A 72,089-nucleotide genomic window follows, 5' to 3' on the forward strand; every position below is an offset into this window, starting at 1 on the left:
ACAGTTTCCATGTACCCTTCATGCAGTTCTACCAATGAAAACATTGTATAGTTATAGTTCAATTATCAAAACCAAGAATTGACCTTGGTATTACCTAAACTACACAACTTATATGGATTTCACTTATTATTTTGTTTATTTCATACATGTTTTTAAGATTTTATTTTTAAGTAATCTCCACACCAAACATGGGGCTCGAACTTACAACCGTGAGATCAAGAGTCACATGCTCTACTATCTGAGACAGCCAGGCGTCCTAGATTACACCCATTTTTATATGCACTCTTTTGTATATAAGTCTATGAAATTTTATCACCTGAATAGGTTTGTGTAACAGTCATCACATTCAGACTGTATACCTTTTCCATCACCCTAAATTACTTTCATATACTATTCTGTGATAGTTGCACGCTTTCTCAACACTAATCTCTTTCCTCCTCTGATCTCTTCCCCATATCTACAATTTTATAATTTCAATAATGTTATATAAATTAAATCCTATGGAAAGTAACCTTTTGAGATTGACATTTTTTTTCACTCAGCCAATTGATTTGAAATTCAGCCAAGTTTTACATGTATAAATAGTTTATTCCTTTATATTTCTGAGTAGTATTCCATTGTATGGGTATACTTTTGTTGTTTTTTCCCTTCATCTTTGGAAGAATATTTGGTTTATTTCCTGCTTTTGGATATTATGAGGAAGCTGCTATGAACATTCATATACATGGTTTTGTACGAACATAAGTTTTCATTTCTACAAGGTATATTCCTATTAGTAACACTGCTGGAGAACATAAGTACATTTTTGTACTGTTTACCAGAGTGAAACTGTTTACCAGAGTAGCTGTAAAATTATATATTCCTAATACCACCTGATACCATAATTTTTTTAATTTTTAATTTTTTTATCTGAGTATACTTCACACGCAATGTTAATTAATTTCAGGTGTACAACATAGTGATTCAACTTCTCTATATATTATGCTATGCTCACCACAAGTGTAGCTACCATGTGTCACCACACAATGCTATTACAATATTATTGACTGTATTTCTTATGCTGTGTCTTTTAGTCCCATGACTTACTGATTCTATAACTGGAAGCTTGTATCTCCCACTAGCTTCACCCATTTTGCTCATTCTCCACCCCCTCCCTCTGGCAAACACCAGTTTATTTTCTGTATTTAGGGTCAGAATCTGTTTTTTGTTTGTTTATTTATTTATTTTGCTTTGTAGATTCCACAGGAGTGAAATGACATGGTATTTGTCTTTGTCTGACTTATTTCACTTAGCATAATACCCTTAAGGTCCATCCATGTGTCACAATGGCAAGATCTCATTCTTTTTTTTGGCTGATTAATACTCCGTTATTTCTATATTTATATCTATATCATCTATATCTATATCATCTATATTTATATCTATATCTATTATATGTATCTAATCTATCATTATCCATTTGTCTATTGATGGATACTTAGGTTGTTTCCACACCTTGGCTATTGTAAATAGTGCTGCAGTAAACTTGGAGGTACATATGTTTTTTGAACTCATTTTTTAAAAAGTTCTTTGAGGGGCGCCTGGGTGGCTCGGTCGGTTAAGCGTCCGACTTCGGCTTAGGTCATGGTCTCACGGTCTGTGAGTTCGAGCCCCGCATCGGGCTCTGTGCTGACAGCTCAGAGCCTGAAGCCTGTTTCAGGTTCTGTGTCTCCCTCTCTCTCTGCCCCTCCCCTGTTCACGGTCTGTCTCTCTCTGTCTCAAAAATAAATAAACGTTAAAAAAATTTTTTTAAAAAGTTATTTGGATAAATCCCTCTGGTGGAATTAATACATCATATAGTATTTATGTTTTTAATTTTTTGAGGAACCTCCATAGTGTTTTCCACAGTGGCTGCACCAATTTGTATTCCCATCAATAGTGCACAAGTGTTCCTTTTACTATACATCCTTGCCAACATTTTTTGTTGTTGTTTCTTTTATTTTTTATCCTAGCCATTCTGATAGTTGTAAGATAATATCTCATTGTGTTTTTTATTTAAATTTCTCTGATGATTTAAATTTATCTGATAATTCTCTGATGATTAGTGATATTGAGCATCTTCTGATGTGTCTGTTGGCCATCTTTCTGTCTTCTTTGGAAAAATGTCTACTCAGGTCTTCTGCCCATAGATTTGGTGTTTAAGTATAATTAAAAATAAGTTTTATTTTAGTTTCAGGTGTACAATACAGTGATTCAACAATTCTGTATCACTCTGCCCATTTTTAATTAGATTGTTTGGGGTATTTTGGTGTTGAATTTTTTAAGTTATTTATATAATTTTGGAAATTAACCTCTTATCACATGTATTATCTGCAAATATACAATCCCATTCAGTAGTTTACATTTTGCTTTGTTGATAGAGTCCTTTGCTGTGCAAAAGCTTTTTATTTTTATGTAGTCCCAATAAGTTATATTTGTTTTTTTTTTCTCTTGCCTGAGGAGACATATTTTGAAAAATATTGCTACAGCTAATGTCAAAGAAATTACTGTCTCTTTTCTTCCAGGATTTTTATGTTTTCAGGTCACACATTTAGATCTATTTTGGGTTAATTTTTATGTATTGTGTTGGTACTGTCATGTTTTAAAAATATATTTTATCAATTTTAGTAGTATCTTATCGTGGTTTTAATTTGAATTTCCCTAATAGCCAAGAATGTTGAATATTTTTCATGTGCTTATCTTATATTTGGTATACTGTCAGTTCATGACTTTCTCATGATTTAGTTATAGACAGATAGATAGATGATAGATTTCTTAATTTTCTTACTATTTGGTGTAGACAGTTCTTTGGGTTTTTTTCTGGATGTGAGTCCTTTACCACACGTATGATTGTAAATGTTTTCACCCATTCTGCACCTTGACTTTTCAGTCTCTTATCGATGTCTTTCACAGAGCAAAAGTTACTAATTTTGAAGAAGTCCAATTCATGTATTTTTTCTTTTATAAATTGTCCTTTTGGTGTCATATCTAATTTCTCTTCTTCTAAAGAAAAGTCAACAAATGTGCTCCTTTTTGGAGAATTTTACAGTTTTACATTTTAAACTTAGATATTGAATCCATTTTGCATAAAGCATGAGGTGTGACTTGAAGATATGTGTGTGTGTGTGTGTGTGTGTGTGCATGTGTGTGTTGAATATACAACTAATACCATATATTTTAAAATTAGATCTCCAGGGGCGCCTGGGTGGCGCAGTTGGTTAAGCGTCCGACTTCAGCCAGGTCACGATCTTGCGGTCCGTGAGTTCGAGCCCCGCGTCAGGCTCTGGGCTGATGGCTCAGAGCCTGGAGCCTGTTTCCAATTCTGTGTCTCCCTCTCTCTCTGCCCCTCCCCCGTTCATGCTCTGTCTCTGTCCCAAAAATAAATAAACGTTGAAAAAAAATTTTTTAAATTAGATCTCCACTGAATTCCTTTTGTTTAATATTTATTTATTTTTGAAAGAGGAAGGGGCATAGTTAATGGGAGACACATAATCTAAAGCAGGCTCCAGGCCCTGAGTAGTCAGCACAGAGCCTGATGCGGGTCTTGAACTCATGAACCCCAAGAACATGACCTGAGCCAAAGTTGGACACTTAACCTACTTAACCACCCTGGCGCTCCCACTGATTTTCTTTTGTAACCTTATCAGAAAACGTTTTGTTTAAAAAAATGTTTTGGTTATTATTGCCTGAGTCTATTTATAAATTCTATTCTGTTCCATTGATATATGTCTTTATTCTTTCACCTGTATCACAGACTCTTGATTACAGTACCTATACACTAAGTGAAAATCAAATTGTGTGAAAAAGAATTTCAAAAATGCATTAAATACCTAAATGTGAGACATGAAACCATTAAAATCCTAGAGAAGAAAACAGGCAATAACCTCTTTGACGTCGGCCATAGCAACTTCTTTCTAGATATGTCTCCTGAAGCAAGGGAAACAAAACCAAAAACAAACTATTGGGATTTCTATAAAGGTAAAAAAGCTTCTGCACAGCAAAGGAAACAGAAAAACTAAAAGGCAACCTACAGAATGGAGAAGACACTTGGAAATGATATATCTGATAAAGGGTTAGTATCCAAAATACATAAAGAATTATCAAACTCAACACCCAAAAATGAATAATCTGGTTAAAAAATGGGCAGAGGACATGGACAGACATTTTACAAAGAAGACATCCAGATTGCCGACAGACTCATGAAAAGATGTTCAACATCACTCATTATCAGGGAAATATAAAGCAAAACTACGATGAGATACCACCTCACACCAGTCAGAATGACTAAAATCAACAACTCAGGAAACAGCAAATGTTTGCAAGGGTGTAGGGAAAGGGGAACCCTCTTGAACTATTGGTGGGGATGCAAAGCGGTGCAGCCACCCTGGAAAACAGTATTGAGGTTCATCAAAAAGTTGAAAATGGAACTACCCTATTATCCAGCAATTGCACTACTAAGTGTTTACTCAAAGAAACAAAAATACTAATTCAAAGGGATATATACACCCCGATGTTTATAGCAGCATTATCTACAATAGTTAAATTATGGAAACAGAAAAAGTGTCCATGGACTAAGGAATGGATTAAGAAGAAATGGTATACATATATGATAGAATATTCCTCAGCCATAAAAAGATTGAAATCTTGCCATTTGCAGCAACATGGATGGAGCTAGAGAGTAAGCAAAATAAGTTAATCAGAGAAAGACAAATGCCATATGATTTCACTCATATGTGGAATTTAAGAAATAAAATAAATGAGCACAGGGAAAATAGAGGCAAACCAAGAAACAGACTCTTAACCATAGAGAACAAATTGATGGTTACTATAGGGGAGGGGGGATGAGTTAAATAGGTGGTGGGGATTAAAGAGTGTACTTGTAAGCACCAGCTGTTGTATGGAACTGTTGATCACTATATTATACACCTGAAACTAATATTACACTGTATGTTAACTAACTGTAATTTACTTTTTAAGTTTATTTTTATTTTGAGACAGAGAGAGAGAGAGAGAGAACGGGTGGCGAAGGGACAGAGAGAGAGGGAGACAGAATCCCAAGCAGGCTCCATGCTGTCAGCGCAAAGCCTGATATGGGGCTTAAACTCATGAACCATTAGATCATGACCTAAGCTGAAGTCAATAGTTGGACACTTAACTGACTGAGCCACCCAAGCACTCTTTAACTGGAATTTAAACAAAAACTAAAAAATCAGTTTGTCTGATTCCTCCTTTGTTATTGTTCTATTTCAAAATTATTTTATCTATTTTAGTTACTTTGCCTTTTCACACAAAATTTAGATTATGCTTGCTGATGTCCACAAAAACTCTTGGAATTTATTTACACCTATAGATCAATTTGGGAAGAACTGGCATCTTTGCTATGTTGAGTCTTTCATTATATGAACAAGGTATATCTTAGTGTTCTGTAATTTTCATAATAAATATCCCACATATGTTGTATTAGATTTATACCTAAGGTGGATTTTTTTTGGTTATTATTTATGTTATTGCATTTTCAGTTTGAATTCCCAATGTTCTGTTCACTGTGTTGACATCCTATTTGCAAACTAGCTAAATTCACTTATTAGTTCTAGGAGTTACTTGGTGGATGTTTTAAGACTGTCTACGTAGATACCATATCATCTGCAAAATACTTTTACATCTTTATTTCCTACCTCTATGACTTTTATATCTTTTTGCCTGATTTCATTAGCTAAAATATGTATTACTTTGCTGAAAAAGCAGTTAGAGTGGGATATCTTTACCTCATCTCAATCTTAAAGATAATGCATCTCTCTTCACCATTATATTTGATACTGTTTTTTGTTTTGTTTTGTTTTTTCCAGGTTGGGTTTTGTAAATTTTTTTTATCAAGTTGAGCAAACTCCTTTATTTTGGTTTTGAGCTATATCAACTTTTATGATAGATTTCATCCAGAATAAATGTTACAGTTTGTATGCCTTGATCTCTGTAAATTTATTTAGACTTTTTGACACAGAATATGTGCTATCATGGTAAATGTCCCATGTTCACGTCAAAGGAGTGTGCTTTGCTGCTGTTTTAGTAAAGCAGATAAATATATATGTCAATAAGATCAAGTTAGTTGATAATGTTTAAATATTCTATATCCTTCCTGGTACCTTTTTCTATATGTTCTACTAAATATTGGGAGGCAGATTGGAATTTCCAAATATAGTTTTGGATTTGTCTATATTTCTTCTTGAGGCACTATCAAATTTTTTTTTAGTTGGCATACATTTTGAAAATCTGTTATTTTGTGCATGAAGGATTAGGATTGTTATGTCTTATAAACTGATCAGTTGTTATGATAAAATAACTCTTGGGAATGCCTGGCTAGCTCAGTCAGTAGATCATGCGACTTGACCTCAGGATCATGAATTCAAGTCCCACATTGTGTATGGAGCCTATTTAAAAAGAAAAAAAATAATTTGTGAAATAATCTTCTTTAATACTGGTAGTATTCTTTTAGTATAACATTTACTTTAAGGGGTGCCTGGGTGGCTCAGTCGGTTGAGCGTCTGACTTTGGCTCAGGTCATGATCTCGCGGTCTGTGAGTTTGAGCCCCGCGTCAGGCTCTGGGCTGACAGCTCAGAGCCTGGAGCCTGCTTCATATTCTGGGTCTCTCTCTCTCTGCCCTCTCCTGCTCATGCTGTCTCTCTCTGTCTCTCAAAAATAAACACTAAACAAAACATTTACTTTAAGTGATACTAATATTGCCACTAAAGGTATCTTGTTTTTTGTTGGAATGATATATATTTGTCTCTCCTTTTACCTTCTCCCTATTTATACCTTTATATTTAAAGTATATTCTGCAGGCAACTTATGGTTGGCTCTTGTGTTTATGTCCAATCTTTGACACAATGTCAAAGACAATGTGTCTTTGAGTTTGTGGATTTAGACCCTTTACATTTAAAATTATCATTAATATAGTTACGTTAAAATGTATCATTTTTCTATTTGTCACATATATTACTTTATCCCTTTTTCTTATTTCTCTGCCTTATTTGCAATAATATTGTATGTCTAATGACTCCACTTTGTCTTCTTTATTGGCTATTTTATATCTATAACTCTTTTTTACTAGTATTGTTGATTTAGGATTTATTGTATCTAGGTTTAGCTTATAAGATTTTATCTTGCAGTGATATTATACCACTTCATGTAATGCATAAAGCCTAAAAATACTATAGTTCCACTTCTCATTTTCCAACTTTTATGAATAAAGGTTGTAATAAATTCTACCTTTACACAAGTAACCCCATACTACATTATAATTATTTTTTCTAAACTGTAAATTATATGCTGTTATTAACTAATAAGAAAGTATATATGTTTACTCATACAGTTACAAATTCCTGTGTTCTTCATTACTTGGTGTAGATTCACATTTCCATCTGGTGTTTTGTTCTGTCTGCCTGAAATTTAACAATTCCTGTAATGAGGGTCTATTAGTGATTAATTCTTTCAGCTTATACACATTAAAAAGTCTTTATTTTGTTTTGGAAAGATTTTTTTTGCTTTGTACAGAATACAAGATTGACATTTTTTTCTTTTTACTATTTTAACAATATCACTGCACTCTCATATTTTTTTGTGTTGCTTCCAACAAGAAATATGCTGGCATTCTTACCTCTATTTAAAGGACCTCTTCAGAAAGAACATGCGAGGATTGGTCCTGTCCACTTAGCAGATCCCTGTACATTGCCAAGAGGGTACTAGGTTTGGGAAACAACAAGGGTGGAAGGGATTTCACAGACTTGCATACTGACCTTGAGTGATCCTGTTCATCTTTCTATTTCCATTCCTTTTACCCCACACCCCACCTGAGGGCAAGCTCCTTTCCCCTCACTCATTTTGCCAGTGTATATGGAATTCATGGATTTAAATATTCTGGGCTGCCAGCTCACCGCGCCATCTGGCGTCCACATCCTGGAAGCCAAGACCAATCTTAAAATGCTGAAAATAAACCTGGTCTGCAGCTGCACAGGCTGTTTCAAAACAACTTGATTTTATAGAAACTTGGAAGATATTTAAGAGCATTAGATTGTTATTGCAATTTGTGGCATTCTAGTACTCTTATAATTTCAGTTCTAGTACCTTTATCATTTTTGTATATAATTTGGCACATCGTTCTTGAATTTAAAATGTTTAAATGTATAATAAAAATTGATACTTTTAGAAAAGCAAAAGAAATAGTAAAATTAACACCTATCCACCTCAATCCAAAATCGTTAACATATTTCTGTAATAAGCTCATTGTATACCTAAGTCTGAAGTAGACAATTTTAAGGCATGGCATTTCTGCCTGCATTTTGACAAAATTAAGGATATTCTTCTGTAACCACAATACCTAGATCACTTCTATCAAAAAGGAAGGGGATAGCTCCCTAAGGCCATGATTTTGTTCCATATGAAAATTTCTCCAACTATCCCCCAAGAACTTCACTGATGATTTTTTTGCCCGAGACAGGAAACGATGGAAGATTCTGTATTTCCACGGACTTCAATGTCTCTAAAACCACTGTGAATCCTAGGCAACCTCCCCAACACCATTCCCGCTTTTTTAGTACATTCTCAGTGAATTTTGTTCAACGGCACGCCTCTTTTATCCCCGCCTTCGCCCCCCCCCCCCCCCGCTTTCTGCAGCCTGAGTGACTTTCCGCTCTTTGCTCCAGCAACAGCCAGCTGCGGCGGGAGCCCCAGGGGAGGAGTCCCAGAGAGGCTACTGAGCAAGCGCAGATGACCTAGTAGGTGTGGACCTTCTCCGAACCCCGCCCAACAAGGGCAGGGCCCTAGCTGGCGAGGCTGATATGAGTACTTCGCCGCGGGGTCGACTATGCAGGCGAAGCTAGCTGCTCCTTGCTTTTCCCTGAGGATTCGGTCGGAGAATTTGTATAAAGAACGTTTGTTCAGAAATCATACCGCTTGCTGTGCGTTATTGCTTCAGGCCTTGCCTTGTAATATTTGTTCTTGCATTTTGTTTGGCACATGCGTATAAATTCTTACCGTAAAAAAATTACATAGACATCATCTACAAACAGACTCATATTTTTTGTACTGTGTATGCCTTTCTTGCTTTTTAAATGCATGAATAATCATTTTTCAAAGAATTTTGAAATCATTTTTATTTAATGTTTTGAAGCATTACTCTTTACTAAATTGATTTTTTAAGGAAGACATGTAACATTTTCACTGTTTTAGTGTTTTCCAGATTTTTTCTCAGAGTCTTATGCTTTGAAACGTGCTGTGAATATTTTATTATATGACTTAATTTGTTCTAATTGTGAAAGATTCAGAAAGGCATTCATTTGTGTAAACAGAATACTAAGATTCCCTCTCTGAATATGGAGACCAGATACTTACTTGCTGTGCAGGTATGAATTTAGTAACATTGTTTGCTTTTTTCCTTATCTAAAAGCTGTAAACCTTAGTTGGAGCCTGTAGTTATTTCCACATCATTTTTTTAACGTTTGCATGATTTTTTTAAATATACATGGCCCATAATATAGATATATATTCTTTTCTTACTCTTTAGTAAGAGGATACTAAATACCACTCAAAATATGTGTATACACATCTGTTACAGGTAGCACATACTTTTGTAATATGGTCTTTTAGAGAAGAAATTGTAATATTTTACCAATTACCATAATATTAAAGTATGTGTGACTGTGACTTTTTAAATTATCATTGTATTGACTTAGTCAATTATTTATCCACCTTTCTATGACTTAGCTGATTCATTGATGTTCATTGTTTCAACTTGAATCTTTGACACCTCTGCGACATAGTTTGTTTGTGAATAGGCTGATGAGTATCCTGGAGAGTGCAGATGGGATTCCTTGACTGGGTTAAATAGATATTTCCTCACCCCAAACCACCAAGAGACACAAAAGCATGAAGAGGTAGAAACAATTCAGGCCTCCAACAAGCAGACTTAAGATTTATTTGAGGCCTGAAATGTGGAGAGCACAAATGTGTTTAAAGGAACACATTCTCCTGTGAAGGAAGCATCCTCACAGGTTGCATCTCTGAGACTCAATAGCTATATTTGCTATGCAAGCAAATGAAATTCTTGATCTAATGGCCTAAAAACTGTTCTGGGGTGGGGAGCATCATTTGTTCTAGGTTTGTAAGATATGAGGAAAACAGAGCAAAATCATGATGTTTTTATGGATATCTTTACTCCAAATTGTATGGCTGCAGTCAAGGTGTCAATACTGGAAATTGGTACTCTATGCAGAGAATTTAAAGGCCAAATCTCGTTAAAAAATTTGTGCCTCATCTTCACCTCATTTGATTATTTCACCATTAACTTTAATTTTCCTGCATGTGAAGAACAATCCACTGTTTCAGTGCAAACTACATAGAATACAGCATTTATATAGCAAAGGAAAGAGACAATTCCCAAGTTTAAAGGAAACTCGAGGATTTGGGAAGAAATAAATAGAAATGATAAACCTTACTGGTTGCTCTGTATTTTGATGATAGTTATGTTTTGCTCTTGTAAATAAAAAACTTTAATTGAATTATTTAATAAAATTATTGTAAGTTTATTGACCTCAAATATGAAATCACAAGAAAAGCAGATTAGGGTCCCTATGAGTGGTTCAACCTACTAATAGACATCATTTCCTTTGTCTCTAATATGTAACTCTTCACCATTGGGCTTGCTGAAAGATAACAATGACATGTAAAGACCTCTATCTTTTTGTAGTCAGGAGGATTAAAAGGTTGAGAGCCACGTTCAAATGACATTTCCTAGTGTCTTTGCTTCTTTTTTTTTTTTTCCTGCGCAGTTCCCATAGTTCTGTGACCCATATCTCAGTGGATAATGATTCACATAGCAACCCTATCTGCAAGGTAACTGGCATGATTATCATCTCTTCTTATTGCTAGATGTGGATAATGGTTTGATAAAATGTACTAAGCTAGATGTTGAGTGAACCAATATGTAGTGTCTTGTCATATTTTCCTCTTCTGCATCTGAGGAATGTTCTAGGCCACTATAGGCAGAAGGTAGTGCCACATACCAAGTATTATTTTCAGTTTTATATAATTCTAAAATTTGCCTAGTTGTAAAAAGCTGGTAACAGAAATATGGGGAATTGACTGAGGCATTTCTGTTTCTACTACTTATTAGATCAAAGACTGCCAGTCAGTTGTTCAATATCTGATTTTATTATATGTTCTATGGCAATAACAACAATTACCTCCTAGAGATATGTGAGAGTTAAGTACGTTAATAACTGTAACTAGTAAGTAACTGTGCTCAATAACTGCACCTGAGTCAGTTAAGGAGTGGCTCAGTCACTCCTAGTTTTGACTCAGGTCATGATCTCATGATACATGAGTTTCAAGTGCCGCATACCCTATGCTCTGGTGGCTTGGAGCCTGCTTGAGTTTCTCTCTCTCTTTCTACCCCTCCCCTGTTCTCTCTCTCTCTCTTCCTCTCTGTTTCAAAATAAATAAGCTTTTAAAAAAGAACAAAGGATGTACCTTCTTGGGGCTCCTGCGTGGCTCAGTCAGTTAAGAGTCTGACTCTTAGTTTTGACTCAGGTCTTGATCTCATGATTCATGAGTTTATGCCTCGTCAGGCTCTGCACTGATGGCTCGGAGCCTGCTTGAGTTTCTCTCTCTCTTTCTGCCCCTCCCATCGTCTCTGTCTTTCTCTCTCTCTCTCTTTCAAAATAAATAAGCTTTAAAAAAAAAGAACAAAGGACGTACCTCCTTTACCAATCTCCAAATTGGCTAGAACTTACTGCTTGATTCTGGATGTAGAGTCAATGGGAATGTCGACAGATGGGGAATTTGGTTTGTGACTTCTCACATAGAAAATTGACTGCCAAAGTGTGATTTGCAGTTACTTCCAGGAGATAGAACCTGTTTTAATACCTAGTATTCGTACCCAACATCCCCACAGTGATAACATTCTTGGAGAGTTCTGAGAATTGTGTTTGACAATACAGATACCAGTATATATTAACCACAGTGTTAATATCCAAATGTATTATCACCTTTCAATTTTAAAATGTCTTATCAGGACTCTCATTGCTATTTTACAGATGAGAAATATGAGGCACATCCAGGTTAAGAAACTTAACTAAGTCACACAGAAAATGGCAGAATTGGGAAATCAGCACAGGCAGCCAGATTCCACAAATATTACCTCTCAATATGAAAACCCACTTCCAACAGCACGTAAGTAGCAAAAATCTGGAATTTTAAATGTATTGTCTGCCTCCCTCTGAGGTTATTACTCTAAAGCTATTAACTTGATTCTCCTGTCCTCTAGCAGCACTTTATTTGAACACTATGCTGAAAAACTGCCTTGGTAACTCCTCTTTGAACTGATGGCAATACTACTCTCAAAATAACCTCTATATGGGGAATGGCCTCAAGCTATGGCCCATAAGAGCAAATGTCAGCTTCCAAAATCAAAGAACCTATCATATGGTGTTTACTGAAATGCCAACATTTTTAAAGTAAAATATGAGATCCAAGCGTTCCTTTGCACCAACCCCCCCTCCCCAAATACAATGTAGTAGTATTTAAATTGTCAAATTTAAACAAAGCTGGACACCACTTCATGGTAAGGAGAGATTTCAATCAATAGTATACTACTGCAATAGAAATTATGGTCTAACATCTGTTTGTACAGAGAAGACTGGGCGCTTTAAAGAAAGAATAAGGGAAAAAGAGAGAAGTGAACAGGGGCTTGGTAGAGTCTGGGAAGTGAAAAATGATGTAGTTGGTCAGTATAAATGTGATTAGGACAGCTGTGTCTGTTAGCTGACAATTATTAAAGTTAAGATTCTATACCCCAACAGAGGCCCTATCCTTCTTAATTTCATTTCAAACTAATGATTTTCAGGTACTTGAGAAAGAAACCTCTGAGTTGAAAGAGATACATATATATGTCAGTTATTTATAACTCAAAATAACTCAAAATTTTAAGTATTTTTTGTAAGTGTCTAATAAGATCAGGTCTCTATCATCAGGTGTTGATTAGAACAAATGGTAAATTATTTTGGCAGCAAAAGTCATCCTAGGGATTGAGCTGTTAGAAACTTTTGTAATCTTTAAAAATTTTAATGTATGTGTAGGAAGATGAACAAAATCATTTATACTGAGAGTCTATAGTTTTTATAGGCCAAGATGTGGGCTTAGAGAAACCTGACTAGAGATTAGAAAAAAGGATGATTTTTACCAGTATCAAAAAGAATCATGCATCCCAAAATACATATAGAGTCTCAAAAGATGCCATTAAATGGTAAATACAAAATAATAATAATAATAATAATAATATAATAGTAAAATAATAATAGTAAATAAAATAATAAGTAATAATAAGTAAATGAAATAGTAAAAATAAATAAATATTAAAAAAATAAAATAGGAAAAAATAGTAAAAAAAAAATCTGAAAAAGGACAAAGTTGAAGGTTTCATAGCTCCTGATTTCAAAAGTGATTGCAAAGCTAGTGTATGCTAGTGTGGTACTAGCATACAGACAGACATATAGAACAATGGAACAGAATAGGGAGGTCTAAATTAAACCCTTTTATGCATGGTCAAATTATTTTGACAAAGGTTCCGTGATCATTCAAGGAGTGAAGGACAGTCTTTTCAACAAATGGTATTGGAAAAACTGGATGCAAAAAATATATGAAAAAGTATAAAGTATAAAAAACTCAAAATGGGTCAAAAACCTAAATATAAGGTCTAGAAACTGTAAATGTCTTTGGAAAAAAAACACATGTAGGGACAGCTTGATGACATTAAATTTGGCAGTGATTTCTTAGATATAAATTAAAAGCACAGGCAACAAAAGTAAATATAGATACATTGGAGTACACTAAAATTAACAAATTTTGTGCAACCAAAGATACAATCCATTGACTGATAAGGCAATCTATGGAATGGGGGTAAATACTTTCAATAGATATTACTCCAAAAATGATATGCAAATGACCAGCGAATACATGGGAAGTTACTCAGTATCAACAATCATTAGGGAAATGCAAATCAAAACTATGATGAAAAACCCCCTTACACCCATTAGGATGGCTTCTAAAAAAACACAGACATCAAAACAGAAAAACAAACAAACAAACAAGTGTTTGTGAGGATGTGGAAAATTAGAATCATTGTTCACTGTTGATGGAAATGTAAAATGGTACAGCTACTACGAAAAAGAGTATGGTGGTTCCTTAAAAAATTAAAAGTAGAATTATCATATCATCCCACAATTACATTTTAGGTATGTTTCTAAAAAATTTGAAAGCAGGTCTTGAAGAAATATTTGTACACCCATTTTCATTGCAGAATTATTCACAATAGCCTAAAGTTGGGAGCAACCAAAGTGTCTATCAACAGATGAACAGATTGTGGTGCCTGGGTCACCCATTAGGCTCGAGGTCCAACTTTTGATCTCAGCTCAGGTCTTGATCTCAGGGTCGTGATTTCAAGCCTTCCATTGGGCTCTGCACTGGGCTCTGCAACATATTTACAAAACACATACACTCACAAATGAATGGATAAACAAATAAATAAAATATATAAAGCAAACAAAGAGCTAAACAAAATGTGTATATATGGCAGTTATGTGAAAAACAACAACCATAACAGCAACAGAACGTGGGGATTTTTGTTATAGATGAGTAATGAGACAAATTCAAAAGTTAATGAAAGTAAAAACAGATAAAATGGGGATGATTTCTGATTATTGACTACACTGTGAGGTCACAGGGAAGCTTCTTGAAAGCTTATTTCCATTTATCCTATTAGTAATAGATGTGACCATCATGTTTATGACTTTTATAGTTAGCCCCTGGAAAACAAGAATTAGACTGTAAGCCCTTTGGAGACGAATTATTCTATTTTACCATTCAATTACATATCCCCTGGAACTAGGATATTTTCTCTGACCTCACTGGTGAAAACATCTAGATATTTAATTAATATATAGATGAAATACATAGATTTATGTATGAAGACTTGGGTTTATAGCTCAGACAGAAAATGCATCTTTAATAACTCAGTTTTCAAAATCATCTAATCAGGGAGTCAGTTTCTAAAATGATATAATGACTGAGTTAGTTACTAGAGCATTGCATTAGTTTGCTAGAACTTCCACAATACATTACCACATACTGGGTGTCTTAAACAAAACTAGTTTATTTTCTCACAGCTGTAGAGACTATAAATACAATATCAAGGTATTGGAAGTTTTGGGTTTTTTTTTGTTTTTGTTTTTGTTTTTGTTTTTTGTTTTGTTTTTTTGGGTTTTTTTGTTTGTTTTTCTGTGGACTCTCCTTTGGCTTGCAGATGACTGCCTTCTCAGTGTATCCTCATGTGTTCTTTCAGTGTTAGCATCCCTGATATTTCTTTGTGTGTTCAGTTATTTTCTTCTTGTAAGGATACCAGCTGGAGTGGGTTAGGATCCACCCTAATGGCCTCATTTTAACTTAATCATCTATTTAAGGGCCTTATCTCCAAATACATTCACATTCTGAGGTATGGCGGATGGGATTTCCAGAATATGAATTTGGGGAAGATGTAATTCAGCCAGTAGCAAGCACAGAGATTTCAAGGCTACAGAAATAAGGGAATGATACCCAGATATAAAGATGTCCAAATTTAATAAGGCAAAAATAATTACCTAGTCATAAAATTGTGAATGGCATTGGGACAAGACATGAGTCTGAACATGTAGGTAGGACTGTTACTATTTTATGTCTACACAGAAATGTAAGTTGAACATTTCTACTATGAAAAATGTGTAATATATGTTTTTTTTTAATGTATAAGGCTACTAATTTAAATAAGCAAGGACTAAAAGTAAGGAGATTGATAAATAATCCACTTATTCTTAAGTTGAGTTTATTAAGATGAAATTCATCTTTTTTCAGTATATAGTTCAATGTATTTTAACAAATACATACAGTCATGCAACCACCACCATAATTAAGATAGAGAACATTTTTCTTCACCCTTAAAACTTCTGTTGTGTCTCTTTATTGCAATTCTCTCCCTTCACAGCCTTAGCAATTATTTTTCATATTTCTCTTGATTGTTTTGTCTTTTTCAGAATGTTATATAAATGAAATTATTCTGTATGCAAGCTTCCTGTCCAGTTTTTCTCACTTAGAATAATGTTTTTGAGATTCATTCATACTGCTGCATGTATATGTAGTTTGTTCCTTTTCAACATTGATTTGTAATCTACTGAAAAAGTGTACTAGAATGTATTCATCTCTTTTACAACTTGTTGGATATTTGGGTTGTTTCCAGGTTTGGATTATTATAAATACATTTTCTATAATAATTTAGATACAGCAGGGGTGCCTGGGTGGCTCAGTCAGTTAAGACTCCAACTTCAGTTCAGGTCATGATCTCATGGTCGGTGAGATTGAACCCCATGTCGGGATCTGTGCTGACAGCTCAGAGCCTAGAGCCTGCTTTGGATTCTGTGTCTCTTTCTCTCTCTGCCCCTCCACCACTCTCACTCTGTCTCTCTCGTTCTCTCAAAAAAATAAATAAACATTAAAAATATTTAAAAAAGAATTTAAATACAGCATTTTATGAACATATAGTTTTACTTATCTTAGGAAAATTCCTAATATTAAGGTTGCTGGATCATATAATTGATTTTTATTCACTTTACATAAACTGCCAAATTGATTCAGAAAGCTGCTATACCATTTTACATTCCCAACAGCAAAATAGGAGAGTTGAAGTTGCTTCACATATTTCCTAGCATTTGGTATTGGCAGTATGTTTTGAATTTTTTAAAGTTCATCTAGTGGATGGGTAGTGGTATCTCATTGTGGTTTTAATTCTCATCTTTCTGATGACAGTGGTGTTAAGCATATTTTCATACACTTGTTTGCCAACTCCTTTTTGCTTAAGTATCAATTTTCCTGCTTTAAAATTTTGTTTCTTGTTTTATTGTTATTAAAATTATATATATAATATATATATATTATATTTATATAAATTCTTGATATAAGATTTGTATCAGTTAGATATTGAAAATATTTTCTCTAAGTCTATCGTATCTCTTGTTATTTTGTTAACAGAGTCTTTCATAGAATATAACTTATTTTTAACATTAAGTACAATTTATCCATTTTTTCTTTTGTGACTTATGTTTATTTCCTACCCATGAAATTTTTGCTCATCCCAAGACCACAAAGGTTACCTGCTATGTTTTCTTTTAGACATATATTAAGGTTTTATATTTATATCTATGAAACATTTTGAGTTAATTTTTAATATAGTGAAAAATGCAATTGGATGGTTTTATTTTGTTGCTGTTGTTGTCAGCATACAGATGCTCAAATGTGCTAGCACCATTTGTTACAAATACTATTATTTCTCTCCGTTGACTTCCTTTAGCTCACTTATCAAGACCTACTGACCATATGCCTGTAGGTTTTTTTTCTGGATGCTATGATATTTCATTTATTTAAATGTCTATCATCACCTCAACTTTCCTTTATATTAAGTCTTGAAATAAATCAATCCTCTAACATTGCTTTTCATTTTCTGAATTGATTTGGCTTTCTAAGTCTTTTACTTTCCTATGTAAATTTTAATGTTTTTTAAACTTATTTTTAAGACAGAGAGAGACAGAGCATGAGTGGGGATGGGGCAGAGAGAGAGGGAGACACAGAATCCGAAGCAGGCTCCAGGTTCTGAGCTGTCAGCACAGAGCCCCAAGTGAAGGCTCGAACTCAGGAACCATGATATCATAACCCCAGCCAAGTCGGAAGCTCAACCCACTGAGCCCCCCAGGCGCCGCTATATAAATTTTAGAATGCACTTGTCAGTTTTTACAAAAATTCATAATGAGATGTTGATTGTTGATTGTGTGGAAATATTTAGATATATATGAAATAATTGATGTCTTAAAATATTGACCCTTCCAATACATGAGATTGGGGTATTTCTCCATTTACTTCAATATTTTTTATTAATCTTATCTAATATTCATAGTACAAATTTTGCACACATTTTGTCAGATTTATCCCTAAGTTCTAATTTATTATATTTTTATACTACTGTAAAATATAATTTTAACTTCAATATCCATTTAGGGAGCCCCCAAATATCCATTTATTCATTGTTGGAAAATATGAAGACAACTGATTTTGAGCCATTCAATTTTGAAAACCAAGGAAATTAAGTGATAACCATGTAACATGTATTTTGCTATATATTAAGAATGGAGAAATAAAACATTAATGTAATGTTTCCCTTTTTACTTGAGACATAAGGCAAGTGGAGATTCAAATAGGCAATGGAAATAAGATTAAATATGCTGGAGGAGGGAATGTGCATTACTCTGCTGCAATCCACAATATGTACAGGAATGAAACCTGAATTTAAATGGTCATTGAAGCTTTGTTGGAGAAAACATTCTATGATTGAATACATAAAGCATTAGAAGCCCATGTAAATTAGAGCTAGAGAAGCCAATAAAGAAATTGTATTCAGGTATCAAGGACAAAAGATGTGAGAAATAACATGGAAAGTAGCATTTTCAGGAAATTTGAAGAAAGCTGGAAACATATGCCTGTGGTAGATTTTTGAAGGAATGTATTCTCTGTTACTGAACTTGGATTTATAGTTTTTAACATTTTATCAGACTACTATGGGGTCTACTTACTAGAAACACAGCTGGTGTAACTGTAAAATGAGAATTTGGGAGACTTGTAAATTTGAATAACAAAATTTATGGGGTTTAGAGACAGACTAGGCAACGGAAAAGCATGGGGTGAAAAAAAAAAATGAGAGCCTAAGGTCCTGGAAAAATAGCCACAGAAAAATGTAGTGTTTGCAGGGTACAGCCTTCTCTTGATTGAGTTAGACCTCCATGTGAAAGATGCCAAGTCAGACCATGAACGCCCCTCCTGTAAGGAGGCAATTCAGCTCCAAACACAGGTTACTTTCAAGCCTTAAACTAAACTTCTCATGTTTCAGAAGTACGTGCTACACTGATTTTGGAATCGGGACCCCTGGGCTCATAGCGCCATCTAGCATCAACAGAAATGGGAGGCCAACAGCAAACTAAATACAAGTTTAAAAAAATAGGTGGCTGCGGAGGGGAGTTGGGGGGGGGGGGGTGACCCAGGAACCAGAAATGCCTGTGTTCATTTGAGCAGGATTTTTAAATATTTATTTGAAAAGTGAAACATAATGAATAATTGTTGCAGGGGGAAAATAATGTGATTTTATGATTATTCTCGATAAAGATACAGAAAAGACTGGCCCATATCCACTTTACATTTTACAAGTAACATAAGGGCTAAAAAACTGATGTGAATTCTATTAGATTGATTTCATTTACACACATGGATTAAAGGAGTGGATTACCATGGAGATATATATATATATGTATTTCATGTTTGATATAAAACTAATTCAGTTGACTTCTCACGGTGTCACACTAATCCTTGGAAATATGTATGTGTGTTTACAAACACCATTTTCCTCTTTAGTTACATTATAGTTCATGAGCATAATTTTAAGCTGAGGCCTTTATACGTTAGTATTCTTTAAACCATTTTTCCAATCTGATAGGCCTGGTGTGTTTGTTTGAGGCTCCCCGGGCAGAGCCTTGTACTCTTAACACTCCAGGGTTCCGACTCCTACAGCACAGGCAGCCTTCGCTGCCTCCTAGCAGGACTTCAGCCGGCAGGAAATGCGCCATTGTACAGTGCGGTCGGCTGGCTCTCGCAGTGCGCTGTGGGAAGGTCACGTGCTTTTCCGGCGACTGCAAAGGCGGATCCTGTAAGTTCCGCGGGGCATAGGCGGGGCGTTATCAGGTGCGTCACTCCTTATCGTCCGGTTTTCATTTCCGTGCTCTGCGCTATGTGCGTTCCTCTTTCTGTCGCCCTCCGCGAATTTCCTGTCATCTGCACTGTAAAGACTTTAACAAATTATTTAAGTATTCCCCCGCCCCCCCCCCAAAAAAAAAAATTCTCCCAGACTTCTTATCATGGTTTCGGGTCTTGATCTTTAACTTGATATGTTAACTTCGGGTTATTTGTTCCCGCCCCTGAGAAAAGTACAAACTGATGTGTCCACAGCATTCTCTTCCTTTTTTTTTTTTTTTGTGCAGTTAGATAAGCATTACCAAATTCATAATTTTGTACCCTTTCTTTACATTTCATTTATTGCATCCATCTGCAAAGTCTAAATATGTTTTAATACTGATCTTGAGTATTTTTTATGGTATACTATTTTAATCATTTCTATGTTTTCCTTTAGATTCTGTATTGCTTCTCTGATTGTTTTTTTCTTTCTACACCAATAAAATATCTTTAATATACGAAGACTTTAGGGGCTTCAAAGTTAAACTTTGCAAAAGTCTCAATATTCACATTTTATTTTTTTAAGATTCTTAAACAATTATGGCACAAAGTTGAAAAAAGTTTTACTACTTTTAAAATACCTACTGAATCTTGGTTTTCTATATGTCCTGACTTATCTTACTCCATTGTCCTAGCTGACATCTTAGAACTGATCATTCAATCCCAAAATTGTTCTGATACTGCCTCTGCTTCCCCTATACTATCCTCCCAGTTCTGGTTCAGTTTTCTTCCCTCCCTCCCTCCCTTCTTTCCTTCCTCCCTTCTTTCCTTCCTTCCTTTCTTCCTTCCTTCCTTCCTTCCTTCCTTCCTTCCTTCCTTCCTTCCTCTTTCTCTCTCTCCCTTTCTTTCATTCTTTCTTTTTCATAGAAAATATTCCCCAAATTCTAATTCAGAGGTCAGCATTGTTTTTGTTTTCTGTAAAGGGTCAGATATTAAGCATTTTAAGCTTGGAAGGTACACTATGGTCTCTGTGACAGTTATTTATCTCTGCGATGTAACATGAAAGCAACAATAGACCATATATAAATGAATGGACATGACTCCATTCCAACAAAGATTTATTTACAAATGTATGAACTGACCAATGAAGGTGGTTTCTGACTGTAGCTTAATCAGCACCTTGCTTATAGTAAACGACATTGTAGTTTATACAACTCAAAAGTCATGTTTTATTTTTGTTGTAAATTATTTTGATTTTACCTGTATTTTTTGCATTAAGTTGAAATATTTAAGCAATATTAGAGAAGGTAAGGGAAATGGAGGGAATCCCAACATAAAGGCGCTATGGTCTGCTATAATTCATTAGTTGATTCTATTATTGTTCTATAATCTTGTATACTTATTTTGTCATACTGACTACCCTATTTTTTTTGAAATGGGAATACATGCTGATTATAATATTAAAGAAAAATATTCAACGAAACTAGTTAAAAGTGATGTTAGGTTTTATTTGGGGCCATTATGACAGGTACGGGGATCACTGCAATGGGATTTTATAGTAGGAGAAAGAAGTTAGGCTCAACTATTGAATATAGGATAGGCAAGTGGGAATATACAGACAAAAACTAGGGTAGGAGTCAGGTAAAATTAAAGAGTTCTGAGTCAATCAGCCTAACAGGATCCTTGCTGAAGAAAGGCCAGGTTCAAAAGATATGAACTGGGGATAGTGGAGGATAAGGAAACTGATTAAGGATATTCAAGATGTTCAAATATTTAGGGTGGGAGTTTCTGGTTAAAGTATCTTAGTGGAGTACTTGCTAAAACTAGCTTTTACAAGGAAGAGCATAGATAGGACCAGGAGAAGGTTCAGGACACTTACTGAAGTTTGGCCAAGCAAAGAATCCTTGTCAGTATCTAGTCTTTACCCCACCCAGAGTTCAGTTTAGAGCCTAGGCTGTTCAGTCTTTGGTATGTTAATTAGGAAGAAATCCACACTAAGACAGAGGAGGCTGGTGAGCCTGTGAATTCTTATACTACTTCAAAGAATCCCCTTCTCAAGCTTCTTTCTCTCCACAAACTCCCAATACTTTCTGCTTCCATTGGTCCTTTTCAGTTCTCAGGCCATGATTTTGACCATGTTTGGATGAAGTAGTCAGAAGACATAGAAATAAAACATAAAAATAATATGTGTTGGCTTTTAGAACTACAACTTCTAGCAGCAAAGAAAGTTCCCTTACTCTTACTTTTTTCTTCTTGTGAGCTCCCTTAGCTGCCACTGTCACCATGACAACAGAGTGACCTCAGGGCTTGGGAAGGAGAGATTGGAGAAAAGAAAGGGGGGAAGGGAAGACAAATTCTGCACTTTCTTAGCATTAGCAGTTCCCTTTGCAATTCTCAAATTAGAATAAGAGGGCTCTGAAGCATTCTGTCTGCACCACAGTGCTCATTTCTGGGTTTCTGTATGTGTTAAATACAAGCTGGGAGATATATGTGTATCTCAGGCCAGGAAATACACAGTGGGAAAAAAAGAAAGAAAAAGAGAAAGAAAGAAAGAAAGAAAGAAAGAAAGAAAGAAAGAAAGAAAGAAAGAAAGAAAGAAAGAAGAGAAAAGAGAAAAAGGAAAGGAAAGAGTAAAAAAACACCAGTTTAGTAGTACTTCACAATCCATTGTCCTTCCTTGATTCCTGCTGATGTTTATTTTCAGTATTTAAATGGCTGTTCCATATATTTTATTCAACATTTATAGTTATATTCAGTGGAAGAAACAGAGTGGAGTGTGCTTGCTCCCTCTTACTTGGAAAAGGAACCTTGAATGCAGTCTATTCCACCTTTGTTTTTCAATTTTGACCAAAAAAAAGTTTAATTTATGTTCACAAATTCATATTTATACTTATAAAATATCATGTTAAAACCAAGTTCTTCATTTTAGTATCTATGTCTTTCAATTCTGTTTTGATATATTTGTATTCTTAGGAAATTTTCAATTATCAGTTATAATGATATAGGCTATCACTTTTTTATACGAATGAGAATGCTACTTCTAATATGAAATACAGATTTTAGTAATGTTTCTTGTGTTAATATTTTAAAAATTTTCCACAGCAATATATCTAGAGGATATCAAGATGAGTGGGAAACTTTGCTCTGAGTCTCATATTATATTTTAAATTTCCATGAATTTTACATGTTATGATGTTATTTATTCTAATTTTAAAATGTGTTGTTTGATCTACCAACAGCTACAAAATGGGCCCTTTACACTTTAAAGTCAACTTTCATGGAGCTAAATATAAAATTCAGAACTTGGGTCACCTGGCTGGCTCAGTCAGTAGAACATGTGACACTTGATCTCATGGCAGTGAGTTTGAGCCCACATTGGAGGTAGAGTTTACTTTAAAAAAATAAAAAGAATAAAATAAAATTCAGAACTTCCTGAACATATATTTGTGCCAGAATAGGCTATGTCTACACTATTCAGCCAATTGCCAAACATATTCTCGTTGTACCCCTTTATATATGCCTCTGGCCCTTTATTTCTCTCCCCTCACCCCAAATTGACAGTAACAATTGTGTTCTAACCTTCCATTTGCCTTTAGAGTTGTCTCTACTCCAGGATCCCCATACTGTTAAGCTAATAGTCTCCTCACTAAGGTGTTCCTGAAGCCTTTTCATTGACACCCTATGAATTTGACTATTATTGTGATTATAATTACTATTTTGTCTTCAAAAACTTAATTTTTCTTCTCTCTAATCAGTTCTCCAAAGTTTATAAAAAACAGAATAAGCAAGCAGAATATAATCAGAAAAAACATAGAATAACAATTATAATTTTTAGATATCTTTTCTAATACAACTTATGCATATATATATATATATATCTTTCACTTCATTGATTTTTTTATTTTATCTTAAGTGTAGAAGTCTCAAGTGTAGACATTAGCAATCTGCATATATCCTAGATATCTTCTGATATCACCTTTCACTGGTGACCACTATCAAAATCTTCATGTATTTCTTTCCTAAGGATGTACTCTGCTTATAATATTTTTTTAATTTTATTATTTTTTAAATTTACATCCAAATGAGCGTATACTGCAACAATGATTTCAGGGGTAGATTCCTTAATGCCCCTTACCCATTTAGCCCATACCCCCTCCCACACCCCCTCCAGCAACCCTGTTTGTTCTCCATATTTATGAGTCTCTTATGTTTTGTCCCCCAACCTATTTTTATATTGTTTTTGTTTCCCTTCCCTTATGTTCATCTGTTTTGTCTCTTAAATTCCTCATATGAGTGAAGTCATATGATATTTGTCTTTCTCTGACTAATTTCACTTAGCATAATACCCTCCAGTTCCATCCATGTACTTGCAAATGACAAGATTTCATTCTTTTTGATTGCTGAGTAATACCCCATTATATATATACATCATATCTTTTTTTTAATTTGTTTAATGTTTATTTATTTTTGAGACAGAGAGAGACAGAGCATGAATGGGGGAGGGTCAGAGAGAGAGGGAAACACAGAATCCAAAGCAGGCTCCAGGCTCTGATCTGTCAGCACAGAGCCTGACGCAGGGCTCAAACTCACAGACCATGAGATCATGACCTGAGCCAAAGTCGGAGGCTCAACCGACTGAGCCACCCAGCCACCCCACACCATATCTTCTTTATCCATTCATCCATCGATGGACATTTGGGCTCTTTCCATACTTTGGCTATTGTTGATAGTGCTGCTATAAACATGGGGGTGCGTGTGTCCCTTCGAAACAGCACACCTGTATCCCTTGGATAAATACCTAGTAGTGCAATTGCTGGGTCATAGGGTAGTTCTATATTTATTTTTTTTTGAGGAACCTTCATACTATTTTCCAGAGTGGCTGCACCAGCTTGCATTGCCACCAACAATGCAAAAGAGATCCTCTTTCTCCGCATCCTCACCAACATCTGTTGTTAATGGTAAGCCATTCTGACAGGTGTGAGGTGGTATCTCATTGTGATTTTGATTTGTATTTCCCTGATGATGAGTGATGTGGAGCATTTTTTCATGTGTCAGTTGGCCATCTGGATGTCTTCTTTGGAGAAATGTCTATTCATGTCTTTTGCCCATTTCTTCACTGGATTATTTGTTTTTTGGGTGTTGAGTTTGATAAGTTCTTTATAGATTTTGGATACTAACCCTTTATCTGATACGCCGTTTGCAAATATGTTCTCCTGTTCTGTCAGTTGGGAGAATGCAAATATCTTCACCCATTCTGTCAGTCTTTTAGTTTTGCTGATTGCTTCCTTCACTGTGCAGAAGCTTTTTATTTTGATGAGGTCCCAGTAGTTCAGTTTTGCTTTTGTTTCCCTTGCCTCTGGAGACGTGTTGAGTAAGAAGTTGCTGTGGCCAAGATCGAAGAGGTTTTTGCCTGCTTTCTCCTCAAGGATTTTGATGGCTTCCTGTCTTACATTGATGTCTTTCATCTGTTTTGAGTGTATTTTTGTGTATGGTGTAAGAAAGTGGTCCTGACTCATTCTTCTGCATGTCGCTATCCAGTTTTCCCAGCACCACTTACTTAAGAGACTGTCTTTATTCCATTGGGTATTCTTTCCTGCTTTGTCAAAGATTAGTTGGCCATGTGTTTGTGGGTCCATTTCTGGGTTCTCTATTCTGTTTCATTGTTCCGAGTGTCTGTTCTTCTGCCAGTACCATACTGTCTTGATTATTACAGCTTTGTAGTGTAGCTTGAAGTCTGGGATTGTGATGCCTCCTGCTTTGGTTTTCTTTTTCAAGATTGCTTTGGCTATTCGGGGTCTTTTCTGGTTCCATACAAATTTTAGGATTGTTTGTTCTAGCTCTGTGAAGAAAGCTGGTATTATTTTGGTAGGGATTGCATTGAATATGGAGATTGCTTTGGGTAGTATTGACATTTTAACACTATTTGTTCTTCCTATCCAGGAACATGGAATATTTTTCCATTTCTTTGTGTCTTCTTCAATTTCCTTCATAAGCTTTCCATAGTTTTCAGCATACAGATATTTTACATCTTTGGTTGGGTTTATTCCTAGGTATTTTATGGATTTTGGTGCCACTGTAAATGGGATCAATTCCTTGATTTCTCTTTCTGTTTCTTCATTGTCGGTGTATAGGAATGCAACCGATTTCTGTGCATTGATTTTAGTTCTTCTACTTATAATACTTATGTGGATTATTTGAGGGTGGATTTATCAGTGTGTGTGTGTGTGCATGTGTACTTGTGTGTGTTTGCCTGTATGTGAGTGCACATATGATCATAATAATTGTTAGACACAATCATTATAGATAAAAGTCCAATGGTATAGTATGTGTCAGAACTCTATTTTAGGTCTTTCCTTTGACCACACACGCACACACACACACACACAATTTCATCATGAACTATTATTTTACCCATTAAAGTATTATTTTACCCTTTACCCATTAATGTGAAGACATTAAGGATATAATTCAAAACCTATCTTTCTAAATGCAAAGACAACCCTCTTTATCATGGTGATGGATAAACTCTTCATATCTGTTCAGTTTCTTCAGACCCATTAGTATGATGGGTCTATTGTATTTCTTGGAGTCACAAAGCTGTCCTTACCTCTTCCTCGTGGAAGATTTTATCACTGAATCAATCAATTGAAGAAAAATCAGTGGATAAATATGTAAATGTATATTAAAAAAATTATGTAGTAATGTATGGTTATACACACACATGTCTGTGTGTGTGTGTGTGAGTGTGTGTGTGTGTGTGTGTGTGTGTTACTAAGTGACTAAGTATATATAGTTACTAAGCATTATCTAGAGATCAGGGCTTAGACATGAGGTCTTCTTTACAACTACAATACAGAGTCCTTACTCACAAGGAAGAACTGGATTTCCTAGGATTCACCTGGTATGTATTACTGTGCTGGATTCTGGCTATTGCATAAATTTGTGGTTAGTTCAAGTCATGCTTTGTAATTGTCTTTACTTCATGTTAAAACAAAACAAAACACTATAAACCTCTGAACTTCAAAAATCTCTGAGTCCTAAAATATTTCACCAACAATGTAAGCAGGAAAAGACAGTTGGAGAGAAAGTGTTTAATTTCTTCTTCATGTTAAGTCCAATAACTAGGAGGCCCAAGAAAACTCTAAATAAGTAACCATGATTAGAATGAAAATACAAGATCCATAAATATTAGTTGTTTATTTTACCCTGACCTGGTATTTTTCTATCTACAGTGATGAGTGATCTAAGAAAGAAACACACACACACACACACACACACACACACACACATCCTGGACAATGTGATAAAACTAGTTATCACTAAATACTTAATTTGTATTAAGCAAAATACAAGCAAAATAATTGTGATTTCCTCAAAATTCCTTGATCACCCACATAGAGGTTCATGTAACTAATGTAACAATGCAGTATATGTTTAGTAAATTGCAAAGAAATCATGTGCCATATTCATGGATTTATGAGTATAATGAGCAGAGATGGGGATAAATCAGTAGACAGGACTCATGTCAACTTTATGTCTATGTATCAGAATGCTACTAAAGAATTTTGAAATAAAAAAGACCAAATTATAATTTATGTACTTGTGTGGGTTATTTAAATAAGCATAGGGATATTGATGCAGCATTTCAGTCACTTTTACAAAATGGAATATTGAGCCACCCACATGACATCCACTCCACTGTGCATGGAGGATACACAAATGTTCTGAACAGATGAAGATCCTGTTGCTTCAGATACAGCAACCAGTGGTCATTCTGATGGATAGAGAAGTGATTTCCATTGCCGTAGATATTATGCAGTATAAAAAGTAACAGTGAAGAATGTTATGGACTGAATGTTTGTGCCCCCCCACCCCCCTCATATGTTGAAGACTTACTCCTCAATGAAATGGTACTTTTGGAGATAATTGGGTTTAGAGTAGATCTTGAGGATGAGACCCCCCCCCTCACCGATAGGATTAACATATGTATATTCAATATGGGCACACAGTTAGAAGGCAGCTGTCTACAAGTCAGTAGGCTGTATACAACTCACTGTTGGTGCCTTGATCTTGGGCATACCAGCCTCCAAAAGCATGAGAAAAAAAAGTCTGTTGTTTAAATAATCCAGTCTGTGCATTTGATATACTAGCATGAGCTAAGACACAGGTCTAGTAGAAGGAGGCAAAAACAAAACAAAACAAAAAACAAACAACAAAACAAAACAAAAGTTGTAGTGCCACAACATAAGCCTCAACATGAAAACATTTGAAGCATTGTGGAAATATTAACTCTTAAATAAATTACATCTAGTTTCTGAGATCACTGTATGCCATATTCATGAGTGCTGAATTTGTTAACTATTCATCAACTTTTATTGGGAGTATCAGTCTTAGGAATGCTGTATATACAATTGTCAAGACTTAGGTCTGAAAAGGTGCTGAAATAAAGCCTGGAGTTCAAGGACAGAGGCCATGTAAGCAAAGGAAAATTAGAAAGCAAGCCAACACTTCCTTCCCATCAAAAGTGGCCACAGGTTTTCAGTTGACAACTTTCTCTTCACCCACTTAAGCCTCCCTGGAAAGCTCTGAGAGTTAGACCATAAAGGTACCCCTGAATTCATATTCTAATTGTCTCTTCATAGACTTTGTGTATTATTTCTCCAGTTTTTTGGGGTCCTGGTAACTGAATTTGATTTTTTTATGTTCTTCCGTGTAATGAATGCTTAAATGTTAAATACAAAAGTTTATTGTTGGGGCGCCTGGGTGGCGCAGTCGGTTAAGCGTCCGACTTCAGCCAGGTCACGATCTCCGGGTCCGTGGGTTCGAGCCCCGCGTCGGGCTCTGGGCTGATGGCTCAGAGCCTGGAGCCTGTTTCCGATTCTGTGTCTCCCTCTCTCTCTGCCCCTCCCCCATTCATGCTCTGTCTCTCTCTGTCCCAAAAATAAATAAACATTGAAAAAAAATTAAAAAAAAAAGTTTATTGTTTTTTCCAGAACCATTATTTCTGACTTTTTATTTTGTAAAACAAGTCTTTTTTTTTTATCAGCCACATTATATTGAGATTTTAACTAAATATTATTATTATTATTATTATTAATTTTAAGTAAGCTCTACACCCAGTGTGGGACTTGAATTCATGACCCTGACATCAAGAGTTGCATGCGCTAATGACTGAGCCAGCTGCATGCCCCAAGTAAATATTTTGAATGTAAACATATTACATTAAATTTGAGTAAAAGTGAGAGAAATTATCACCAAAAGTTCTTATCGTTGTCTACTCTTAATATTTTACCAAGCATGCATTTTTTAATAATTCAAAATTTTGTAGTTTTATTGAATAATTGGCATATAACATTATATAAGTTTAAGGTATAAACATGTTTATTTGATACACTTAAATATTTCAAAATGATTATTATCATAACATTAGCTAATAATCAGTCATATCACATAATTAACATTTTTTTGTGGTTGAGAACAAAAGATCTTAAGCAACTTACAAGTAAGAACCATTCTACTCTCTGTTTCTATGAGTTCACCTTTTGGAATCTATATACAAGGGATATAATACAGTGTTTGTCTTTTTCTGACTTATTTCACTTAGCATAATGATCTCACGTTTTATCCAAATTGTTGCAAATGGCAAAATTTCCTTCTTATTGTCACTAAATAATATTCCATTGTACACATTTATACCATGTTTGCTTTACCCATATATACATTGACAGATGTACACTATACAACTGTAATAAAAGTTTTTATAGTATTTCATTGTATTGATGGGCCACAGTGATTTTCCAGTTTACCATTCTTTCTTGATATTTCAATATTTAGGGAATTTTTGTCTGTTATTATTATCATTGTTTGATAGAAGAAACAATGTTGAAACAAACGTACCCAAACATAAAATAAACATATATGTTAATATGTATACATTTTTGTAGCAGATTCTTAGGGCCAGAAGGTGTTCATTTAAAATATTGCCGGATATTGCCAAAATTGCTTTTAAAATCTTCTCATGTCATAAGATAGCATGATTGTTTTACTTATTTTTCTATATGGGCTCAGAAACATTTTGATATTTATAAGATATAACCCCATTTATAACTTTGAATAATTTAACTATTTTGACCATTTCATTACTCTGTTTTTACCTAAATCTTTCTCATCTGCAAAATTATGCTAGTCCCCACCTAAACCACAAGAGAACAGGAGAGAACAGAGGAACAGAGCTGAGCAGAGAAGGCAATGTTGGGGAAAATACTCTAATGTTGCTTCCTGTAGATTTTGTTTTTAGAATGCTGCCCAGGTGTTACACAGCTATATTTTAAGTATGAAGGTATAAAACAATACATTATTACAGTTACATACAGAAGCAATTAGTTTATTTTTCATGCGCATGGCAAATCCTAGAACATGTGAGCCAGGTCTCTTGTAAAGTTTAAGAATATCCTGGGGCGCCTGGGTGGTTCAGTTGGTTAAGCCTCCGACTTCGGCTCAGGTCATGATCTCAGGGTCCGTGAGTTTGAGCCCCGCGTCGGGCTCTCTGCTGACAGTGCAGAGCCTGGAGCCTGTTTCAGATTCTGTGTCTCCCTCCCTCTCTCTGACCCTCCCCCACTCATGCTCTCTCTCTGTCTCAAAAATAAATAAACGTTAAAAAAATTAAAAAAAAAAAAGAATATCCTCATGGACCCAGCAACCATCTGATTTCTATATTTACATTCTTAATTGGTAACTTTCTACTGTTTCCTCCAATCCTCAAGTATGCTTTGAGGAAGGACATCAGGATTCTGCTCAAATGCCCAGACAGAAGGCAAATTTTCATCACAAACTACTTGACATGGTTACTAAATCTTTAAAAGTCCTTTACCTGTCTTGCTTTCTCCTTTGTTCCCTGTATGTTCTTCCCATCCTACAGCAATGCATTACATGAGCACAACTGAGGTCTTATGTTGATTCTAACTTTGGTTCTGTCCCTGAGTGTCAGTCCACATGTTATAATAGATTCTGTCTCGGCTATCATTAAGACATCAGCAAAAATGTCCTTTTGTAGATCTAAAATTAGAAAAGAAGGACAGAATCCTCTAAGGAAAAAAAAATGTGATATCTGGGCTTTGCAAGGACAAAGATTCAACATGTTGGTAGCTAGAACAATATTGTCACTCATGACCTTGAATTGAAAAAAAACAAAAGTGTATCTGTGTTAAAAGTCCATGCTCCATTCCATTGGGAAGAGGATTGTAATAGGTAGGTTAAAATAGGTCACAGAACTCTGAGTTTATCCTTAGGTAAATTGGAAGAGGACAAACACAAAAAATTATGAAAACTCCTGCAGGTCAGTTTAGCATCCTGGTAGGTGCCAGGAACCATGAAGGATATGCCTGAAGCTTGGTGTCTGATCTCACTGTACTGTTAAGAGGCACAAGGGCATTCTTGCAAGCTTATATCCAATTTTTTTTTTAAGGAGGTTCAAAATAAATCTTAATTTTTTGAGATATAACATTGGATAATTTTAAGGTATACACATGTTAATTTGATACAAGTATTATTGTAATAGGATATTACCATAACATCAGGTAACACTTCCATCACATAACATAATTATCATTTATTTTATGTAATAAGATTTAAGATCTAGTTGCAAAGAAACTAGATCTTTAATGTTCTCATTACATAAAATAAATTATATATAGATATATATGGTACTTAATATTATAAGTATATAATACAATATGATTAACTGTAATTATTATGTTGTACCTTGTATCCTCAGAACTCATTCATCTTCTTACTGCAAGTTTGTACCCTTTGGCCAGCATCTCCTTATTTCCCCTACACCGCAGCCCCTCATTACCACCATTGTACTCACTGGTTTTTTTTACTTCAATATTTGAAGTTTTTTGTCAAATTGGTTTCCATACAACACCCAGTGTTCATCCCAAAAGGTGCCCTCCTCGATACCCATCACCCACCCTACCCTCCCTCCCACCCCCCATCAACCCTCAGTTTGTTCTCAGTTTTTAAGAGTCTCTTATGCTTTGGCTCTCTTCCACTCTAACCTCTTTTTTTTTCCTTCCCCTCCCCCATGGGTTTCTGTTAAGTTTCTCAGGATCCACATAAGAGTGAAACCATATGTACTCACTGTTTCTATGAGTTTGACTTTTTAAAGTTCCATATGAAAGAGATATCATGCAGTATTTTTCCTTCTCTGACTTATCTCTGAATAGATGCCTTTTTTGGGGACACCATAAAACCAAAGAGAGGAAGATTTCATAATATACACAAATATCTGGAAAAACCGGTAGACACTGAACATGTATTATAATAGAGTACAGTGTAGGTAATTCTTCTCTTTTGATCACAGTTTTATCACCATTCCTACAAAGAATCTGGAATACTTTTGGCATCAAATATGTATATGTATATATAGGTATGATTAGATTATGCAACAAAATTTTGTTAAAATGCGAATAGAGCTGATGATGTTGCTCAAACTCAATAATCTGTCAATTCAAGCTTTATGATAATCTTTATCACCACATTTATGGTGCAAGAATAGATTATATTTGAAGAATTACTTAAATAATTATCTATTTCACTTCTTCATAAAAAGCTAAAAGAACAATTATAGGATTAAAATTATATTCTTATCTTTGTATAATTTATTTGTGTAAGTTATGAGAAGTAGCATTGTTATCACAAGGAATGATGTGTTCCCACTTTACTCAATCTAGTCAAAATGGGTATTTATATGTTAAACAATTTTCCTTGGGAATTAATTTTTTTCAGTACTTATAATTTTTAGGAACCTACCCTTTGCATCTCAAATTTTATTTCAGAGAGCACTTCAGTGGCCATGTTCTTTCTATTAGGTTGAATACTGAGTTGCCCAAACCATGCTAATATATTCCAAATTTTCAGGTGGAATCCCCTTAGAATCTTTAATCTTTTAAAAATTTATTTCCCAACAATTTTCTGATTCATTTCTTCTGCAAACCTGTATTAAATACTTCTGTACACCAAGTTTTAGGCTTTCATTAATATTATTTACTTGAAGGAATAATTCAAATAAAATCCACAAAATGAGACAGATTAAAAACCTGGCAGTTATAATACAAATAGGAGGATAAGAATTAGATATTGCAAGATTTCCCTTTGAGTGCAAGTGAGTGGGACTCAGAATATGTCATCCTCTCAACAAATCATTAAAGATGTATATTAAGGAAAAAAATGCTCAGTGTATTATATCATAATGGTCATGATCCTTATTTTGTACATATAATAAATCTCTTTGAAAACTATATAGATATAGCCCTCATATACATTAAAAAAGAAACAAATTAACTAGATTCTCAAAAGTATATGAATAGTCTGCATCCAATTCTTCAGAATCAGGTTTAGACTTAGAGTCATCAATGTTCATAATGTTTAATGTAATATCTCTCGAAGTGTTGTTAATATAGATTGTGATGTAATGCTTCTTAATAGAATACACTTTTTTGTCCCTGAGACTTTCCTCCAAGACACTGGCACCAGTTCTGCAGAACTTCATGCTGGTGATCTAACTAGAAAATATCAATGTAAGGATTTTCAGACTAAGTTTATGTGTGTATATGCAATGACGATGTGCTCTCTATGATGTTATATTAATTATAAGAAGGGTTTTTTTCTCTATCCAGGATGAAAAATGTAATAAAACGTGCATGTTAAAATTGATGAAACTGAAAATTGATGTTTTAATTAGTTTATAAAAGGAGCACTAATTACCAAGATGATTCTTGGTGAATGCATAGTTGACTCAGATCCAGCAAGGTGAGATTCCCTAACCAGAAAGAAAGAATGGTTGCAAAAGAGGTGAGAAGGACAAATGCATATCATGGTGATTTATTAATAGAGTGGTGATTTGTGAAGAAGCAATCTCAGCCAAAAAGCAAGACTCATCCTGTGGTGCTATCTACCTGATGAAGCATCTTCAGATTCAAATCCTGTCTATGGTTGCAAAATTCTATAGTCTAGAAACACTAGAGGTCAAGGATGTGGAGGATTGAAATAGCCTTATTTGATTTTATACTACAATTAAAGGAAATCTTCTCTGTTACTCTGTGTCCAATACATGTGAGGGGCCTCATGGGGGATTAACATAGATGAAGTTTCCATATTCTCTGAGATTTTGGTACAGTGGGAATTCCCAAAACTTAACAGGAAACTAAACTGTGTGTGGAGAGCTGCACTTGGGAACTCAGATGTGAGGAATCAGACTTATAATGGGATGCACAAGGAAGACCACTTGGAGGACCATATCTGAGGAAGTGTTGAAGTATGGGGAACAGCCAGTTATGCAAAATGGGGAGGGCAAAGAGAAGTAAAAGCATGTCCTCATCACAGGCAAGGGCATATGAAGAGGCCAGTGGTTTCAAAGGACCTTTGGGAACAGTAATTTGTAAGGATATCAGAAGCATTAAGGGAAGAGCATGGTGGGACTAGCCAGTGGGAGAGGAAAGTCAGGAAGTATTGCGGGGGCAGCCCACAGAGGAATGCATGTGGTGTCAGGGAATTTCTAACTCCTGGGTCTTTTTCCTTGAGACGTTACTCCCTGCCCACGAGGTCTGTCAGGAAGACAGGAAGACAGTGAAAACAAGTGAGGATGGCTCCAGTCCACTGGACAGGTCCCTGGACACTACCAGGAGTGGTTCTGCACCAGAGGAGGAGCCAGGCTGGAGGGGGCAAAGAGAATTTCCAGGCTAGTGGACGGCAGGGGTCCTGAATGTCCCTGTTTGCATCCCTTTCTCCATGCCTCACAACTCTTCCCCATCTGAGTGCAGGCTCCTGTTTCTTCGCCATTTTGCATGTGTGCATAGGGTGGATATTGAATGTTGAGAACATTCAAAGGGACTGGGTCACAGCGCCCCCTGGCGTCCACAGATGGGAGGCCAAGAGTGGACTTAACAGAATGCTATGGGAAAGGGTCCTCGGCCGCTGAGCACAGAAGAAACCCGACGGGAGCGGCACAATTGACGCCGGCAGGGGACGCTGAGGTACCACAGCTCGGCAGTGGGGGCGCCTCTTTCAGGCCATTTCTCACTGGAGCATATATCCTCTGTGCATCTTTTCTCTTAGAAGCTCTTTAATTTTCCAACACAAACCTCGTGATTTTTTCCATTGTCTCACAGAACAGAATTTTCTTGCTGCATTATCTTCATCTGCTCCTTGTGGGGCTGAAGTAGTAATAGTTAGCCAAACCTAAATATTGGTATATTATTAATACTTCATATGTCAAGGATAAATTGTATGTAGATGAGCATAACAAACTTGGCCTACAGACTTGGACGAAAGCTGATATAGCTTCTGAAACCTCAAGCTGCATCCCGAGGATGACCCTAGACTCCCTCTTCCTTCCCCACACTTGACCTCACCCCCACACTGTCATTAAAGTGCCTGAGAAAACTCAGCCAAAAGCATTTTCTGTTTGTTGCAGCCAACTCCTGATGATAAGGGTCCTGGTTTTCCAGTCTATGTGGGAAGGTAGGAGCCTAAGTTTGATAAGTGCTTGTTAACAAACCCAGATAGGTTCCATATGGACCGAACCATCCTCCCACTCTTTGTAATTTTTCACTTCCATGACTCTACTGAGACCCTGCTCAAACCCTCCCTTCTCCCTCATTCTCCTTTAAAAAGACCATTCACTTCTGAGTAAATACAAGTTGAACTCAAATCACACCGGACTCTTCTCACTATTGCAGTGGTATATTTCTAATTAAAATCAGTCCTTGCCACTTTAACTAGTGCCCAACTTTGTTTGCCTTTGACAGTTTTGGCCTCCACAACTTGGATCTGTATTGTAACCACCATTAGACCCTCCTCAGACATGACAACTGGACTTCTCAGCTGCATAGAGACTTTTGTATCATCTTCGAACTTCTTGTTCCTATGGTGGTAAGTCCAAGTCCTGATCTAATGCTCTGGACAAATGTCTGTTGAAGCATGATGAGGAACAATTTTGTTTCTTACAATTTTGAGTACATACTGGAACTAAGTTAGACAACCTCCCCACTCGCCCCAGACTTCTAATGAAAGGTATCTGCTTGAATGGATGTCCCTGATGGCTTCTTGTTTTGAGTAGGGCTCATACCCTGACTCCTGAGCTAGAACAAAGTTTTTTTTTTCTTCCTGCCTCTTTTTTCTAACTGGCATATAACATTATATTAATTTTAGGTGTACAACATAATGATTTGATATGTATTTTTATTGTGAAAAGATTACTATAATACATTTAGTTAACATCCATCATACAAAGGTTTTTCTTGTGATGAGAATTTTTAAGATTTACTGTTTTAACAACTTTCAGATATACAGTACAGTACTGTTAACTGTAGTCGCCATGCTGTATGTTATACCCTCATGACTTATTTATCTTATACCTGGAATTTTCTACCTTTTGATTATCCTCACCCATTTCACCTATCCCCAAACCTCCACCTCTGGCAACCACCAATTTATTCTGTCTATTGGTTTATTTATTTGTTTGTTTGTTTGTTTTAGATTTCACTTATAAATGAAATCATACAGTATTTGTCTTTCTCTGTTTGACTTATTCCACTTAGCTTCATGCCCTCAAAGCCCATCCATGTTGTCACAAATAGCAGGATCTCCTTTTTATGACCAAATACTATTTCACTGTGTGTATGAGTGTGTGTGTGTGTGTGTGTGTGTGTGTGTGTGTGTGTGTATTTTACCCATTTATGTGCCATTAGACACTTAGGTGGTTTCAATGTCTTGGCTATTGTATATAATACTGCAATAAACATGGGGGTACAGATATCTTTTCAAGATAGTAACTGCATTACTATTTCTTGTAAATACCCAGAAGTGGAATGCTGGATTTTATGGCAGTCACATTTTTAATTTTTTGAGGGACCTCTGTACTGTTTTCCATAGTGGTTGCATCAAATTACATTCCCACCAAGTGCACGTGGGTTTCTTCTCTTCCACATCCTTGGCAATACTAGTTAGTTCTTGCCTTTTTGATAATTGCTATTTGCTATTTGATTCTGGTTCTTTTGATGTCTCTTTGTTCTCTATACTTAATCCTGCTTCTCCAATGGGAACTTCTCAGTTGTCCAAATACCCCCTACCTTAAACTCCAAGTGACAAAAATGCCACTACATCGCTAACTCTCTACTTCTTCTCTTGGTGTCAGTAACTGACTAAAAATAATGTGGAACTTCAGTGACTTCTTTGGGAAAGTTAAGATCCCCTCACACTAGCCCCTCTAAGGACTCTGTCTTTCCATTACCCCCACTCCTCCTTTTACCACTGTTTATCTTTTCTTCAGATCCTTTGTATCCTTTTGTATGTCTTCTTTCAAGTCTTACCTCCTCCACCCCTCTCTTTACTCCTGCCAGAACTTTCCTTTCTGACTCCAGCTCGTAAAGTCCCTATATTCACTGGAACTTTAGGTGTTTTGCCCTATCAGGGGCTCTCAAAAATGTGCAGACTCCAAAAAGCAAAACTATCTGAGGCTGAAAAGAAAAAAAAGAAAAAAACGAACTGGAAACAGAATGGATATTTTATTCACTCAGATAGGCTTTAGAGATGTCCAAAGAGCTGCTTCATGTCGCCTTAGTCCCTCACCTAAAATGTATTCCACAGTCCTATAAGATAACATATAAGAGCACAGGAAACTTAAAAGTCTTCTCCATAAATATTGGTAAATAGTTTTACCCGCATATTGAACAGATGACATTTAACATTTCCCATTTTCCCTAAACACATTTCCAATAAAAAATATAAAATGGAGCAAAAACAAAGAGAACCAACTCAGATATAAATTAGTGAGCTTTGTATTACTGCATTTATGCCTGACTCATGGCTAAAATTTTTGAAATGAAAATCATAAAGTCTCTATTTACATTTGTATGTATTTGTGTGTATGTGTGTGTGCAAGTGTATATTTTCTCTATCTTCTGACATTACTAATTAATTTATAAAATCCCTTAAGGGAGTTCTATCATAATTAGCTTAGGGAGAAATCAACACTTGTATAAATTAAATATTTCTAAATTCCAAAAATATAAGAACCAACTCAAATGTTTTACACATTTACATGGGTTGGGCAAATATTTGGTAAATAGGACTACTTTTTTAAAGTTTTTATTTTAATTCCAGTTAGTCAATATACAGTGTTATATTAGTTTCAGGTGTACAATATAGTGATTTAACAATTCCATATATTAATAAGAATACTTTGATATTGTTGATTTAATAATACAGGCATGTCCTCAGAGTTGTAAGCATTAAATATAATGCAAGCATACATTCTATTTCATTTACTAGTCAAATAAACTAATATTATATACACTAGTGTTTAAGATTATACAAATGATGAAATTAATTTTAATAAAGGTGTATCATTATTCTGACAAACTTCATTTAAACAATAATTGCATTTTTATTTTTTATTATTTTTTTTATTTTAGAAGGAGAGAATGCATGAGTGGAAAATAGGGATAGACAGAGAGACAGAGAGAGAGACAATCTTAAGCAGGCTCCACACTCAGTGCAAGCCTGACATGGGGCTCAATCCCATGACCTTGAGATCATGACCTGAGCTGAAATCAAGAGTCAAACGCTCAACCGACTGAACCATCCAGATACCCCAACAATAATTGTGTTTTTAATATGTTTGCCTAAAAATATTTTCCAAAATATTTTGGTAACCTCCAAAATTAAGTAATTAGATATCCATTGAATAGCTAAATAATTTCCAGATAAGGTAGCATGCTGGAACTTTTATTATTAAGCATAAGTTTAGGTTTATATACCATTAGCTTCCTATTTTTATATGGTACAAAGAAGATAAATATATTATGTTTTGTTGATAAGCATGTTCTTGCTACATTAATGAATTTTAATACAAAACATATACCTCTAGAGACTGTGAGATAGTATATTCATAAAATTTGTTAATCTATTACAGTGTATTGGTATATGACAATTTACAATTGTTTACTTTGTAGTTTTCCCTGTAAAATAAAGGATGCTAATTGTTATTATTTATAATCAATACATTAAAATAAAACTATTAGAAACAGTGAAAGAAAAACTTCATTACACAGAGTATGAAAGGCAACTTGGATGTGTTTTTACATGAAAAAAAATATTAGGAATATAAGATATGCATTTTTTGTTTGTTTAGGAAAAAATAAGAGTAATTTTGTCCTTAAGTAAAATGTGAAAAAAAAAAAGACAACCTGAGTGGGTACAGAAGATTTCAGGTTTATGGGAGAAGAATTTTGTGCTGTGAGGTCAAAGCTGGATAAGATTAAATGGATATATTTATAAGATTCATTTTATTTATTTATTTATTTATTTTAGAGAAAGAGAGCGTGTGGGCTGGGGAGAAGGGCAGAGGAAGAGAGAGCAGGCTTAACATAGAGCCCAACGCAGGGCTCAGTCCCATGACTCTGGGATCATGACCTGAGCCAAAAATCAAGAGTCAGATGTTCAATCAACTGAGCCACCCAGGAACCCCTCAAGCGTTTTATTTAAATTCCCATTAATATACAGCGTAGTATTAGTCAGGTGTAGGATCTAGTGATTTAATCATTCCACACATCAGCCATTGCTCATCACAAGTGCCCCTCTTAAGCCCCATCGCCTATTTCAGTGATTCCCCCATGTACCACCCCTCCAGTAACTCTTTGTGTGATCTGTATAGTTAAGAGTCTCTTTCCTGGTTTGTCTTTCCTTTTCCTCCCCAAAGTTCATCTGTTCCATTTCTTAAATTGCACATGTGAGTAAAATCATATGGCATTTATCTTTCCCTGACTGACTTGTTTCACTTATCATAAGCCTCTCCAGTTCCATCCACATAATTGCCAATGGCAAGGTTCCATTCTTTTTAATAGCTGAATAATAATCGTGTGTGTGTGTGTGTGTGTGTGTGTGTGTACCACACCATCTTTGTTCATTTATCAGTAGATGGACATCTGGGCTCTTTCATCATTTGTTATTGTTGATAATGCTGCTACAAGCATCCAGGTGCAGGTACCCCTTCAAATCAGTATTTTTGTGTCCTTTGGGTAAATACCTAGGAGTACAGTTGGTGGATTTCAGGGTAGTCCTATTTTTCACTTTTTGAGGAACCTCCTTGGTATTTTCCAGAGTGGTTGCACCAGTTTGCATTCACACCAACAGTACAAGAGGGTTCCCCTTTCTCTGCATCCTCACTAACATCTCTTCTTCCCTGGGTTGCTAATTTTAACCATTCTGACTTGTGTGAGGTTATATCTCATAGTTTTGCTTTGTATTTTCCTGATGATGAGTGATGTTGGGCATCTTTTCATGTGTCTGTTGGCCTTCTGTATGTATTTTTTGGAAAAATTTCTATTCATGACTTCTGCTCATTTTTTATTTGTGTTTTGGGTTTTAGTTTTATAAGTGCTTCATATATTTTAGATCCTAACCCTTTACCAGATATGTCATTTGCAAAAATCTCCTCCCATTTTGAAGGTTGCCTTTTAGTTTTGTTGATCATTTCCTTCACTCTGCAGAAGCTTTTTATTTTGATGAAGTCCCAATAGTTCACTTTTATTTTGTTTACCTTGCCTAAGGAGACATATCTAGTAAGAAGTTGCTACAGCCAATGTCAAAGAGGTTATTGCCTTTGTTCTTCTCTAGGATTTTGATGATTTCCTGGATCATATTTAGGTCTTTCATCCATTTTGAATCTATTTTTTGTATGTGTAAAAGTGGACCAGTTTCTTTCTTTTGAATTTTGTTTTCCACTTCCCCCCAAACCATTTATTGAAAATATTGTATTTTTTTTCATTGAATATTCTTTACTACTTTAGCAAAGATGAGTTGACGATATAGTTGTGTGTTCGTTTCTGGTTTTTTTATTGTGTTCCATTGATTGATGTGTGTGTGTGTGTGTGTGTGTGTGCGCCAATACAAGACTGCATTGATCAGCATAGGTTTGTAATGTAAATTGAAGTCCAGAATTGTAATGCATCCAGTCTTACTTTTCTTTTTCAAGAATGTCTTGGCTATTCAGGGTCTTTCATGGTTGCATACAAATTTTAGGATAGTTTGTTCCAGCTCTGTAAAAAATGCTGGTCATACTTTGATAAGGATTGCATTGTATCTATAGATTGTTTTGGGTAGTGTAGACACTTTAACCATAATGGTTCTTCCAATATATGAACATGGAATGTTTTCCCATTTCTTTATGTCATCTTCAGTTCCTTTAATCAGTGTTTTATAGTTTTCAAAATACAAATCTTTTTCTGCTTTGGTTAGGTTTTCCTAGGTATCTTATGGTTTTTTTGTGCAATTGTAAATGGGATTGATTCTTTGATTCCCCTTTCTGCTGCTTCATTATTGTATGGAAATACAACAGATTTCTGTATCTTGATTTTGTATCCTTCAACTTTACTGCATTCATGTATCAGTTCTGGCAAATTTTTGGAGCAGTCTTTTGGGTTTTCTGTATAGAATATCATTTCATCTGCAAAATGGTGAAAGTTTGATTTCTTCCTTGCCCATGTGGATACCATTCTTTTTGTTGTCTGATTGCTGTGGCTAGAACTTCCACTACTATATTAAATAACAGTAGTGAAGGTGGTCATCCATGTTTTGTTCCTGACCACAGATAAAAAGCTCTTAGTATTTTTTTCCTGTTGAGGGTAATATTAGCTGTAGGTTTTTCATATATTGTCTTTAGGATGTTGAGATATGTTCTCTCTATCCCCACTTTGTTGAGAGTTTTTATTATGAATTGATCTTATACTTTGTGAAATAATTTTTCTGTATATATTAGAGGATCATATTATACTTATCCTTTCTTTTATTAATGTGTTGTATCATGTTGATTGATTTGTGGATATTGAACCCACTTAATCATGCTGAATGATTCTTTTAATGTGCTGTTAAATTTGATTTGCTAGTATTTTATTGGGAATTTCTCCATTCATGTTCATCCAGGCATTGGCCAATAGCCAATAGTTACTTTTTTTTAAGTGGAGTCTTTGTCTGGTTTTGAAATCATGGTACCGCTAGCCTCATATAATATTTTAGAAGTTTCTTCCATTTATATTTTTGGGGATACTTTGAGAAGTACAGACATTACTTCATCTTTAAATGTTTCGTATAATTTGTCTATGAAGCCATTTGCCCTGCACTTTTGTTTTTTGGGAGATTTTTGATTACTGATTTGGTTTCTATGCTGATTATCAGTCTGTTCAAGTTTTCTATTTCTTCTTGTTACAGTTATGTTTCTACAAATTGACCCATTTCTTCCAGAATGTGGAATTTGTTGGCATACAGTTTTTCATAATATACTAATAATTTTTTTGTACTTCTGGGGCATTGTTATTTCTCCTGTCTCATTTGTGATTTCATTTATTTTGGTCCTTTCTCTGTTCTCTGATAAGTCTGGCTAAAGGTTTATCAATTTTATTATATTATAAATTTTATATATTCTATTATAGAACCAGCTGCTGGTTTCTTTGATCTCTTATATTTTTTAATTCTATATATTTTATTTCTGCTATAATCTTTATTATGTCCCTTCTTCTGCTGGCTTTGTTGTTCTTTTTCTAGCTACTATATGTATAACATTAAGTTGTTTATTTGAGTTTTTTTTACTTTTTTTTTTAATTTAGGTTTAAGTTAGTTCACATATAGTATTGTATTGTTTTCAGGACTAGAATTTAGTGATTCATCACTTACATATAACACCCAGTACTCATCCCAACAAGTGCTCTCTTAATGCTCATCATCCATTTAGCCCATCTTCCCACCCACCTCCCCTCCAGCACTCCCTCTTATGGTTTGCCTCCCTCTCTGTTTTTTTTTTTTCTTTCCCTTCCCTTGTTTATCTATTTTGTTTCTTAAATTCCACATATTTGTGAAATCATATGATATTTGCCTTTCTCTGACTGACTTATTTCGTTTTGCATAATACACTCTAGTCCCATCTATGTTGTTGCAAATGGCAAGATTTCATTCTTTTTATTGCTGAGTAATATTACATTGTGTGTGTGTGTGTCTTATCAATTCATCAGTCGGTGGACCTTTGGGCTCTTTCCATAACTTGGCTATTGTTGATAGTACAACAAATCAGTGATATAGAAGATAAAATTATGGAAAATAATGAAGCTGAAAAAAGAGGGAAATAAAGGCAAAGTGTCATGATACAAAACTTAGAGAACTTGATGACTTATTAAAGAGGAATAACATTCATATTATAGGAGTCACATAAGATTAAGAGAGAAAATAGGGGCAGGTTTATGTGAACAAATTATAGCTGAAAACTTCACTACCCAAGGAAGGTTGCAGACATCAGAATCCAAGAAGCACAGAGAACTCCCATTAAATTCAGCAAAAATCAACCATCATCAAGGCATAGCATAGTCAAATTCACAAAATACACAGAGAAGGTAAGCAGCAAGGGAAAAAAAGTCATTAACCTACAAGGAAAGATAGAACAGGTTAACAGAAGATTTGTCCACAGAAACTTGGGAGACCAGAAAAGAGTAGCAGGATATATTCAACCTGCTGAATGGGAAAAATATGCAGCCAAGAATTTTTTATCCAGCAAAGCTGTCATTCAGAATAAAAGGAGAGATAGTTTTTCAGACAAACAAAAACTAAAGGAGCACATGACCACTAAACCAGCCCTGTAAGAAATTTTAAGGGGGACTCTTTGAGTGGAAAAACCAAACCAAACCAAACCAAAGCAAAACGAAACAAAGAGACCACAAGTGACAAAGACTAGAAAGGACCAGAGAACATAACCAGAACAACAACTATGGCACTAAATTAATATCTTTCAATAAAAACTCTGAATGTAAACGGACTAAGTGTTCCAATCAAAGGACATAGGGTATCAGAAATCGTGAAAGAAATAAGATCCATCTCTCTACTGCCTACAAGAGACTCATTTTAGACCTAAAGACACCTGCAGATTGAAAGTGAGGGGATGGAGAACAATCTGCCATGTTAATGGATGTTAAAAGAAGTCCAGAGTAGCTGTACTTACATAAGACAAACTAGATTTTAAACCAAAGACTATAATAAGAGATTAAGAAGGGCATTATATCATCATTAAAGGATCTGTCCACCTAGAAGTTCTAACAATTATAAATATTTATGTCCCCAACTTGGAAAAACCCAAATATGCAAGTCAATTAATTAAAAACATAAAGAAACTGGGGCACCTGAGTGGCTCAGTTGGTTGAGCATCATAATCTTTGGCTCAGGTCATAATCTTGCAGCTTGTGGGCTCAAGTCCCACGTCAGGCTCTGTGCTGAAAGCTCAGAGCCTGGAGCCTGCTTCAGATTCTGTGTCTCCCTGCCTCTCTGCCCCTCACCTGCTCAGGCTCTGTCTCTCTCTCAAATATAAAATAAAACATAAAAACAAAAAAATAAAGAAACTAATTGATAATAATACCATAATAGTAGGGAACTTTAACACCCCACTTACAATAGATAGAGCATCTAGGCAGAAAATCAACAAGGAAATAATGGGTTTGACTGTCACACTGGACCAGATGGACTTAACAGATATATTCAGAACATACCATCCTAAAGAAACATTTCTTCTTGAGCACACATGGAAAATTCTCCAGAATAGATCACATACTGGGTAACAAATCAGAAGTACAAAAAATCAAGATCATACCATGTGTATTTTCAGGCAGCACTATGAAAGTTGAATTTTTAAATTTTTTTAATGTCTTATCTATTTTTGAGACAAAGAGAGATAGGGCATGAGTGGAGGAGGGGCAGAGAGAGAGGAGACACAGAATCCTTAGCAGGCTCCAGGTTCTGAGCTGCAGCACAGAGACTGACGTGGGGCTCAAATCCATGAACCGTGAGATCAAGACCTGAGCCGAAGTTGGACGCTTAACTGACTGAACCACCCAGGCACCCCAACACTATGAAATTTGAAATCAACCACAAGAATAAAATTGGAAATACCACCAATACTTGCAGACTAAAGAACATCCTACTAAGGAATTTTTGGGTTAAACAAGAAATTGAAGAGGAAATTAAAAATTACATGGAAGCCAATGAAAATGAAAACATATATTCAAAATCTTTGGGATGCAGCATAGGCAGTCATAAGAGGAAAGTATAACACAATCCAGTCCTTCATAAATCCTTCCTAAAGAAGGAAAAAATGTCACAAATATTTGAGATTTCTCTTGCTTCCTAGGTAGCCCTGTATTCCTATATACTTTATCTTCTTAAGACCAATTTTGCTGGATCCCAAAGGTTTGATTGCCATGTTTTCATTTTTATTTTTCCATGTATTTTTGTATTCTTTAATTTCTTGGTCAACCCATTGATTCTTTAGTAGAATATTACTTAGCATCCGTATGTTTGTGGTCTTTCCAAATTTTTTCTTGTGGTTGACCTCAAATTTCATAGGGTTGTGGTCACAAAATATGTATTGTATGATCTCATTTTTTTGTACTAACTGAGGTCTGATTTTTGACCTATTCTGTGATATATTTTGAAGAATGTCCCATGTGCAGTTGAAAGGAATTTGTATTCTGCTGCTTTAGGGTGAAATGTTTTGAACATATCTTTTGAGTTCACCTGATCCAGTGTGTCATTCAAAGGCATTGTTTCTTTGCTGATTTTTTGCTTAGATGAACTGGCCATTGTTGTAAATGGGGTGTTAAATTCCCTACTGAAAGAGCGGACCTATGCCGGCCGATTCCATCTTGTTCTGTGTCCTCCACCTTGAGTGACTATGTCCCTGACATGCCCCCTTTCCAGGAAAATCGCAGAAACCTCAGACCATGCCTCCTCCCCTTGAGTAACCTCCCTCTCACCCATTCAAACTTCCCAATCAAAACACACCCGGCCACCTGTGTAACAGGACTCCAACCCTTCCCCAGCCAAAAATCGGCCGAGGCCACGACCCTTCCCCAGCCAATCGGCTGAGGCCACAGCCGTTACCTCACCAACTGCCCCTAGGCCCCTATAAAACCTTTGTGCTTTTGAAACTTGCTCTCTCTCCCTGGCATCTCACTGGTGCATCCGTGCAGGTATGGGATTAAGCTCGAGTTAGCTTGAATAAAGGCTCTTTGCTTTTGCATCGGACTCGGCTCCCTGGTGGTCTTTGGGGATCACAAATTCTGGGCATAATACCTATTATTATTGTATTATTATTGATGAGTTTCTTTATGTTTTTGATTAATTATTTTATACATTTGTGAGTTTCAAGTTGGAGGCATAAATATTTACAATTGTTAGACTTTCTTGTTGGGTAATCCCCTTATTATGATACAGTGTCTTTCTTCATCTCTTGTTACAGTCTTTGGTTTATAATCTAGTTTGTCTGATATAAATTTTGCTACTCTGGCTTTATTTTTGACACCCATTTGCATGATATATGTTTTTCCATCACCTCTTATTTATTTACTTATTTATTTATTTATATGGAATTTATTGTCATATTGGTTTCCATACAACACCCAGTGCTCATCCCAACAGGTGACCTTCTCAATGCCCATCACCCACTTTCTCCTCCCTCCCACCCTCCATCAATCTTCAGTTTATTCTCAGTCTTTAAGAGTCTTATAGTTTGCCTCCCTCCCTCTCTAACTTTTTTTTCCCCTTCCCCTCCCCCATGGTCTTCTATCAAGTTTCTCAGGATCCACATAAGAGTGAAAACATATAGTATCTGTCTTTCTCTGTATGACTTATTTCATTTAGCATAACACTCTCCAGTAATCATCACCTCACTTTTATTTTTTTATTTTCTTATATATATGAAATTTATTGACACATTGGTTTCCATACAACACCCAGTGCTCATCCCAAAAGGTGCCCTCCTCAATACCCATCACCCACCCTCCCCTCCCTCTCACCCCCCATCAACCCTCAGTTTTTTCTCAGTTTTTAACAGTCTCTTATGCTTTGCCTCTCTCCCACTCTAATCTCTTTTTTTTTTTCCTTCCCCTCACCCATGGGTTCCTGTTAAGTTTCTCAGGATCCACATAAGAGTGAAACCATATGGTATCTGTCTTTCTCTGTATGGCTTATTTCACTTAGCATCACACTCTCCAGTTTTATGCTTTTATGCTACAAAAGGCCATATTTCATTTTTTCTCATTGCCACATAATATTCCATTGTGTATATAAACCACAATTTCTTTATCCATTCATCAGTTGATGGACATTTAGGCTCTTTCCATAATTTGGCTATTGTTGAGAGTGCTGCTATGAACATTGGGGTACAAGTGGCCCTATGCATCAGTACTCCTGTATCCCTTGGATAAATTCCTAGCAGTGCTATTGCTGGGTCATAGGGTAGGTCTATTTTTAATTTTCTGAGGAACCTCCACACTGCTTTCCAGAGCGGCTGCACCAATTTGCATTCCCACCAACAGTGCAAGAGGGTTCCCGTTTCTCCACATCCTCTCCAGCATCTATAGTCTCCTGATTTGTTCATTTTGGCCACTCTGACTGGCGTGATCACCTCACTTTTAATATGCAGGTGTCTTTAGCTCTAAAATGAGTCTTTTGTAGGCATGATAGAGATAGATCTTGTTTTTTCTTTCCTTAATCCATTCTGACACCTTATGTCTTTTTATTGGAACATTTAGTACATTTAAATTCAGAATAATTATTGATAGATGTGTATTTAGTGCTATTTTATTATTTTTGTTGTTGTTCTTTTCTTGGAGACTTTTTCTGCTCCTTTCTAGCCTTTGTTACTTTTATTTTTCCTTCCTACTCAAAGAGTCCCCTTTAGTATTTCCTGCAAGTCTTGTTTAGTGATCACAAATTCCCTTATTTTTTGTTTGTTTAGGAAACTCTTTATCTCTCCTTCTAGTCTGATTGATAGCATTGATGGATAGAGTATTCTTAGCTGCATGTTTTTCCCATTCAGCATGTTAAATATATCATGCCACTCCCTTCTGGCTTGCTAAGATTCTGTGGAGATATCATCAGCTAGTCTTATGGGTCTTCCCTTGTAAGTTAATGATTTATTTTGTTTTCTGCCTTTAGGATTTTTTTTCTATTTTGCAAATTTAAATACAATACGTTTTGGTGTTACCCTGCTTTTGTTGATTTTGATGGGAGTTCTCAGTGTCTCCTGGGTTTGGATATCTGTTTCTTTCCCCAAATTAAGCAAGTATTCAGCTATTATTTCTTCAAATATGCCTTCTGTCCACTTTTCTTTTTCTTTTTCTTCTGGGACTCCTATTATAGGAATGTTAATTACATTTGATGGAGTCACTGAGTTCCCTAAGTCTACTTTCATGATCCATAATTCTTCTTTCTCTTTTGTTCAGCTTTATTATTTTTGATAATTTTCTCTTCTATATGACTTATTTGTTTATCTGTTTCTTCTATATCTGTGGCCATTAACTCCATTGTTTTTGAATTTCAGTTATTGCATTGTTCATTTCTGCCTGATGATTTTTTTAACTCTTTATTCTCTGTGGTAGGGTCTCTCTGATGTCTTCCATGATTTTCTCAAGCCCAGCGAGTATCCTTATTATTTCTGTTTCAATTCTCAGGCATATTACTTATATCTGTTTTGATTAGATCTCTGGCTGTGACCTTTTCTTCTTTCTTTGGGGGTGAATTCCTTCACCTTTGCATTTTGTCTAGGTCTCTCTTTCTTCTATTTGTTAGAAAAGCCTGTTATATTTCCTACTCCTGAGAGTAATAGCCTTATGAATAGGTTGTATACCGTCCATGGCCTTGTGCTTCAGGGAGTGTCTGTGTTGTGTGATGCATGCACTCTGTTGCTGTTTTGGCCACTCTGTCCCTCGGGTCTGTCATATGTGGAGGCTCTTCTTGCTTGCACTGTGCAGTGTTTGGACTTTGGCAAGAATGTGGTAAGTCTTAACTAGGAGAACTCTGATCTGCTTGTTAAATGAGATATCATGGTATTTTCTCTAGAACTGAAGCCTTGCAGAACTCAATGGTCAGTAGATGTGCGTGTGGAGTTTCTGCTGGCCTTCAGAAGAAGGGGCCCACTGGTCTGGCCCTTAGGCACACCTGCCCATGAAAAAAAGTACCAGCCGAGTACAGGGGGGCAGGACTTGGTGTAAACAGATTAGGCAGCCAGTTTTTATGCCATGCTGCTTACTGAATTTGGTTTAAGCAGAGCAGCAAGGGAGGGAAATGGGATGCAGCAAATGCAATCCTAAGGGGAAAATACACTAAAATCCAGGCCTATCTAAAGAAACAGAAAAATCCCACTTCTCCAAAGAAGACATCCAGATGGCCAACTGACACATGAAAAAATGCTCAACATCACTCATCATCAGGGAAATACAAATCAAAACCACAATGAGATACCACCTGACACCTGTCAGAATGGCTAACATTAACAACTCATGCAACAACAGATGTTGGTGAGGATTTGGAGACAGAGGATCTCTTTTGCATCGTTGGTGGCAATGCAAGCTGGTGCAGCCACTCTGGAAAATAGTATGGAGGTTTCTCAAAGAACTAAAAATAGAACTACCCTATGACCCAGCAATTGCACTACTAGGCATTTATCCAAGGGATACAGGTGTGCTGTTTTGAAGGGATATATGCACTTCCATGTTTATAGCAGCACTATCAACAATAGCCAAAATATGGAAAGAACCCAAAATTCCATTGATGGATGAATGGATAAAGAAAATGTGGTATATATATATATATATATAAATGGATTATTACTCAGCAATCAAAAAGAATGAAATCTTGCCATTTACGGCTACGTGGATGGAACTGGAGGGTATTATGCTAAGTGAAATTAGTCAGAGAAAGACAAATATCATATGACTTCACTCATATGAGGACTTTAAGAGACAAAACAGATGAACATAAGTGGAGGTTTCGGAAACAAAAATAAATAAAAACAGGGAGGGGGACAAATCAAAAGAGACTCATAAATATGGAGAACAAACTGAGGGTTGCTGGAGGGGTTGTGGGAGGGGGTATGGGCTAAATGGGTAAGGAGCATTAAGGAATCTACTGAAATCATTGCTTTGCTATATACTAATTTGGATATAAATTTTAAAAAATAAAAAATAAAGTTAAATTATTAAAAAAAAAGGTAGACTGAGAAAAAAAGAAAGAAAGAACCAAAGAAAGAAAAAAAGAAAGAAAGAAAGAAAGAAAGAGAAAAATCCCAAACACAGAACCTAACCTCACACCTAAATGAACTAGAAGCAGAACAGAAAATAAACCCCCAGGCTAGCAGAAGAAGAGAAATAATAAAGATTAGAGCAGTTATAAACAATATAGAATTTTAAAAAAAGAACAGATCAATGAATCTAAGAGCTCATTTTTTTAATAAAAAATAAACAAATTTGTTAAACCCCTAGTCAGACTTCTCAGAGAGAGAGAGACAGAGAGACAGAGACAGGACCCAAATAAATAAAATCATGAATGAAAAAAGACAGATCACAACCAACACCACAGAAATACAAAGAATTATTAGAGAATGCTATCATAAATTGTATGCCAACAAACTGGAAAACCTGGAAGAAATGAACAAATTCCTCGACACTCACACACTACCAAAACTCACATGAGAAAAAATTGAAAATTTGAATAGACCCATTACCACCTAAGAAATTGAATCAGTTACCAAAAATCTCCAAACAAATAAGAGTCCTGGGTCAGATTACTTCCCAGGGGAACTCTACCAGTCATTTAAAGCAGAGTTAATACCTATCTTTCTCAAGCTGTTGCAAAAAATAGAAATGGAAGGAAGGCTTTTAGACTCATTCCTTGATTCCCCAAACAGACAGCAATCCCACAGAAGAGGACAATTATAGGCCAATACCCCTGATGAACATGGATGCAAAAATTCTCAACTAGATACTAGCAAATCGAATTCAATGGTATATTGAGAGAATTTTTCACCATGATCAAGTGGGATTCATTCCTGAGGTACAGGTTCAATATATGCAAATCAATCAATGTGATATATCACATTAATTGAAGAAAGGATAAGAACCATATGATCCTGTCAATAAACGCAGAAAAAACATTTAACAAAATCCAGCACCCATTCTTAATAAAAACCCTAAAGAAAGTTGGGATAGAATGAACATACCTTAACATCATAAAAGCCATATATGAAAAGCCCACAGTTAACATCATCCTCAATGAGGAAAGACTGAGATCTTTCCTCCTGAGATCAGAAACATGATGGGGACATCCACTCTCACCACTGTTGTTTAACATAGTGTTGGAAGTCCTAGCCTCAGAAATCAGACAACAAAATGAAATGAAAGCATCCAAATTGGAAAGAAGTCAAACTTTCCCTTTTTGCAATTACATGATTCTCTACATGAAAACCCAAATGGCTACACCAAAAAGCTGCTAGAACTGACACGTGAAATCAGCAAAGTTGCAGGATACAAAATCAATGCACAGAAATAAGTTGCATTTCTATACACCAATAATGAAGAAACAAAAAGAGAAATCAAGAAATTTATCCCATTGACAATTGCACCAAGAACCATAAAATACATATGAGTAAACCTAACCAAAGATGTAAAATGTCTGTATACTAAAACTATAGAAAAATTATAAAAGGAATTGAAGTAGACACATAGAAATGGGAAAAAATTCCACACTCATGGATTGGAAGACTGAATATTGTTAAAATGTCAATGCCACCCAAAGCACATTCAATTCAATCACAATCAAAATTGCACTGACATTCTTCTCAAAGCTAGAATAGTCTTAAAATTTGTATGAAACCACAAAAGACCTTGAATAGCCAAAGTAATTTGAGAAAGAAAAAACAAAGCAGATCACAATCCTGGACTTTAGCCTCTACTACAAAGCTGTAATCATCAAGACAGTATGTTATTCACACAAAAACAGACACATAGACCAATGGAATAGAATAGAGAACCCGAATTGGACCCCCAGTTGTATGGCCAACTAATCTTTGACAAAGCAAGAAAGAGTATCCAATGGAAAAAAAGACAGCCTGTTTAGCAAATGGTGTTGGGAGAACCGGAAAGCAACATGCAGAAGAATGAAACTGGACCACATTATTACCCCACACACAAAAATAAACTCAAAATTAAAGAAAGACCTAATTGTGAGACAGGAAACCATTAAAATCCTGGAGGAGAAAACACACAACAACCTCTTTGACATTAGATGCAGTCATTTCTTGCTCAACACGTCTCTGAAGGCAAGGTAATTAAAAGAAAAAATGACCTATTGGGACCTCATCAAGATAAAAACCTTCCACTGCAAAGTGGATAAAAACCTCCACTGCAAAGGAAACAATCAATGAAACTAAAAGGCAACTGAAAGAATAGAAGAAGATATTTGCAAGTGACATATCAGATAAAGGGTTAGTATCCAAAATCTATAAAACACTTACCAAATTCAACACCTGAAAAACAAATATTCCAGTGAATAAATGAGCAGAATACATGAATAGACACTTTTCCAAAGAATACATTATGAAGACCAACAGACACATGAAAATGTGCTCAACATCACTCACCATCAGGAAAATACAAATCAAAACTACATTGAGATACCACCTCACACCAATCAGAGTGGCTAAAATTAAAAACTCAGGCAACAACAGATGCTGGAGAGGATGTGGATAAATGGGAACCCTCTTGCACTGTTGTTGGGAATGCAAACTTGTGCAGCTGCTCTTTAAAACACTGTGGAGGTTCCTCAAAAAATTAAAAATAGAATTACCCTATGACCCAGCAATAGCCCTACTAGGAATTTATCCAAAGAATACAGGAGTGCTGAATCATAGGGACACATGTACCCCAATGTTTATAGCTGCACTTTCAACAATAGCCAAATTATGGAAAGAGCCTAAATGCCCATCAACTGATGAATGGTAAAGAAGATGTGGTTTATAAATACAATGGATTACTACTTGGCAATGAGAAATAATGAAATCCTGCCATTTGTAACAATGTGGATGGAACTGGAGGGTATTATGCTAAGTGAAATAAGTTAGTCAAAGAAAGGCAGATATCGTATTTTTTCACTCTATGTGAAATGTGAGAAACTTAACAGAAGACCATGGGGGAAGAGAAGGGGAAAAATAGTTTCAAACAGAGAGGAAGACAATAAGAGACTCTTAAATGCAGAGAACAGACTGAGGGTTGATGAGGGTGGGACAGGGGCGAGGGGATAATGAGTGAAGGACATTGTTGGGATGAGCACTGGGTGTAGTATGTAAATGATTAATCATGGGAACCTACCCCCAAAACCAAGAGCACAGTGCAAACACTGTATGTTAGCCAAATTGACAATACATTATATTTTTTAAAAAGAAAAAAATTGTGTGTCTTCATTATGTGTGATGATGGCAACTCTAAAGATATGCAATTTTATTGAAAATGTTGCCCAAAATTAGAAACAGCCCAGATACCCGTCGATAGAAGAATGGATAAACCAACTGTAGTATATTTACACAGTGGAAACTTGATTAGCATTAGAAAGGGACAAAGTACTTATACATAACACAACATGGCTGCATATTGAAAGCCTCATTCTTACTAAAAGAATCTAGACATACAAGAGCACAGATTATATGGTTCCCATTTATATGAAGTTCTAAAACAGGCAAAACCAATCTATGGCCAAAGACCACGAGAACAGTGGTTGCCTCTGGAATGGATTTGGGGCAGGGGCCAACAAGGAAATGATATCAGAGAACTTTCTTGGTAATTGTAATGTTCTGTATCATTTTGTTAAATTAATTAATTTATTTACTTATTAATTTACATCCTAGTTAGTTAGGATATAGTGCAATGATGATTTCAGGAGTAGATTCCTTAATGCCCTTTATCAATTTAGCCCATCCCCCTTCCCACAACCCCTCCAGCAACCCTCTGTTCTCTATATTTAAGAGTTTGCCCCAGTCCCTGTTTTCATATTATTTTTGTTTCCCTTCCATTATGTTAATCTGTTTTCTATCTTAAATTCCTCATATGAGTGAAGTCATATGATATTTGTCTTTCTCTGACTAATTTCGCTTAGCATAATACCCTCTAGTTCCATCCACATGGTTACAAATCGCAAGATTTAATTTTTTTTGTTTGCTGAGTAATCCCCCATTTGTGTGTGTGTGTGTGTGTGTGTGTGTGTGTGTGTGTGTATACCACACCTTTATCCATTCATCTGTTGATGGACATCCAGGATCTTTCCATACTTTGGCTATTTTTGATAGTGCAGCTGTAAACATTGGGGTGCATGTACCCCTTTGAAATAGCACAGCTGTATACCTTGGATAACTACTTAGTAGTGCAATTTCTGGGTCGAGGGGAGTTCTGTTTTTAATTTTTTGAGGAACCTCCAAACTGTTTTCCAGAGCAGCTGCACCAGTTCACATTCCCACAAGCAGTGCAAAAGAGATCCTCTTCTCTACCTCCTCACCAACATCTGTTGTTGCCTGAGTTGTTAATGTTAGCCATTCTGATGGGTGTGAGGTGGTTAAAGATATTCCTTCTTATATTTGATGACGACAACTCTAAAGGTATGCCTTATTTATTTTGCCAACAATTTTTAAATCTAGTTTTATTTACCAAAGATTATGCCAGGTCATAGGAACTTAAGAAAAATTGGATTTGTGTTAAAATTTCATATATATTTAGGATACTTACTTAATTAATTTTTTTGATATGAAATTTATTGTCAAGTTGGTTTCCATACAACACCCAGTGCTCATCCCAACAGGTGCCCTCCTCAATACCCATCACCAACCCTCCCCTCCCTCTCACCCCCCATCAACCCTCAGATTGTTCTCAGTTTTTAAGAGTGTCTTATAGTTTGGCTCCCTCCCTCTCTAACTTTTTTTTTCCTTCCCTTCCCCCATGGTCTTCTGATAAGTTTCTCAGGATCCACATAAGAGTGAAAACATATGGTATTTGTCTTTCTCTGTATGACTTATTTCACTTAGTATAACACTCTACAAAAGGCCATATTTCATTCTTTCTCATTGCCACGTAGTATCCCATTGTATATATAAACCACAATTTCTTTATCCATTCATCAGTTGATGAACATTTAGGCTGTTTTCATAATTTGGCTCTTGTTGAAAGTGCTGCTATAAACATTGGGGTACAAATGCCCCCATGCACCAGCACTCCTGTATCCCTTGGGTAAATTCCTAGCAGTGCTATTGCTGGGTCATAGGGTATATCTCTTTTTAATTTTTTGCGGAACCTCCACAGTGTTTTCCAGAGTGGCTGCACCAGCAAAAATGAACTATCGGGACCTCATGAAGATAAAAACTTCTGTACTGAAAAGGAAACAATCAACAAAACTGAAAGGCAACCAATAGAATGGGAAAAGATATTTACAAATGACATATAGGACAAAGGACTAGCATCGAAAATCTATAAGGAACTCACCAAACTCCACACCTGAAAAACAAATAATCCAGTGAAGAAATGGGCAGAAAACATGAATAGACACTTCTCTAAAGAAGACATTCGGATGGCCAACAGGCACATGAAAAGACGCTCAACGTCGCTCCTCATCAGGGAAATACAAATCAAAACCACACTCAGATACCATCTTATGCCAGTCAGGGTGGCTAAAATGAACAAATCAGGAGACTATAGATGCTGGAGAGGATGTGGAGAAACAGGAACCCTCTTGCACTGTTGGAGTGATACTTAATTTAAAGAAATAATTTATCTCTAAGTTTATGTGAATATAACTTCTTTATAGGGTTTATAAATTAATTTGGTAATATCATCCATAGGTAGGAATATGTCACCTAGGCATAAACATGCATTCATGTGTACATAAATGTATATAAACATACAGACATTCCAACAGAGATCTTACAGCTTTTATTTTAAAATATGAGGTGAGGGGTGTCCAGATGGTTCAGTGGGTTAAGCATCAAACTTTTGCTTTTGGCTCAGGTCATGATATCACACTTGGTTAGTTCACGCCCCTCATAGGGGGTCTACTCTGGAAGCATGGAGCCTGCTTGGAATTCTCTTTCCCCCTCTCCCTGGCCCTCCCCCATTCATATGCTCATGCACGTTTTCTCTCTCTCAAAATAAAAAAATAAATTTTAAAACAAGACTAAAAATAAATAAATAAATAAATAAATAAATAAAATTTGGGATCAGCAAAACATAGTAATACAATTGACCCAGTTTGTCTGCACTTTATATTTTTATCTAAATTGTTCTGACATGACACAAAGTATGGTTACCTGTTTATCAATATTTGTGGAGAAGCCCTTTAAAATGTTCTTTTGCCCTGACAAAAAAAATCCTATGCAGTTTCTGGATTCAACTTAATCAGTGCCTGAAAGGATATTTAGCTGCTCTCTGGGTGTCTCCAAAACGTATCATAGACAAAACATCCAGTTCTCTTCCAAATAGCATTTTGTTCTTTTTTTCAGCCTCAGATGATTGCTTTTGGGGATCCATAACCCCTTGAGATCCCTCAAGGAATGGCAGTAGGCTTAAAGCTCAAGTGAATAGGGGCTAACATGAGAAGGGAAAACTCTGGCAAGCTGAACAGAGAGAGATGTTGTGGTAAGGGTTATAAAGAGGACATATCAAAGGATTCAAGAACAATTGGAGTAAGATTCAAAGCAGTAAAAGGAGAAAGCATAAAAAAAACTGATGTGAAGGGAGAAGTTTTAGAAAAGCTAGTTTGAATAGACATTAAATTTCCCCTATGGTTGATTAAAGTTCCAAATTATCCTTAGTAAAATCATAATAACAGCATGGAATCAGAATTAGGAATATTTTCAGTGGGAGTTCAAGAAAGAGGCTTTCAATACACTGACAAGCTACCAGGTTCTTAACTATGAATATCTTTACATGTAAGGAAAGAGAAATTTGGAACTTTTAACTTAGTTTCTTTTAGCCTGGCACTTAAACCTGTTTCTTACACAGGTGCTTGCTGTGTACTCTTATTCAGAGTTTAACAAACAAAGAAACCTAGCATTCTGTACTGCCTCTCTTTGGGACCCTAACATATCTTCTAACTAGAACCCAAATTTTTAGAAGCAAACTTTATCCATACCAGATTTAAGGATATTTCTGAAGCAATTGTTTAGGAGTCAGTCACTAATGGATCCTTGATCAAGTAGGAGTGAAGATAAATGTTTCAAAAGTGCACACTCAGGGTCCTGGGGGATGGCCTGGAGGTCCAAAAATGTACCTGACCTTATCTGAGTCTCATAACATCATCATCATCATCATCATCATCAAAACAGATCCAGACATTAAAGTAATAAAAACATACATTATCCAGGACTATGACAATAGAGGGAGAGAAATCTCTTTACAGAATTGGGTTCAATTATAAATACATCAGGAGAAAGTGGTAGTTTTTAGCCAGGAAGCCTGGTGGGTGTCTGTAAATGAAAAATTACTACAAGAAAACATCAAGGCTAAAGGAGTAGTTGACTAATCTACCCACAGGAGTCTTGGTGAATACAGGGAAGGCTTATTTTACACACCCTGATAGATGGTGGAGGATAAGGAACTTGTTCAATGACAATGCTCAGATATGGAGGAAGAAAGACTTTTGCTAAACTGACATAGCTAAGGATTTTACAGTGGATAGGTGGGCCTATGGGAAGGCTTAGGAGCCTAATGTCTGGTGAATAAAAGAATCTGCGATATTAGCAAATCAAAATAAAACAACTGATCCACAGTGGAAGTGAGAAAGAATATGTCTAGAATACAGAACATCACTTAGACATTCTCTTAGTATTAACATGTTCTAAGATCAAGGGCAACGTAAAACTGATAACATAATCCAAGCAGGACAAGTATACTATAGTCCAGATGCTTCAGAAATAAAAATTCGGGTTAACCCATCAGGTAAAGGACCATCCTGAATCATTCCTTCCAGTTCAAGAATGCATAATTAGAGTAGCATACTTAATAGGTGTAAGAATTAACATTTATTTCCTGACCTGCAGAATGAGGCTATTATCATGGGAAAGGCCACATGGAAGCCATAATTATTACCTTTACCTAGGAAGATAGTAAATCAAAAGCAATACCTAACATTCCTTTAGGGATTGCAGAGATACTTGCCAACATCAAAGATGCAAGATGCAAAAGTGGTGATTTCCATCACATCCACATTCAATATTTCTATTTGGCTTTGAGGTACAGAGGTTGATCTGTGTAAGAAAAATAATGGATTATTACTAGCTTAACCAAGTAGTGATCCTATGGTAGCTGCTATGCCAGTTGTAATTTCATTTCTTGAGCAAATTCACATACCTTCTCGTACCCAGTATGAAGCTATATCTTTTTATCTATCTTTCCATAAAGCCCACCAGTAACAATTTCTTTAATTATTCAAGGACAAAAAATATATTCATGGTCATACTTTAGAGGTATATTAACTCTCCAGCCTAATCACAGTTTAGTTCTTCAGGGATCTTGGTTTCCTCTTCCTTACAAAGATACTACATTGATATATTGCACTGATGACTTTACATTGATTGGACCTACTGAGCAAGCAGGAATATAAACTTCTTGATAAAATATTTGAATTTTAGCTGGTATAAAATATAGCAAATAAAATGCAAGCCTGTACTAACTCAGTGATATTTTTAGGAGTCCTGTGGTATAGGGATTGCCCAGATCTCCTATGTAAAGTGAAGGGTAAGTTCTTTCAACGTGTGTGTGTGTGTGTGTGTGTGTGTGTGTGTATGTGTGTATATGTATTTAAATTCCAGTGTAGTTAACACACAGTGTTGTATTAGTTTCAAGTCTACAATATAATGACTCAACAATTCCATATATTACTAAATGGTCACCAAGAGAAGTGTTCTCTTATTCCCCTTCACCTATTTTGCACATTCTCCTACTCATTTCCCCCACAGTAACCACTGTTTGTTATTTACAGTTAACAGTCTGCTTTTTTTTCATTTTTCCCCTTTGTTCGTGTTTTGTTTTCCTACATTCCACGTATGAATGAAATTATATGGTACTTGTGTCTCAGACTACTTCATTTTGCTTAGAACTATACTCTCAAACTAAGAACAAACTGAGGGCTGATGGGGGTGGGAGGAAGAGAAGGGTGGGGGATGGGTATTGAGGAGGGCACCTTTTGGGATGGGCACTGGGTGTTGTATGGAAACCAATTTGACAATAAACTTCATATTAAGAAAAAAAGGAACTAACTGTCTAGATTCACCTATTTTGTTTCAAATGGTAAGATTTAATTCTTTTTTATGGAGAAACAATACTCTCCTGTGTGTGTGTGTGTGTGTGTGTGTGTGTGTGTGTGGTGTAACATCTTCCTTATACATTCATCTATTGATGGACATTTGGGCTTCTTCTAAAATTTAGCTATTGTAAGCAATGCCAGAGTAGTCAGGGTTGTGGATATTCCCTCAACTTAGTGTTTTTATATACTTTGGGTAAAAAACCAGGAGTGCAATTACAGGATCATATGTAGTTCTACTTTTAATTTTCATTTTCTTCCTTTTTATATTGTTATTTAATTCCACTATAGTTGACATACAGTGTTATATTAGATTCAGGTATACAATAAAGAAATTCAACATACATCACCCACATATTTAATACATATGCCCACCCCACCCCCCTAGAAACCATCAGTTTTCTATAGTAAAGGTCTGTTTCCTAGTTTCTGTCTCTGTCTTTCTCTCTCTCTTTTTCTTTTTTTTTTATTTTGTATTTTTTAAATTCTAAATATGAGTGAAATCATATGGTGTTTGTCTTTCTCTGCCTTATTGCACTTAGCATTATATTCTATAGTTCCATCCATGTGGTTGCAAATGGCAATATTTCATTCCTTTTTAATAACTGAATAATATTTCATTATAGCTGCATCCAAGAGGCTAATTTTAGACCTAAAGACACCTGCAGATTGAAAGTAAGGGTATGGAGATCCACTATCATGCTAATGGATATCAAAAGAAGGCAATAATAGCCACAGTTATATCAGACAAACTAGATTTTAAAACAAAGAGTGAAATAAGAGATTAAGAAAAACATTATATCATAATTAATGGGTCTATCCACCAAGAAGACCTAGCAATTGTAAATATTTATGCCTCCGACTTTGGAGCACCCAGATATATAAATCAATTAATCACAGACTTAAAGAAAGTCATTGATAATAATACAATAATGCCATGGGACTTTAGCACCCCACTTACAGCAATGGACAGATCATGTAAGCAGAAAATCAGCAAGGACACAATCGCTATGAATGACACAATGGACCAGATGGACTTAATAGATATATTCAGAACATTTCATCCTAAAGCAGCAGGATACACATTCTTCTTGAGTGCACAAGAAACATTCTCCAGAATAGATCACAAATCAGCCATAAGAAGTACAAAAAGATTAAGATTACACCATGCATATTTTCACACCACAATGCTATGAAACTTGAAATCAACTACAAGAAAAAAAATTGGAAAGACCACAAATACTTGGAGATTAAAGAACATCCTACTGGGGTGCCTGGGTGGCGCAGTTGGTTAAGCATCCGACTTCAGCCAGGTCACGATCTCGTGGTCCGGGAGTTCAAGCCCCGTGTCGGGCTCTGGGCTGATGGCTCAGAGCCTGGAGCCGGTTTCCGATTCTGTGTCTCCCTCTCTCTCTGCCCCTCCCCCGTTCATGCTCTGTCTCTCTCTGTCCCAAAAATAAATAAATGTTGAAAAAAAAATTAAAAAAAATAAAATAAAATAAAGAACATCCTACTAAGAATGAATGGGTTAATGAAGAAATTAAATAGTAAATAAAGAAGTACATGGAAGCCAATAAAAATGACAAAGTGGCAGTCCAAAACCTTTGATGCTAGGTGGTCATAAAGAGAGAAGTACATAGAAATCCAGGTCTTTCTCAAGAAAGAGGAAAGGTCTCAAATATACAACCTAACCTTACACCCAAAGGAGCTGGGAAAAGAACAGCAAATAAAGGACAAAAGCATCAGAAGAAGGGAAATAATAAAGATTAGAGCAGAAGTCAATGGTACCAAAACCAACAACAACACCAACAACAACACCAACACCAACAACAAAACAATAAACAAAAACAGTAGAACAGATCAATGAAGCTAGGAGTTGGTTCATTGAAAGAATTAACAAAATTGATAAATCCCTACCAAGATTTATCAAAAAGATAAAGGAAAGGACCCAAACACAGTCACGAATGAAGGAGGAGAGATCACAACCAACACCACAGAAATAGAAACAATAATAAGACAATATATGAGCAATTATATGCCAACAATATGGGCAAACTGCAAGAAATTGGTAAATTCCTAGAAACATATAAACTATAAAAACTGAAGCAATAAGAAATATAAAATTGGAACAGACCCATAACCAGGAAAGAAATGGAATCAGTAATCAAAAATCTCCCAACAAACAAGAATCCAGGGCTGGATGGCTTTCCTAGGGAATTCTACCAAACCTTTAAAGAAGAATACCTATTCTTTTGAAGTTGTTACAAAAAATAAAAAGAAAAGGCAAACTTTAAACTCATTCTATGAGGCCAGTATTACCTTGATTCTAAAACCAGACAAAGACCCCACTAATAAAGATAATTACAGACCAATTTCCCTCATGAATACGGGTTCAAAAATTATCAATAAGATACTAGCAAACCAGATCCAACAATACATTAAAATAATTATTCACCATGATCAAGTGGGATTTATTCTTGGGCTGCAGGAGTGGTTCAATATCTATAAATTAATCTCACATGATACACCACCTTAGTAAAAGAAAGGATAAGAAGAACATGATCTTCTCAATAGATGCAGAAAAAGCTTTTGACAAAGTACAGAAACTTTTATTGATAAAAGCCCTCAAGAAAGTGAGGGTAGAAGGAACATACCTGAACATCATAAAGGCCATGTATAGAAAGACCCACAGCTAATATATCCTCAATGGGGAAAAATTGAGAGGTTTCCCCCTAAGGTCACAAACATGAAAGGGATGCCTCCACTGTCACCACTGTTTTTCAACATATTTATGTTGAAAGACCTGGATTTCCGCTATCAGACAACAACAAGAAATAAAAGGCATCCAAGCTGAGAAGGAAGAAGTCAAACTTTTACTCTTCACAGATGACATAATACTCTATGTGGAAAACCCAAAAGACCACAAAAAAACTGCTAGAACTGATACATGAATTCATCAAAGTCATAGGATATAAGATCAACTTACAGAAATCAGTTGTATTTCTATCCACCAGTAATGAAGCAGCAGAAAGAGAAATAAAAATTGATCCCATTTACAATTGCACAAAAAAAGATGAGATACCTAGGAATAAACCTAACCAAAAAGGGAAAACATCTGTTTTTTAGAAACTATAGAAAGCTTGTGAAAGAAATTGAAGGCACACAAAAAATGGGAAAACATTCCATACTCATGGATTGGATGAACAAATATTGTTAATATGTCTATTTTACACAAAGCAATCTACACATTCAGTGCAATCCCTTTCAAAATAATATCATTATTCTTCCCAGAGCTAGAACAAACAATTCTCAAATTTGTATGGAATCAGAAAAGACCCTGAATAGCCAAAGTAATGTTGAAAAAGAAAATCAAAGCTGAAGGCATCACAATTCCACACTTCAAGCTGTATTAAAAAGCTATAATCATCAAGACAGTATGGTACTGGCACAAAAACAGACACATAGATCAATGGAACGGAATAAAGAACCCAGAAATGGACCCATAAAGTATGGCCAACAATCTTCAACTAAGCAGAAAAGAGTATCTAATGAAAAAGTGAGAGTCTCTTCAGCAAATGGTGCTGGGAAAACTGGACATGAAAAATGAAACTAAACCACTTTCTTACATCATACACAAAAAGAAATTCAAAATGGATACTGTATGTGTGTACACACACACACACACACACACATACACACACATACACATTCATACACTGGAATATTACTCGGTGGTCAAAAAGAATGAAATTTTGCCATTTGCAACAATGTGAATGGGACATGAATGTATTATGCTAAGTGGAACAAGTCAGTCAGATAAAGACACATATCATATGATTTCACTCATATGTATAATTTAAGAAACAAAACTGATGAACAGAAGGGAATCAAAAATAAAATAAAAACAAAGAGGGAGGCAAACCATAAGATATTCTTAAATACAGAGAACAAACTGAGGGTTGCTGGAAGGAGGTGGGTGGGAGGATGGGCTAAAAGGGTGATGGGAATTAAGGAGGGCTCTTCCTGATGAGCACTGGGTGTTATATGTAAATAATGGGTCACTAAATTCTACTCCTGATACCATTATTACACTATATGTTAACTAACTTGGATTTAAATTTTAATTTTTTCTATTTTATATATATACATATATACCACCTCCTCTTTATCTCTTAATCTATCAATGGACACTTGGGCTGCTTCCATAATATGGCTGTTGTAAACAATGCTTCTATAACAATGCAAGAGCCTGTATCCTTTTGAATTTGTTTTTTTCCTATTTTTTGGATAAATACCCACTATTGGCAATTACTAGATCATATGGTAGTTCTATTTTTAATTCTTCTAGTAACATTCATACTGTTTTCCACAGTGGCTTCACATATTTGAATTTACACAAGAGTGAAAGAGGGTTCCTTTTTCTTCACATCCTCACCAACATTTGGTGTTTCATGGGATTTTGATTTTAGCGATTCTAGCAGATGTGAGGTGAAAATGCATTGCAGTTTTGATTTGTATTTTCATAATGAGTTACGTTAAGAATCTTTTCAAGTGTCTGTTGACCATCTGTAGGTCTTATTTATATAAATGTCTGTGCCTGTCTTCTGCTCATTTTTAAATTGTATTATATGATTTTTGGGTGTTGAGTTATATTAATTCTTTATGAATTTTGGATAATAAGATTTTATCACATATTTATCGGATATCAGAAGCCTCATACACAATATACTATTTTTCAAGTTTTTATTTAAATTCCAGTTAGTTAACATATAGTATAATAATAGTTTCAGGTATAGAATTTGGTGGTTCATCACTGAAATTGTTCATCACAGCACCCAGTGCTCAACTCAACAGGTGAACTCCTTAATCCTAATCATCCATTTAACCCACCCCTGACCACTTCCCTTCCAGTAATCCTCACTTTATTTTGTGTAGTTAAGAGTCTGTTTTCTGGTTTTCCTTTGTTTTATGTTGCCCCTATGTTCTTCTGTTTTATTGTTTTGTTTTTTAATTTAACATATAAGTGAAATAATATGTTATTTGTCTTTCTGTGACTTATTGCACTTAACATAATACTCTCTGGTCCCTTCCATATGGTTGCAAAGGCAAGATTTCATTATTTTTATGGCTAAGAAATATTCTATCTATATTTATATCTATATCATCTATATCCATATATCTATATCTATCTATTCATCAGTCAATGGACACGTGGGCTATTTGCATCATTTGGCTATAGTTGGTAATGCTGCTATAAACATTGAGGTGCATGTATCTCACTGAATCGGTTTTTTTTTCTATCCTTGGGGTAAATACCTACTAGTGCAATTGCTGGGCAGTAGGGTATTAGGTTTTCTATTTATAACTTTCTGAGAAACCTCCACACTGTTCAGAGTGGCTGCATCAGTTTGCATTCCCATCAACAGTGTAAGAGGGTTTCCTTTTCCACTTTCTTGACAACACCTGTTGCTTCCTGTTTTGTTAATTTTAGTCATTCTGACTGATGTGAGGTGGTATCTCATTTAGTTTTGATTTGTATATCTCTGATGACGAATGATGTTGAGAATCTTTTCATGTCTGTCTTAGCCATTTGTATGCTTTCTTTGGAAAAATGTCCATTCATATCTCCTGCACACTTTTTAACTGGATTATTAATTTTTGTGGGTGTTAAGCCTTATACATTCTTTATATATTTTGGATAGTAACCTTTTATCAGATATGTCATTTGCAGATATATTTTCCCATTCCGTTGATTGTCTTTTAGTTATGTTGACTGTTTCCTTCACTGTGCAGAAGTTTTTATCTTGATGAAGTCTCTATACTTTATGTGTGCTCTTTCTCCTCTCTCATTTATGATTTTATCTGAGTATTTTTTTGTGTAACAAGCCAGGCTAGAGATTTGTCAATTTTATTTTCAAAGAACCAGCTCCTGTTTTCATTGATGTAGTATATTGGGGTTTTTTTGTTTGTTTGTTTGTTTCTATATTATTTATTTTTGCTCTAATCTGTACTATTTCCTTCCTTCTCATGTTTTTAAGTTCTGTATGTTGTTGATTTTCTAAGTGGTTTATGTCTAATGTTAGGTTATTTGATATTTTTCTCGCTTCTTGATCTAGGTCTGTATTGTTATAAACATTCCTTTTAGGAACACTTTTGCTGCATCTTTGGAACATTGTGTTTTCATTTTCTTTTGTTTCCATGTAATTTTTCTTTCTTCTTTTATTTACTGGGTGACCCACTCATTGTTAAGTAGTATGTTATGTGATCTCCATGTTTCTGTGTCATTCCGGATTTTTTTTTTCTTTTACTTGTGGTTGATTTTTGGTTTCATAGTGTTGTGGTCAGAAAATATGTGTGGTATGATTTCAAAATTTCTGTACTTGTCTGAGGCCTGTTTTGAGACATAGTAGTGATCTATTCTGGAGAATGTTCTATGTGCACTTGAATCTGTATTCTGCTGTTTTAGGGTAGAATATTCTGAATGTATCTGTTCAACCCATCTGTTCCACTATGTCACTCAAAGCCATTGTTTCCTTGTTGATTTTATGTTTAATCTTTTCATTGATGTATATGGGATATTAAAGTCCGTCACTATTATTGTATTGTGCTCCATCATTTCCTTTATGTTATGAACTGTTTATGTATTTTGGGTTCTTCTATGTTGAGTGCATAAATATTTACAATTGTTATATCTTCTTGTTAGATTGTCTCATTATTGTATAACATTCTTCCTTATTGTTACAATTTTTGTTTTAAAGTAAATTTTGTCTGATATTACTATTGCTACTCCATCGTTCTTTTCACATCCATTTGTATGATAGATGTTTTTCCATCCCCTCACTTTCAATCTGCAGATGTTTTAGGTCTGAGATGAGTCTCTCATAGGCTTCATATATGGGTATCTTCATATATGAGTATCTATATATGGGTTTGTTTGTTTATTTGTTTGTTTTAACCAATTATGTCACCCTATGTCTTTTGATTAGAGCATTTAGTCCATTCACATTCAAAGTAATTATTGATAGATAGTAATTATTTATTGTCATTTTATTATTTGTTTTATGGTTGTTTCTGAAGATATTCTCTCACTCTCTTTTGCCTTTATGTCTTTCATATTTTTCTGATTTTCTTTAGTGATATATTTGAATTCCTTTCTCTTTATGCTTTGCATATTTTTAGTGTGTTATATGGTTTTTAGTGTGTTATATGGTTACCAATTGGTTTGTATAAAACCTCTTTTGCCTGTATCTGTCTGTATTAATTTGATGATTATTTAAGTTTGAACCCATTCTTTACTGCTCTCCTCCCCATGTTTCGGGTATATGTTGTTATATTTTACCACCTTTTATTTTGTGAGTTCCTTGTGTTTTTTTTTTTACAGAAATATTTATTTTTTACTGTTTTTACTGTAACAGTCTCTGTATACTGTTACTTCTGGCCTCTCCTTTCCACTCAAAGCTTCCCCTTTAATATTTCTTGCAGGGCTGGTATACTGGTCATGAACTTCTTTAGTTTTTGTTTGTCTGGGAAACTCTTTACCTCTCTATTCTGAATTATAGCCCTGTAAGAGAGAATTCTTTGTTGCAGGCTTTTCCCAATCAGTACTTTGAATATATCAAGCCACTCTCTCTGGTTTGCAAAGTTTTTGACAAAAAGTCTGATATCTATATGGGTTTTCTTTTATAATTTTCTTCTCCTTTTATCTTGTTGGTCTTAATTTTTTTCCTATATATACATTTTTCAATTTTAATTACAATATGTCTCAGTGTGGGTGTGCTTTTGTTGATTTTGATGAGAGTTATCTGTGCCTCTTAGATATAGATATTTGTTTCCTTCCCCAGATTAGGGAAGTTTTCAGGTATTATGTCTTCAAATAATGTTCTGCCCCCTTTTCTTTGTTCTTTTTCTTCTGGGACCCCTATAATTTGAATGCTATTATGTTTTATGGAACCACTGAGCTCCCTAAGACTATTCTTTTGTTCCATAATCCTTCTCTCTTTTTCTCAGCTTGATTATTTTCCATCACTGTCTTCTTGGTCATTATTTGTTCCTGTGCTTTTTCCACTCTGCTGATCATTTCATCCAGTGTGTTTCTCATTTTGTTTATTGAGCCCTTTACCTCTGCTGTGTTATTCCTTATCTCTGTGTTAAGGGCTTCACTTATGTCTTGACTCTTCTCAAGTCCAGTGAATACACTTATGATCTGGACTCTGAAAACTATAAAATAATGGTGAAAAACATTAAAGATTGCATAAACAAACAAAGTTAATCCATATAAATCCACAGATTCAATGCAATCTTTATCAAAATATAAACAGTATCTTTCACAAAAGTAGAACAAATAATACTAACTTTGTATGGAACCATGAAAGAACATGAAAAGCCAACGCAATCTTGAAAAAGAACAAAACTGGAAGTATAACAATCCCAGATTTCAAGATATACAACAAAGTTGTAATAATCAAAACAGTGTGGTACTGTCATGGAAATAGATACTTAGATCAATGGAACATATTAGAGAACCCAGAAATAAACCCATGCTTGTGTGGTCAGAAATCTGTGACAAAGGAGGGAAGAATATACAATCGAGAAAAAGTCTCTTCAATAAATGATTCTGGAAAAACTGGACAACTACAAGTAAAAGAAAGAAACTGGACCATTTTTAACACCATCCACAAAAATAAACTCAAATGGATTAAAGACATAAAGTTGAGACCTGAAACCTTAAAAATCCTAGAAGAGAGTAGAAGCAGAAATTTCTCTATCATCCATAGAAAAATTTTCTTAGATATGTCTTCTAAGGTAAGAGAAACAAAAGCAAAAATAAACTGTTGGGACTACATTTAAAAAAGAAAGAACAGATTCTCACTGAATTTTTACAATAACCATATTACCATAAAAATAAAAAATACTTGCCGAGTTTTCAAATTCTGGGGGGATCTTCTATGGAGAGAAAGTAATTGTTTCATCTTAGGTCACAAAGATAAACCTTACAAATTTCTACAAGGTATACATAGCTTAAAAGAGAAGTTTTTATTTAATTCTGGAAGGCAAAACATTTTTTAAAAGACAAAGCTTCAAACAGAAAGTCATAAACAAGCATAATCATTCTTATTAGTTCATTCATCCCCATGGATTTAATTATTGTTCTGTTATCTTAGATTAGCAGTTTTATAAATCCATCAGCATCTTCAGTAATTTTTTTTAACATTTAGGACACAAAGTTTTATAAAGGAAGCAAAGACCTGATAAAGACAATCTGAAGCATAATAAATTATTTTTAGACAAAAATCTTGGTTTCACAGGCATAAAAGAAAAATTAAAGAAAATTTTGATACTTTCCACTAACAAAATATCAATAATCTAAGAAAACTATGTTATTTTTGTTGAGATAACCAAATTGTGATTTTGTGTCAAAGCATAATATTGAACCTAAATCAATAAATCCAATCATTTTTAGTTTTGACTGCATGAGACAAGATAGCTTTTCAAAGATTTCTTTCCCACAAGCATTCGACAACTTTTTGTTTGTTTGTTTGTTTTTAATGTTCATTTGGTTTTTATATTACTCTTTTCATCTGTCTTATTCTGGAATAACCAATTATTCTGCCTTAGGACAAAGTTATTCTCTTTTGTCTTAAAAAAAACCACCCTTAATGTCTTTCATTCAACAAGAAATCTTATATTTCTTGCATACAGACTTTTTCTTTACTATTGTTAGTCCTAGCAATGCCATTTACAAATATTGATTCAATTTTTAAATTACTAGTCACCTTTTACATAGCATCCCCAAAAGTAACAGTTTGAAACTGTCTGCCATATACTATCATTTTGTAGCAAATTTATGAACATATCATTTCATTATTTCCTAGAGACATATGCCTTTTTCCTTGTACAAATTACATGCTTATTAACAGACACAAATACATTTAGCTTCTCTGTATTGTATAACATAAGATGCCAAAAGTAGAGAAACTTATATTCAATTAGTAATGCTTAAATAGTTTAGGGGCACCTGGGTGTCTCAGTCAGTTAAATGTCTGACTCTTGGTTTTAGATCAGGTCATTATCTCATTGTTCATGTGATTGAGCCCCACATTGGGCTCTGCACTGACAACTCAGAGCCTACCTGGGATTCTTTCTCTTCCTCTCTCTCTGCCCCTCTCCTGTTCTCTCTATCTCTCTCTCTAAAAAAACTAAAATAAACATTAAATATTTTATCTTATTTAGAAATCATCTAGACATTTATTAGTACCCATCATTTACCTTAACTTAATATGATTTCAGGTTTCAAGTCACCAAATTGTGCTGTGAAAATACTGTAAACATATTTTGAAACATAGTAATTGCAGAAACGTTCATTTATAAGCTTTTGTCCCATTTGCATCTATTTAATCCACTTGTTTTTGCCAATTATTTTCAAATAGTGATGAAAATTTCATGAGCTAAAAAAATGAGTGTAGCTGTTATCTTGAGTTATTGTTCATGTTGACAAATTATGAAGTATTAAAAGAAAACACAAAATAAAGACCCTAAAAAGTTAAACATGATGCTTTTTTCTTTATAATTTATTACTACATTTGACATGCATCAAGCACCTTATTTAATGCACATTTTTTCTTATGTTAGATTTATATTTTTATAATATTAAAACATCTAGTAGAGATAACATAAGCTTGTTTGATTACTAAACATAGAAAGAAATTTTTATGTGCATTATATTTAATGCTGACAACTCTAAGGCGTATTTATTTTTATTTTACCAACAAATTTGAAACTTACCTTTTATTAGCAATGTTTATCCCAGGTAAAGTTTACTTAAATATATTTAATTTTTTGTATATTTCTGCAATCATTACAGCAATCATTACCCTAAGCCAATTTGAGTGGAAACACTTTAAGAGATTTTATAAATTAATTTAGTAATATTATTAAATAGAAAGTGTAACATATATGCAGCAACATACTTAGAGACAGATGAAGAGATCTTATAGCTTTCATTATAAAAATATATCCTGACTCATATAAAATATAATAATACAATCTCACTGGTGTATCAACACTTTCTATTTTTATCTGAATAGTGTTTCTGGAAAGTGACAATTTAAAGTTACCTGTTTGCCAACTTTTGTGGGAGAGATTGTTACAATTTTCTTTTGCCCTGAAACATAACCTGATAATGCTATGGACTAAATTCTAGGCCAATGACTGAAAAGACATCTAGCAGCCCTCTGGATGTTTCCAAAAACCGTCTGCATGGACAAAATATGCAGTTCTGATTTCAAATAGCTTTTTGCTCTTTTTTTTATCATCAGGTGGTAACTTTGTTTGGGGGAGTGTGTCCCATAGTCTGTTAAGAGCCATTACTAGAGGATATGGGATCTAAAGTTCACATGACTCTAGTGAATGGAGGGGCTGAAGTGGGAATGGAAGAGTGACCAGAGTGGACAGAGAGATAAAGAAGATAAGGTTTTGAAGGTGGATATATCAAAGGACTCATGGGAACTGAATTAAAGTTCCAAAGCAGTGAAGGAAGGAAGCAGGAACACCTGTTATGAGACGGGAGCAGCTAAGGAAGAAGTTTAGGAAGATTTTAAGTTTAGTGAAGAGTTCCTTGAAGTTCCCAATTACCTTTAGTAAAATCTTGGCAGCAGAAGGTAAGCAAACTGAGCTGGTAGTGCATGTAATAAACAGTGATTCAAGAATGGGTTTTGTAATACACTAAGAAGCTCCCACATTCTTAGCTAATGATAATTTTATACTTAGTAAGAGAAACTTGGGACTCTAACATAGGTTGTGGTTGCCTGGGACTATTTTGTGCTGGTCTCAGCCTATTGAGAGTGATGTGGCCAACTCAAAATGCCTGGGGGTGCTCACTTGGACCCAGATTCCTCTTTCAGAACCAGTGCTGTAGCTGGACTTGCCCCTATGATTCTTGTTATGATTGCAAGATGACTCCAGCAATGACCATCAGGGAACTTTTAAAGAAACAAGATTACTCACAAGTCCTGGATGGTACACGGTATGCTTGGGGCCACACAATGAAGTTGCAGGTAGAAAGACAGAGACACAGAGAGGTGTTCTACTTTTATTTGGGTTAGGGAGGGAGCCTAGAGTTGCATGGATTTACTCGTTATTGGTGAATTTAAAACTTGGTGGTTCTTTTAAAAAATAAAGTTTACTTATTTTTGAGAGAGAGAGAGAGAGAGAGAGAGAGAGAGAGAGAGAGAGCATAAGCAGGGGAGAGGCCCAGAGGGATGGAGACACAGAATCTGAAGCAGGATCCAGGATCAGAGCTATCAGCACAGAGCCCAACATGGGGCTTTAATTCATGAACCATGAGATCATGACCTGAGTTTAATTTGGATGCTTAACTGACTGAACCACCTAGGCACCCCAAAACATGGTGGTTCCTAAAGCATGAGAAGAAGAGTAAAGGAAAATAAAACAAAACTCAAACAAGCAGATAGATATATAAGCCAAGTTAACATCTCTAAACAAAGGAACCTCATATGGGGCATCCTACCTCTTTGTCTATTCCTATGCCTGGCAATGTGGTTAATGGAGATAGCTGCCTTTGAAGTGGATTCCTTAAAATACAAAGCTTAAGTGAGGCACTTGCATTAAATGAGTTTTAAAAATTGGCAAGTTCTTACATGATATGGACTCCTAACCAGCTTCTTACAGAAAAATCTAGTACCCTAATCTACCTCTGTTTTTCTGTGACTCTAGAGCATATTCACAATCTCATGAATCAAAATATATCCTTAATATTACAATCAATTTTTGCATGGAACAATTATACAGGGACTGGACTCACTCATTGGTAATTAGGTGATCCCTAATCAGACAGTCAGAAGTGAAGACAAATACTTCAAAGGTGAATATGTAGGGTTCTGGGTGAAGTTTCTGCAGCTCCATGATGAATTTGCACTATCTGACTTGTGGCATTATAATTGTCAAAGAAAAACTAGATGTATAAAAGGGTAAAAATAGATTTAATTCAGGGCTTTTGCAATAG

At 35.3% G+C, this 72,089-nt stretch overlaps 1 long non-coding RNA gene across 1 annotated transcript; it reads left to right on the forward strand.

Moving 5' to 3' along the window:
• The first annotated feature begins 10,837 nt into the window (after positions 1 to 10,837).
• LOC122467831 lies at positions 10,838 to 35,909 on the forward strand. Its single transcript, XR_006293085.1, has 3 exons — positions 10,838 to 10,903; positions 12,106 to 12,241; positions 35,671 to 35,909. It is a non-coding gene; the product is annotated as an uncharacterized LOC122467831 (long non-coding RNA).
• The last annotated feature ends 36,180 nt before the right edge of the window (positions 35,910 to 72,089 follow it).

This window comes from Prionailurus bengalensis, chromosome B3 (assembly GCF_016509475.1).
Source record: "Prionailurus bengalensis isolate Pbe53 chromosome B3, Fcat_Pben_1.1_paternal_pri, whole genome shotgun sequence".
Taxonomy (NCBI): Eukaryota; Metazoa; Chordata; class Mammalia; order Carnivora; family Felidae; genus Prionailurus; species Prionailurus bengalensis.